The following is a 55,369-nucleotide window of genomic DNA, read 5'->3' as shown; positions in this document are numbered from 1 at the left end:
CCATTGAAGCCAATTGTTCCGAAATTGTTTAAAGAGTAAGTTTAATAAAATTTGTTTTATATTTGGTTTGCGTAGATACAATTTTCTTAATCCTTGTAACTTTAAGTTGTTGTTTAGATTTTCACAAGTTACAATGGAATATTTATTTGTAAATTTAGCAAAACGTCTTTGTTTAACTTGGATGGGGATTTTTTATGATAAATTAATCACGGACTGTTGTTAGCTGAAGGACCATTGTAAATCATGGAGCACTAGACAAGTAATTTGGTATAACTTAAAACTTATAGTAATGCACCTATTATCCCAAACGATACTGAACCCATGTCCTTCAATTTTTGAGGCAGACATGAAACTATTGAACATGTGGTTAATATTATGCGGTCAATACTGAAACATAACATTTTATCATATACATTTTAAAAATAGTCTTGTTTTAAGTCAGTCATTCACGCATATCATCAACGGATATTGGTTAGATGTTCGTCGGGTGATGCTGCGAATTGACTATAATCGAAAATGTTAATCGTTAAGTACCATCTCAATGGTTTAAAAATAGCTCACTTACTTAGAAGCCTGAAGGTCCTATATTTGTTTTAAGGAAGGAGTCTAGGTGAGCATTTCAGAGGAATTCCATACTAGAACGAAGAAGCTGTTCACATCCCCTTTATTTTCAACAGTTGCCTAGGTGAAACTATTCCGTGATTTAACTACTATTGTCTATATTACTATTTCGGGTAACCATATTGACTATTTTAACTCGGAGATATTGTTTAAAGTATTCCCGAAGAGATATTGCTTTATAGGTATTAAAAACATATATATATATATATATATATATATATATATATATATATATATATATATATATATATATAACATAAGGTACATTAGTAAAGCGTACAGTTGTGATAGTGGATGTTCAATTCTTTTTCAAGCTACAATGAAAACACACGGAGGTTAAAATTTTCTTACGGCCACTCAGGAGAAAATCACATTCACTTTAATGCAAACATATTGACATATGAGTTATATTGGGTCGATATTATTATAACACGAGTTATTAAACTAGAATAGAATATTATTTCTGAGTTGTTCTTTGTGTAAGCTATTTTTAGATGAATGCTGTTTGAAGATATGATGGTGGAGATCTCACTGAAACAGTTATCAAAATTAAATATCTCCACAAAACTCTCATCCAAATAAGCAACAGTTGATCACTAGTTATTTACTTCGAGTACTTTACAAAAGTCTTGATGTAAAGCTATGGTCTGTAGCGTTCAATCATGTTGTAAGTGGGATAGTTAGCCGCTATGATAATGAACGATGACCTCTCAAAATTTTTAACTGACTGAAGTTGAAATATTCGATGCAAAATTAGTGATCTAAGAGCACAGTAAACTGTCGGTGAGAATAAACAGATTTTCATCTCTAGTTAGTTTGGGACACGTGAGATCAAGCAGTAAGACAGGAAAAGACTTACTGATCTATTCCGAATACTGGTCATCACGCCTCGACTGTCTATGTGGTATCAATAACCTTCGGTAAATGTGAAATAACAATCGAGATTAACACCAGATGACTATTGTTCCAGAATACGGTTTCACATCCTTGCTCATTTGATAACCAGAATAGAGTACGACTCATCAAGCCGATTACTTCTGACTATACAGTTCGAATTTATAGATCATCTATACAATGTTATGGAGACAACTACTGACCGCACATCGACAGAATTTGGAAATTGCATTGTGAGCGCAACTATTCCATAAGTGGAAGAGGATTGAATGACAGGTATACAACAAATTAACAATAACTTGGAAGAGGTAGAACACAAAACGATAGTTTCTTTGTAAATAAGAGCTTAAAATTAGGAGGATACAAGAATATAATATTTATTTACTAATAACACCAAAAACAGAAAAAAGTAACTTCAGACAGGACTGGTCAGAAAGTTCACTTTTAACTAATATTTATCCCGAGATAATAACCTCAAATTGACAGGGAATTCAGTACAATAGTTCAGTCAAATAACTTCTGAAATAAATAGATTTCTCTTGGTTTGGTTATTAAAACGTTTGCCTACTTTCTCGATTTCTATTTACAACTTGTTTTCTTAATTATAAACTAAGTGATCGATGAACAGTAACCAATGTCGAGTTGTAATGTGTTCAATGTTGGTGGAATTCCGTAGATCAAATCGTGATGCAATCACTGTTCTTGAAATAACAATGTAATATGTTCGAGGTAAAATGATGAGGCAGGTTTGAATTCCATGAGAGGCATCAACTCTCCAAAGATTGTGGATATATCTTGTCGTTAAGTGTCAACTAGCATACAGAACAGATATGGAGATTCTCTTGGACTGTCTTCGGTCATCTAACATAGTATCAAAGACATTTTCGTTTTATTTATGATCTTGATGGCTTTCAGTAGCAGAAGTATGAATATATTTGTAAATGGCTATTCGAAATCTTGTCATTCTTTAATTGCCGAAATTTATGCGATCTTAGCCAGTCACTTCATTCACATCTTCAGTATCGTCCATCCGAAAAGTTTTTTTAACATATAAGACTCAGTAAATATAAGGCTGGATAGAGTTTAACCAAAGATTAATTAGCATGCATCTTACTAAAGAGAAATGAGAAGGGGTTTTGTGGAGATTTCAGTATTTTCATTGGACAGCCGTTTCGTCCTATTATGGGACTCCTCAGGAAGGCGCATCCAGGGTTGGAAGCCCGTGAGGCGAGTTCGTGGATGCACACTGCTGAGGAGTCCCACAATAGGACTAAACGGCCGCCCAGTGCTTCCAGGTTTTCCTTGGTGGTCTAGCTTCAATTGACTCATGCTTTCAACTATGTAAATAGAAATAGTTTAAAAAATGACCTGGAGCATAATCTTTGGATAAGTAACTGAAATTTGGTTTCTTTTATTTGTTTTTTCAATTTTGGTACGACACAATATTCATTTCATTTTATATTTGTTTCCGTTTTTCATGTTAAGTCCAAAATGTCTAGACAATGATATATATATATATAAATATTACTTTGCTCAAATTGGAAAATTTTATCTTTCTTTGTACTAAATAATGAAAAGAACATGTGACTTAATTCCTTTATCTTTTCAAGGTTGCCCCAGATCTTATTTTTTCTCCCCAGGTTTTGCAGTTTGTCTCTGACATTGTAGATTAGATAACCTTAAATTCTTGAATTAGTAAGCCAATCATATTAATTGAAAAATAAACAACAAAAATAATTTGACTAGTCTATTTATATACCTTTTTTTCTCCTCATATGCCTCGTGTTTATGTCCAGCGTGATGGTGCTAGTAATGACAGTATTCTTAGTGTGGATTAATCTATAAAGTCGGAAATCATCACACTGTTACACTGCTTGGAGGAAATTCTTATTTTACTATATTTAGTTATCGAATGACGGTTATTGATAAGTATCTAGGAAATCATTCAAAAAGATAGGCTTTATAGGTGTTTCAAGATTTGGATTATCGGTTCGAAAAGTTTCGAATATAATTTTGTTGACAAAATCTTTGTTGTGAGGTTATCAATCAACCTAGAAGGACACATGACCTTGATAGAATATTTATAAGCCTATGAGATAAATAGATATTATAAATTCTAATTGGTTTAATAGAATTATTGATTGGAGAAGCCTTTTATACGTAAATTACCTTGTTCAAATTCTTAACGAATATATCTCAAATTACATAATCTTATCAGTAGTACAAAATGATCAGTCGTAAACTGGTAAAAAGAAATTTTAGCTTTCCTTAACTGTTATATAACATTATAGAGTTGAGATCATGAATCAGTTGAAGCTAGACCACCATGGAAAACCTGGAAGCACTGGATGGCCGTTTCGTCCTAGTGTGGATGCCGGCTCAGTGGTCTATCGGTTAAGTGCTCTGGCGCGAGACTGGTAGGTCCTGGGTTCGAATCTCGAGAGTGCGGGATCGTGAATGTGCACTGCTGAGGAGTCCCACAACAGGACGAGAGGGCCGTCCATTGCTTCCAGGTTTTCCGTGGTGGTCTAGCTTCAACTGACTCATGATCTCAACTATATAAAATTACGAAAATCTCCACAAAACCCTCTTCTGTTATATAACAGTTAGAAAGTTTATGAACAGTATAATACCGGTCATGGTTTACTTAAAGTTTTCGTTACAAAATTAACTAAACTTAACATGAATTTTAGACTTTGGAAAATTTAAGAGATCAAGGCAAAAGTATGGTAGATAGACGAGCTAATCAGAGTCTAGAAGTCTACTTTTAGGCTTTTGAGCGATGTTTAAATATCATATATAACGAGCAGTGCAAATACTTTTTTGTACTGCTTAAAAATTGTTGTCAAAGATTAACTTTTGCAACCACAGAGTAAAAAGTTGTAGAAATAAACGCATCTAATGCTTGATTCTGTCTTTTTAGATTGTGTATGACAAGCAAATCAATAACATTTCTAAATTTGAACGATAAACCCTTCGTCCTGAAATAGACCTTATCACGGTGGCATTATATTTCTTAGGTGAATATTTTCTGCATCATAACTGATATCAGTTCGTGATGAAAATCTTACCCTCAAAACCCCTAGCTTTTACCTCCATAACTAACTTTAAATCAGAAGAATGTTGGGACATACGGTTGTGGTTGGAGGTAGTCAACAGGAAGCTCCTATAAATGTAGATTTCATGCTATCTAGAATACGTTAACAAGGTGTACCTGTAATCTTGATGGAACTGATAGCCTCTGACAGATTCGATCTCGTATTTTCAGCTCCACAATCAAAGACATTCCCACTGAGCCATCCGGAAGGCCAATGACCTCCTGTAATAGTGTTGGAGATGTTAAATCCCCAGAACTCACTTGATAAATACCTTATTTTTATAATTTTATTTTGATGTGAAAATTTGGATTTCTTTGTTTTCGCACCAAAAGCGCTCTTTTGTATATATGTTTAATTTATGCAAGTTGGATCGCTTGTAATTCTGGCTGTTTGCTGAATATATATATTCCCCGTTCGGACTTCGTCTTCTCTCTCTAGTTAGCGGGGCTGGGATGCATCAGAATAGCTAGCTTATTGGTTTTTGGTCGCAAGTCTTTGTTCCGTTCACAGACTACGTGAACTCGTAATCGCTTCAAACATAGTAAATACTGAAATGTATCTACAACTGATCGACCAATGTTATGGGTGTAAGTAGGGAGTCTGCAAACATATTTCATTCATGTTAAGGGCTCTAGAAGAGGAACAATCTCTATCCATGAAGAAGAATTTTTGTACCGTTGATTTTTAAACTTACAAGCAGAGTAACCTGTTAAAAATGTTGATAAACTCTTTATTTATGTAAATTCTATTTACGTTTCGTAATATTATTGTTGTCTTTACTATAAACTATCAATTTAATAAAGCTGTTTTCCGATTGTTGTTCTTATACTCTTCTCGATTTGAAAATAATTAAGTCACGTTCAACTATCAAACTTAAAAATAATTAAAATAATCCATTGTGTCACTAAATAAAAAAAAGAGAATTCTGCGAAGAAAATCTTCTTTTCGACGAAATATTTCTTCTATTCCTCTCGAGCCCCCTGATTATTACACAACCGCATTTGATATTTGGATTTTCGAAATGCTTTGTGATAGAATCTTTTCTAACATTCCATGAAAATACATTTACCATACAACAATAAATGCGAATGTACAGTTTAAGTAAATGATTTCGTCGAACAGAAAATTTTCTTCGCTGGATTCTCTTCACTTTAAAAATACCTTTTCCCATTGGCAAATCTGTCAAATTACTAAATTCATCAAGCTGAAACAAGATAGTTGTTCACAATTTTTCGTTAGCCGAGAGTACCGACCATGAAGCCTTACGATTGAAAAAATGACAAGAATTTTGTGCGTCTATTTTGTATGCTTAGTCTAACAGGGTAGGGAAAATTGTGATCGATGAAAAAGCCCCGATTAATTGCTTGAATTAAACAGTAGATACGGACGAAAGGTGTAAGGTAGATTGTTTTTAAAAGTTACAGTTTAATAGACAAATTAAAGATATGTAGTTTACGTCATGGACTGGGAAAATTATAACGTACTGACCACCCATTCACGTTCAGGATGGTGACTCGTCAGTTTTCGCAATTAAAGCTTGTTCTTTTTAAGATAGGTTCTACCTAAAACTTGGTTTACCGTAAATTTGTCGCTTTTACCCTTAGTCAAAATGAACTCCCAACGAAATTATGAAATTATTTATTCAATGATTAAGAAGCATTTTTGTTATTCAGCTTGCTCAAAATGGGGCGGAATCTTATGTATATGACTGTCAAATAATTCTCTCACGACTTAATTTTATATAGAGTTCCACAATAGTCTACGCATGAATTATGTGGAAAGTGTAAGAAAATGCACAGTTAGAGCATTTGTAGCCTAATAAATAATTACTACGAGAACTAATCTTCTTTTGAATATTTGAGTCAACCTGAAGGTGTAGAAAACGAACTATGAAACTCCAGAAGTTAATAAATCCTGTCAGGCAAAACATACACTTAAACTTCATTACGTTTCGGAGACAAATTCTCGATTTTTATAGTCTGCTTACTTATGAGAATGAAATGGGTGCAAATACTCCAAGATTATTTAAATGTCACTTGAGGTCATAGGAAAAACATCGTTTATCCCATCTACATAAACTGTGGAAATCAGTAAGCCCCAGAAAAACGTTTACGTCACAGAATAAGATTCGTCAGGAGTGTGCCATCGCCCAACCCGACCACAGCTCGAACCCAAGATCATCTAACATCTTCGTCAGCTCTTAACAAATAATGTATGTGTCGACCTTATTATGCGTCTAATCATACGTAAAGAAGAGTAAACAAGTAATCAAATATGAAACACAATACTGAAAATGAGTAATAACTTTCTCACTGAATGAATAATCACACACACACACACACACACACACAATGTTACCTCATTCTTATCACACCGACCTATTTTGATTGACTAACTAACTTAAATAATGTAGTAATCTGGTCTAATACGTTAAGCATTAATTCATACACAAACGTTTGATAAATAATATCACGTATTACATATTTTGTGACAGGTAACCGTCAGTGATATTAATGACAGTTGTAATGATTTGACTTTACATGATACAATAGAATGTGTTGTTTAATAAATTCATTGTAATGATCTTTATGCAATAATAAAGGTAGATAGATACAGATCAACAGATTAAAAAACAATGAAACACAGAAAAGAGTGTAAGGGAAAATAATAATTTATAGCCAAGATGATAAAGTAACATGATAGTGAGTAGTTAAAAGATTTTAAGGAACTTCAACATCCCACTAGAGGTATTCAGCTGGCACTGGGTTTACAAAAAAATTGAATAACACAAAGATAACTCTGTGTAGATTTATTAGTGAGTGTTATTGTTTAGTTATTCAGAAGTATGACAGGTGATTTATAAAGCTTGTTTTTACGATTTGTCCTCATGTGTTTTGATTTTCGTCAAGATTACTCACCTTATCTAGGTCTCCACTTGTTTGACTTCATTTAAATTCATTCATTAGATTTTCATAACTTCAACGTGATTGAGAAATGCAACAATGGAATTCTATCCGAAGCAATAAATAATAGGGTAAAAGTATAATAGACTTACAACTTTGGGCAAATTTTCACTCAACAAGGAAACGCTGATTAGTTATAAAATAATTAATAATACAAAACAATAAAATATCACCGGAATAATAACTTTGGTCTGAGTAATCAACTCTCACATGTCAAATTATCACTTGTAGTAAAATGAAAACGACACGTTTACATACATAAATACATGTCAGGAATCGGATTCATATTGTGATTTGTGGTTAGCAATCTATACAGTGTTTTCGTTACCAACTGACATCAGTTATAATGTAGGGAGGTTGGATTTCTGAGTTAGGTTTACTAATTACAGTCAGTGTTTTCAACACGAACTGACATCAGTTAAAGTGTAATGCTTTTCCACCTTCCTTACACAAATGTGAGAAACATCGGGTGGAAATTTGGAGTAGGAGTGATAATGGGAGAATATGATCTAGCTTCACCAAACACTCTTGACTATGTATTGAATCATATCAAGTATTTCAACATACAATCTATCTGAGGAGGAGGTATGCCACGTACTTTTGCTTAAGCACCATCTAAAATTCACTTTATCGTTGTATGATAAATATTTCTATTGATCTCAGACATTTTATAGACCAAATATTGCCAACTTTCACTTAGTTAATAATAGCATACACATTATTTATCGCTGAACACCAAACTGCGCCAAAGTCTTGAGGTATCTTAATTCCAACTGATTAACTGAATACAATCAGTATATTATACTGTACTAACTACAGAAACATTGTCGTTTTTCTTTGTTCATTTATTTAAAAAACATATAGGTGTTGTTATTGATACGATTTGTAGATCTGGTCGTACAACAGTTATTTAGAGTTGGTCACCAATTATTGTTCTTGAGAAGTTATTGTATCTTGTACAGTTTTTCCTTCTGTCTCAATAACCAACGGAGTTCATGTATACTCTGGAGATTTCTCAATCAAACTAACCCATAGGATTTATCTAATAGCTGTTCTATTAAACTGTCTTCAGTCTGGATAAAGGTTGGAAAATTAGGAAAAAACAGAATTAATTTAGATAATCATAAAAATGGCAAACATATTCTATTATTATTATTATCTCCCAGTCATACAGGAAATATATCTTAGCTTCAACTTTCACCATCTATGCTTCTATATTACTACTTTAAAAACATCTCATAGAATCCCTTCGTTTAATTATGTTTATTTGATGATTGACTCATCGATTTGATGATTTGTAAGAATACGTCAGCTTTTATATATTTTCAATGTAGGTATATATTTATGAAACCATTCAATGCAAATTAACCAATCATAAATTAATGAGTAAATAATGTATCATAATAATCAACCAATAATAATCAAGGTTGTATATAACTAACAATCGATAAAGTTGGTCTCATTTTTACATTAATGCTGATTAATTCAAGTAGTTGAAAACAGTTTTGGAAACGGTTTTTAGGCAACGCCTACTTAAGTGAAACATAATGAATTTCACTTTAAAATCACTTAGAAATTAAATTTAAATGGTAAAGTTCATATAAACGAAGTGTATTATATTTGACAATAGATTTCTTTTCATTATTCATTTTCAACCTGATACAAATTGATTGCAATCATTTCTGAAGTATGAAATTTCATATCTTCATAATGATTAATTATGGTTAATTTTTGTTATCTCCTGACTTGGGAGTTAGGAGGCCTTCATTTAGAAGAGTTATGACGCCTTATGGTAAAAGCCAAGTTCCTTCGGAAGTCACGAGGTTGATGCCCCTTCTAACAACCATTCATTTAGGTACATGGAATGTCGGTACAATGTAGGAGACCGGGAGAGTCATCCGAATCGCTACAGAAATGAAAAGATACAACTTGGAGGTGCCTGGAATCAGTGAAACACATTAGACGCAGGTTGGTCAACAGAGATTAGCTTCAGGAGAGCCGTTGTTATACTCCGGCCATGAAGAAGAAAATGCTCCACATACACAAGGAGTTTCACTGATGCTATCCAAACAATCACAAAAAGCACTACTCTCACGCTTTTTCTTTCTTCTGGTGATTAACTGGATTATCAAGATCTCCACGTCTCAAGGGAAGCACGGAATACAATAGACAGCTCAGAATCAATTAGAACATTTGGACTTTGCAGACGACCTATCTCTTCTATCCCATACACAACAACAAATGCAAGTCATGACAAACAGTGTAGCAACAGCCTACTGTGAGAAAGGACAAACCAGCTTCCAGTTGAGGATGGAATTAAGAAAAGACGATGGAAGTGGATAGTACACACATTGAGGTAGTCACGAAACTGCATCACTAGACAAGCCCTAACTTGGAATCCTGAAATGGATAGGAAATGAGGAAGGTCAAAGAACACACTGCATCGAGAATTGGAAGCAGACATGAAAAAGATGAATAGCAACCGGAAAGGATTTCCCAGGACAGAGTTTAATGAAGGATGCTGGTGGGCGTTCTATGCTCCTCTATGAAGGGTAACAGGCATAAGTAACGTCAAACTTGCTTACAATTCTAAGATTGTATGTTCGATAACCTAAGTAGTAAATTTAACAAGTGATATTCGGTCTTCCACGTTTGAATGAAATAACACAAACACCCCTTCCTTAAAAAATACAGGATAAACAGATTACATTGCTACATAACATTTAAACATGTCTGTGTTCCACCTGTCTTGTATGACTCTTTCTCTTCATGTTGGATGAAGCAAGTGACTGAATTTATTTCTTTGTGTAATGGGTAAATCTATTTTCTGTCATGTGACATTCCTCTTTATGAATCAATAATCTATTTCCATTATTTATATTTTGCCAATTTTTTTATACAGAAATTCAAGTTATTTACAGTGGATTATTTTCAAGAATGTTAAATTGTCTGTAACGTTTGTGTCATATGATATTCGAAAATGAGGGAGTAGATAATTGGTCAGTTTGAGTGGGGGAAATCTTCGTTTAAATATAGATGTATTCACATATTCTCACTTCGCATGGAATCGAACCAGGAACTCTTAGGGTTTTTGGGGAGCGTGGTGATTTTCGAATGTTATTCAGTCTGTCCGTTATAGTCTTTAACTGTCGTCCACTGTCATCTGTGACAATTTTTTAATCTTTAAATGGTCGAACTCTACTGATCATGGTTCCTAACTAGGACTCCTGGAATCCTTCTCAAAATCACTCACTATTGGATATGTAATTTGTTAAATTTTTTTTCAATTCAAAAATACTTTATATTATTGGCTGACTTCAGATTGAAAAAAATATTCATAAAACTCCCATTACAAGCTTGAAATTGAAGCGTTACTAGCCATCAACCAGTTTTGAGTGGAATAAATTGAAATAAGAATTCGGTTGATAGGATTCTATCAATATTAAGTACGAGTTAGATTATTAAACACTAACAACTAATTATTCAACAACCAATGGTAGTTACAAATGAGCTGCATAAGCAGAGAATTGATTGATCACTAACAAGTTACTTAGAGTTCCAGATACACCTTACTGATGATCACCAATTAACATGAAATCTAATTCCAGGGTTCCCATTATATATAATGGTAAAAAGCATCCCAACAATATATAAAAAACATATTTTCAGTTATATTGTAGTGAACAAAACACGACTGGGGACAATCGAATGTATTTAAGCACAAATTACAGACTATCTCATTAAATTCTGATAACCATACAGCAAACAGTTAATTTGTAACATACATACACACAAAATTACATCCATGTCGCTTATGAATCACCTTGACCGAAATGAAATGACGTGACAGTGATTTATTCAGACCTGTTTTTGATTGATCACCTAATATTCTTTGATTGTTCCGTTGTACTATTTAAACTTGGATTAATGTTAATTTGGTTATTTATTCTCTGAAGAAGTGGCTTACACTGAGTCACGAAACGTCAGAAAATCTAATTTTTCTACTCATTGGGATATTACAAATGTATAATTTATTTAAAACAATCTACCCAATGCTCAATTTATTCAAAATTATCAAATCAAGACTTGGTAATGATACCTATAACAACCAATTGTCTCAATCTTCACTGTTCCTTCTGTAAATATCAGTCTATCTTCTCTAATTTCATTGTTTATGCATTTCCTTACCAATTGCGCTTCATTTCAGTTCTTTCCTTATCGATCTTCTGCCAAAATACATTCTTTGTCTGACCATCACCATATACTACTCATGCGGACATAAGTAGCCCACAGCACAATATTACTTCACTTTGATATTTTTTTTTAGTCATATGACAAATAAACAAACTATGAAAACATTTTTTTTCAACCCTTAATATATATTCATTTGTTGACCTGAATAAACAAAAGAAAGTGAAAACAATTTTATTATTTATTTTTGGTTTACTTCTAACAGTTTACAACAACAAAAACAAACAAACAAAGAAGAGGTTGTGAACTAATAATATTTAAGAGTTTCTAGGAATAATTTCACCTCCAGACAAAAAATTATTATTTATACAGTGTATAAATAGATACTAATGGAAATAATAAAGCGCGCACACACACACACACTTTCTTTTGTCGGTAAATATAGATTTGTAGGAGGTGTCCTTTCAATGATAGTTTATTTTTTAAAAAAAATAATAAATATTTTGCGTACTTTTGTAAAGAAAACAAACAAACAAAAATAAATAAAATATTGATTGTTTATTGTATAAAGTTAAGTGTGTGATATTTTTTGTTTTACTAATGATATATTTTTGTTCAATACAAATGTCAAGACAGTTCTACTGTATGGGACGGAAACTTGAAGAACTATGAAAGCCATCATCCAGAAGATACAGGTGTTGATTAACAGTTGTCTAAGTAAAATACTTCGGATTCGTTGGTCAGACACTATCAGCAAGAAACTATTGTGGGAGAGAACAAACCAGATTTCAGCGGAGGAAGAAGCGCTGGAAGTGAATAGGATACACATTGAGGAAATCAGCCAACTGCGTCACAAGACAAGCCCTCACATGGAATCCTGAAGATCAAAGGAGAAGAGGAAGACTAAAGAACACATTACGCCAAGAAATGTAGACAGGCGTGAGAAGAAAGAACAAAAATTGGATAGAACTAGTAAGGAAGGCCGAGGACAGAGTAGGTTGGTGAATGCTGGCCGGTGGCCTATGCTCCATTGGGGGTAACAGGCGCAAGTAGGTAAGTATGATATATTTTGCTCCTTCTATAGGTTATTTATATTAGATTTTATTTTTAAAAAAATCGTTTATATTTGTTGTATTAAATCTGTTTATTTATTCAACAAGTAGATTATATGTTTTTGAAGTTATTCCTGTTTTGTTTTTCAAAGTAATGTACACAGTCAAACGAGTTGAATCAGCGAGAACATGAATTGGAAACCTGTGCATAGTTATTTTGCCCCTAAATGCCCTGATACGACTGAGAGTGGGAAGGGTGCGCCCTCTCCAAATGCTCTCATATGGCCACGCGTATATAGCCTCTGTCATGGAAGTCCTACTCACTGCCTTCTCGTGGCATTATTGTTGTTTACAAAATTGAAAGGATTAAAAGCGAATGTCCGGCGCTTTAACCGGGTTAGTGAGCACGGAAAACCCTGATTACAAACCAATGGTGCACATGGGCTCCAGTATCCTGAGGGAACAAATGGTGTATGAATCAATAGTTGATCACCGACTACCATGAAACTGCATCTCCTTACGATGCCCCACTGCGTTGTGGATCAGACCTTTAGGTCAAAAGCTCCGGGTGTGGCCTCCTAAGAAAACCACCTGCTTCGATCTGGGCACCGAGGCATTTGTGTGGCGCATATATATCTGGTGCCCCCTTGTACCAATATGTGTTCAAATAAATAAATATTTTGATATTTACTATATTATGTTTCAAGCAGAGGTGGTTTATATACACACATGCCGGACCATGTCACGTCATAAAATGAAACAATTATACATAAACAAGCTAAAAGTAGCTTTGAATAAGGGAAGCTGTAAGTACTGGATTGGCAACAAATTAGGAATAGTAAATCAGTAATTCATGCCCGAATTCAGAATAGTGCCTATCATCTCACAATAGCGTTAGAATTCAATTGCAATCTTTATTTTTACTGTTAACTTTCACACTACTCATTAGAAGCTGAATGGTGATTAGATAATATTCATTTTCATTCGAAAGTGTTTTTAGAAAGTGTTACTCTCATGAAACTTCATAGGTCGATGAACCCTCGATCCCATTTACCTGCTACTTCTAATAACTTCAGGCTAAATCTACATAGCAAGTTAAACAAAAGAGAAATGGTGTGAAGGGCAAAAGAACGCTTTTCTACAAGGTTATGTACAGAAAGGAGAAGGAGAACGTGCTAACTCTACTTTATGAAGCATGACTCAATATTTATCGTCAGAGAGAAAAGTAAGCTAAAATATATGGAGAATAGAGTAAGCGATACAGACATATGCGCTCAAATGGGAACGGTAAAGATTATAAGCAAATAACTGACAAGGTCCAAATATATGAAGATAATGGATCAAGAAGAATGAATTAATCGTTCTGTCCGAAAGCCAGAATAATCCACATAAGCATGACATAGTACTGAACGCTATAATGCAATCTTTAAACAGATAGGAAATAGGTATCCTAGAGGTTTCAGCAAGTCATCTAAAATTGGTAGCATTACAGCCTTCTAAACAAAATATTGTTTGGAGGGAACAAGCTGGAAGAAAACTCCTGTAATACATAAATTATGAGAACATTTGATATTCGTTATGACATAGGGTTTTCGTCTTTGTTACTGATACAAAAACATCCTATATGCAAGCCCCCAACAGGCTACTGAGTGAGAACACTAAGTGTAGACAAAGAAGTTTAATTCGCCTAAACTGAATCAAATACTTAATCGCACATTGATATACACATAACTACTCCTTAGAAAATGGAACTGTTTCTTGGCCAATGACATACGCTTGTCATCAGACTATGACTGACACCACATGATGATTGTTGTCGTTCTCCAAGTTTCAGCACCGTACAAAAAAACTGTCTTCACGTGCGCATTGAAGATTTTGAATTTGGTGTTATCTGACGATTGTTCTAAGTTTCACACGTTTTTTTAATTGCAAGAATACTGTCCTTGCTTTGCAAATCCGTGACTTCACATATACATCATATCCCCCATGTTTATGGATGATGCTGCCTAAGTACGTGAAAGATTCCACATCTTCCAGAGTTCCTCCATCACGTGTGATTGGGTGGGTGTTTTCTATGTTGTATTTGAGGATCATGCTTTTTCCTTTTGTTGGAGATGCTAGATCCCCAGAACTCACTTGTTAATTTTATTTTGAAAAGTTGAATTACTGTGTTTTCGCGCCAAAAGCGCTCTTTTCACTTTCATGTAGTATTTCCCATTTGGGAAAATCTTAAACGCTATTGGTCCGCTGTATCTTTTAATATGCTATCTTGTAACGCTTCCAAGGACAATTTTATGCTGTATATATATGTTTGAATTCTTTTTGTTGCAACTGCTTGTGCTTCTGGCTGCTTACGGAATATATTTTCCCCACTTCCAACTTGGACTTCTCTCTCTAGTTAGCGGGGCCGGGGACAACGGATTAAAATAGCCTGTCGTGTCACTGTCTATGACCTTCATTCCGTTTATCTAGTAAGGTGAACTCGTAATAGCATCAAGCATATCACCTTTGTGTATGTTGGGGCCTACCGTTGCAGAGACTGCTGCTACACTGGTCGTCTTCTCCTGCATTTGTTGTTGTGTATGGCATAGAAGAGCTAGGTCATCTGCGAAATCCAAACTGTCTGCTTGCATCCAAGTTGTCTATTGTATTCCATGCTTCCTCTCAGATTTCGAGGTCTTCGTAATCCAGTCAACCATCAGAAGAAAGAGAAAGGGTGAGAGTAGGCAGCCTTGTCTGACACCGGTCTTCATTTGGAATGCGTCTGTTAGCTGTCCTCTGTACACGATTTTGCAATGTAATCAGTTGTATGAGTTACGGATAATGTTGACTATCTTTTCAGGAACTCCATAGTGTCGAAGAAGTTTCCCGAACGTTCTTCTGTCAGCACTGTCAAACGCCTTCTCATAGTCAATGTAGTTGATGTATAGTGCCGAATTCCAGTCAATCGATCGCGTAGCAATGACACGTAGTATCGCGAATTGGTATGTGCATTACCGATCTTTTCGGAACCTGTACTGTTGATCTCAAAGCTAGGCATCTACCGTGACCTTCCTGTTGTTCAACAACACTCTGTTGGAAATGTCTTCTGGTACTGATAGTAGTATGATGCCTCTGAGATTCTCATACTCGCTTAGGTCTCATTTTTAGTATTTTGATGTGTCGTTCTTTCCAGTCTGTCGGTACTTCTATTTTCTCCCAAATCTTCCTGAATAGAGTGAGGAGCATTTCTGCAGTTATTCTATGTCTGACTTCAGTTGGTATATTGTCAGGTGCTGCTGCTTTTCCACTGTTGATTTGTTTGATTTTCATGCTGATTTCTTCGATCGTTGGTGGAGTGACATTTATAGGAAGGTCTGTGTGTGCTAGTTTGATGTCCGGGGGGTTAAGTGGAGCTGGCCTATCCAAGAGTACTTCTAAATGATCTACCGACCTGCCCCTCTGTTCTTGAATCTCAGTGGTCGTCTTGCTTTGTTTGTCCTTGACCGGTCTCTCTGGCTTACCATATTTCCCTGCTAGTTTCTTCTATGTGTCACATATTTCCTTCTCTTGCAGCTTTTTCCGCTGTCGTTTAGTACGCATTTCTACTTGTTGGCTCCAAGGCTCTTCACTTGCTTGTTTGCTTCTGTGTTTTCGGTCTGTGCCATAGCTTTCCTTACTCTTGTTCGACTGTTGTTAATTGCTGTCTTCTTGTTCTTCATTTATTGAAGCTTCTCCAGGGCATCAATAGAGACTTATTCTTTATGATGCTGCTTCTTGCGGTCTATAACTCCCCGACACGTTGAAGCTAGTGCTTCTTCTATCTTTTTCCAGCTGTTCTCCATAGTGATATCGACTTTTTTGAGTAGATCTCGTAAGGCTTGGAACCACTTGTTAAGAGCTATCTTGAATTCGTTGACAGTATCTCAAAGATATGCTGTGTTAAACCTTTGTAATGCTATTTTTCCAGTTTTGCAGTGTTTATTTAGCTTCACTTTCATCTTGGCAACCACCAGGTGGAGGCCTGTAGCCATGTCAGCTATTCTCTTCATTTTCACACGTTTCATGGATATTCTGAATAAGTATTATTACATAGTAAGCTTTACATCACGGATTATTCTTGGACAACTATTCAGAACTAAGGAACATTCGACATTTATTTTGTTGTAAAATGGGACACCCCGGAGGTGGGGATCCCCGACTCCACTAGAGACTGAATTGATTACCTTCAGATCTAGGAGCAAAACTTCACCTATAGGCATCTAATAGCTTAGACATCTAACATTAGTCAATTTGCGAAGCTGTGCAGCCATCTTCCAATATCAATGATAAATATCTGTCTCAGTTTTAAACTGATTTAAACAAAAAACAACACCACAAGATTTCTCCAGATTTAACTTTTATTTACATCGAAGTAAACATTTTGTAGAATACAGGTATCATTGACAGTCTTGACAACATCATTATCAAGAATAAAGCTTATTTTTTCACACAGTATAAATGAATCGACCTTGTAAATGTGTCTATAATAGTCACTACAAAAATTATCCACAATAATAAACAACGTGGAAGAAAGAACAAAACATCATCATTTGCACTTTTAGTAGAAGTAATTCAGTTTCATTCGTTAATTCAATTGAACAAACGTATAAATAAATAATAGGAATAAAATTTCAATTTCTTTAATTATCTACTTGTTTCAAACAACAACTTCCATGAATGAACATTGGTCACATCCAACGCATAATAGTTGGACAATTTCTGTTGATTTGTGAAGCATGTCATTAACATTTGAATTATCATTTTGTGTAAATGATTGACAACTAACAGTATTCTGATCAATAAGCCAAGCATGTAACGATGTATTGGGACAACCGGATGTTTGATGCTTTGTTTCTGCATCAAATAAACTACTTTTTATAGTAGTAAGATTGAGACTATCTGTCTGGAATAGGAAAAAAAACGAGAGAAATTGTAGGAGAAAAGAAACGTTTCTTATATTCAATTAATGACTTATCGTTAGTTTAAATCACGAAGTGATTTTAGCTAGGATGAAACGACCGACCAGTGCTTTCTAAATTTTCAATGATAGTCTATCTGCTAGATCTATCGAAGCGTCCAAGTCACCCGATTGAGATACGCGCAAAGTCAAAGTTCATAAAACAACGATTTGTTTAAAATAGAGGTTCTTTATTAAATAATGTACAAAATTTAGTTACAAACCTCAACTTGTGAGGTGCCTACAGCGTTTAACGCGTTATTCTGTATGAAATAAAAAGGGATTCCTGTAACAGTAACATGAAGAATAATTACAACATACTATAGTGCAAAAGACAGCTGGTAACTGTGTCTAAACTTGGTAACAGTTTATCAGCAAGCAAAACCGAACCAAGAGCAAACAATGTGGAAACCGTTGCGTTTAAACAAAGGTTAACCAAATGCACGAAATTGTGGATAACTGCTACAATGATTGAGGTTGATTAATTATAATGATAGATACAATAAATGTTATAAGAATATGTAAATATTTCAGGACATTACACAACAAACTTGCATTACAACATAAGCGTAGAAATTTCTAAGAATACAACAATCTACTGAATATTGATAAGTAGTGTATAAAGCAATACGCAAGAGTCGAAGTGAATAAGGATGGAGAATGTAAAACAGGCTTAACACTGGCTAAGATCAATTAGTGATACAAACTATGGAAATTTTACAGTCGTTAAAAATTCCTCACATACTAATCATGAGTGAGTGTTTACTAGCTATTCATACCCACATATTATCATCTTATGATGGTTCCTTTTTTCAGTATGAGATTGTTGAGTTTTGATTCATATCATGAACGGATCAATGTTAAACCACCATTGAAAACCTGAAAGCACTGGACGGCCGTTACACCCTGGTGTGAGACTCTTCAGCAGTATGAATCTACGACCGCATACCCAGGACTTGCGCCAATGACCTTCGATCTCGCGCACGAATGCTTGACCATCTAGACCACTGAGCCGGCATCCAACAGTGTTGATGCCTAACTTCAACCAATCCACGATATTCATTATATGTGAAAAAATTATATTTGAAATAGTCTCAGCGATTGAAATTTAAATAATTCCAACGTTTCGTCCAGCTAACTTGTCTGGACTTTTTCAGGGAAATCACAATATTGTGCGACCGTTCTCCATTGTCTTCAGTGAGTAACCGCCTCATATCAGACACGGTTGAACTCCATTGGTCACAGCTTTTCACTAGAACTCCACGAAATCCATCTTGTAGCTAGTTACTAGCGAGCACATCATAATTATCAGTATAAGGCTGTGGAGATTGTTGAGTTTTGTATATCACGTATACTACTGACTAGAATTCAGTAACTTGTAACATTTTAATTATTTTTCAAAATAATAACTGAGATTACCTGTTCGTTGTTTGATAGTTCATAGCACATATAACCTTTGATTGATTCACTACTGTAATTGTATTCTCTTAACATTTCATATTATTTACGCTCATTTCTCATGTATTCACTGGCATTTATTTATTTGTAACAGTTCTCATAATTCATAAGCTTAATTCTCGTGTCAATTTGTCGGCTGTCCCAGTGAATTAACGCAGCTACTGGATGTTACCTAGTTTGCTGGAAATAATTCTCGAGAAACTACTGAATGAAACACTTTTTTAATCGTACCTTGGTATTTTTAAACGCTTTAGATAGCTTAGGACTTGAGTTTTGCAAAATCCATTGTTCACATCATCGCAAGTGCTGGCCCTGTGTTTTGATTTCGATATTTCACGCGTTACCCAATCGTTTGGGTAAGGGTCCTCGAGCAGGTTTAACACTGACAATATACCCTTGGATACTAATCAGTATTGAGGTTCAGAGAGCGCATTTCGTCTTTTTTGGAGTCATCAGTTGGGTATACCTTGGCCAGTGTTGATGTTAAGACTGGAACTTGAGTGTAGTACCAAATTTGAGTGCCATACACTAAGGGCCTTCTATAATTCCTCAGAAAAGTCTTTAAAAAGGAGCAGAAGTGGGGTGTGCGTAGAATATCGTACTGATAACTGTACTTTAGTGTGAAGACAATAAAGAGTTCATCTTAAGCAATTAGCATCTGGAGTAATGGTGTCTTTTCATAATGGGAGGAATGGGTTGGAAAGGATCGGTACTTTAAAAAATCCACCTCGTTCATCTCGCTCTCAATGATAAGGCTTTTAATATACGAAGCTTTTATTTATTTTGTTTAAACACAAATATTGGTACAAAGGGGAACCAGATATATATGTGCCATACAAATCTCATTCGATTTGTGTGAGGGCTGTGATACTGCCCGGATGCCCAAACCGAAACAGGTGGTTTTCTTAAGGGGCCACACCCCGAGCCTTTGACCTAAAGGCCTGATCCACAAGGCGGTGGAGCATCGTGAGGAGATACAGTCCCATGTTAGCCAGTGACCGACGATTGGTTCATACACCATTTGTTCCCTCAGGATATCGGAGCTCATGCGCACCATTGGTTTGAAATCAGGGTTTTCCAACTCCCCTAGATGGACTTACCGTGTCCACCAACCCGGTTAAATCGCCGGACATTCGCTTTTAATCCTTTCAATTTTGTAAACAACAATAATGCCACGAGAAGGCAGTGAGTAGGACTTCCCTGACAGAGGCTATATACGCGTGGCCATATGAGAGCATTTCGAGAGGGAGAGCGGACTCTTTCCACTCTCGACCGTGCCAGGGCATTTGGGGTCATATACGAAGCTGACACATCAGGAACTACTTGCACAAAGGACTTGAGTGACAAGCCTCAAGACGTTGTCCTTTAGCCTCTGTAATCACTCTTCTAAGTTGTCAAAACCGGTTCTAACAGAGTGAGGAATCATGATGCGACAATTATCTTCAAACTTTTTATAAAAAAACAATATAGTATTTAATAATAAAAAAATATAAACATACAACAGTGTACTCACTTGAGTATCTAGATTTAAACTGCATGAAGAACAAGTGAGAATTGTACTATTCATAGATAAATAGCCACTAGAAACAGAAAAGAAGAATGATGGATTAGCAGTGATGTTCAAATTAAATTAGTAAGTCTAGAAAAGAATTAGGGAGATACAATGCCGGACTGAAATTAAAGACTTTCAGATTAATTTCATTTTGGTAATTTTTTTCCAACTAATTAGGTTGTATGTAGATAAAATAAAAACGCCATAGGATCTCTAAGACTAAGTTGTCAATCTTTCCAATATCCTAGTGAGTATAATGGTTTCCAACAGCTGGATATTCAAGATTATAATTCATCGCCAGTATATCAAAAAATCCTCTGGTTTTACATTACCAGTTAGTTAGCTGTGTTTGTTTGAAGCTGGAATGAGGCATTTAAATTATTCCGTTGTTGATATTCAGGACTGGATTTTGATCAATCTTTGTTGGTATACACTTGCATCCATTTCTTTCAAAAGTTTTTACAGAATAGGTGGATAGTAGTAACAGTGGAGTTTAGTATGGAAGTTTCTTCCTATTTAGAACTCATTGGCTAGATGGGCTAAGTAGGGGTTTATTGGCACAGTTTCTACTTCGATCTATCCGGTATACAACGCAACGATCACCTAATATCATCAGACAACTTTATCACTCTCAACGTGCCTAGACTCCACAAATCACCACTTATTACTAGAAGTCTAAGAAATCTCTTGAAGTGACATTATTTTAGTTGACTAATATGCTTTACCTGAAAGGGATTAATATCTATGACGAATATAACCGGTAAATCACATTAATTATCTATTAATGTTGTTAAATATCATCAGTCGTTATCGTATGCATCCACCCAAGGTCAAGTTAATTAACCAAACAGAGAGGAAAAACTGAATTCGAATAACATTTAATTTGCATATATTACAACTTACATTCGACATAAAGGACAAAGAACATGTTCACTGTTAGATTCATCAGGCGAATGAAATTGATTTGCACCATTATTATTACTATTTGTAGCATTCCAAAATTCTGGATTGAAATATTCCTCAATTTCTAATAAGACAGTCATAAAATGTAATGTATTCCATGAATAACGTACAGTCAAACGAATTAACATTTAACTCTAAAGTCAGGTTGTAATTTACTCATCAAGAATTAAGATATGTGTAACTGATGTATTTTTCAATGGCCAGCTGGAGGCCTAAACAGCTTAGTGGAAACATCTCAAACTGTGAAGTAGGGAGACAGGAATACGAATCTCATAGGGAACACATCAGTTCTCTGAAGACTGCAGGGACGAACTACTGACAAGTCGATTAGCAAAAAGCCTAGGTTCAAGGTTTCCCAGCGACTTCCGACTACCACTTACTATTTCAGCATAGTATACACGATTTCGAGTCATGCAGACTAGTGGCCAGCACATTGTACTTTGACTGATAGAATTCGATCAGCATTAAAAAGAACTAGAAAAACATACATAGCATTGATCACTTATTACTCAGTGTGATCAGTCGACTATAAACTTCAAGGGCATCTATAATGGATTTAGATAAACCTATGAATATTTTTTCATTTGAAAACGGGTAGCGCGCAGTCACAAATTAACGTGAAACAAAATGCCACTCAGTGTTGTACTCGTTTCTTGATATCTGACCAATATCACAAGTGACGTAGGCTGACAAAAGCTATATGATCTTTTTTGTATTCAATTTGAGAATTTGTCGAGGATTACTACATGTTACTATTGTTATTTCCAAAGTGGTCTATTCGACGAACCGCTGTTCGTTTTAAGCGATACTGCCATCTATCGCAACATATTTTTTTGGCAGTTATATATACAACGATAGATCACTAACATTGTAAACAGACATCGAAGTCTTTAATGAGGTTGGATATTGGCAGTCATGGAATCTAGGAGGCACGTTTCGTCCCACCCTGGACTCACCTGTATCTGTGTTGTCTGAATTTGGACTCGAGCTTACTACCTTCCTCTTCAAACATATATGTTTTATCTCCACTGAGCTACTGAGCCCTGATAGTATCTAATTCGTGCAACTGGGCAAAAAGTGCATTCTGAATTCTACTGTTAGCTACTATTTGACTTATGAAAAAACTTTATAACTATATAGAGACAATTAAATCGGGACGTACGTACGCTAAAATAGATTAATAAATAAGAACAACCACACTTTCTACGCAACTGCCTGAATTTTGTGCTGATGACGTTGTCCAGAAGGACATTCAAAATTTCGCAATAAAAATAACAAGTTCAAAGAAAGAAACTGCATTAAAACAGCACACTAGAGTTACTATTCTCCACTATCTATCTCATAATCGGATTAATATTCATGAAAACATAATACGAATCAAATGTAGTTTGGAAATACGGAGAAAATAGTAAAAATACAAGAAGTATTTAATGAAAAGCAACAGTTTCACTAACCAACAGATAATTCATCAAGAACTCTGTCTTGTAGTAAGATTAAACTATCCAGATCTAATTGTTCCGCCTGTAAAGTGTGGGAGGAGGCGAGGAAGATTTTTAACGACAGAAGGAAAGAGAGAAAGAAAGGAACGACTGTTAAATGTAGAATCTGATATATATATATATATATATATTCAGTGATAATGCAATAAAACTATCACCTTCATAGAAATAAGATGCAAACAAAATATCATGACTATGTATTGTTTATCAACTATTTATTTTATTTATTTATTTAAACACATATATATTGGTACAAAAGGGCACCAGGTACATATGCGCCACACTATTTGTGTGTGTGGGCTGTGATACTGCCCGGGTGCCCAAACCGAAGCAGGTGGTTTTCTTAGGGGGCCACACCCCGAGCCTTTGACCAAAAGGTCTGATCCACAAGGCAGTGGAGCATCGTGAGGAGATGCAGTCCCATGGTAGCCGTTGACCAATGACAGGTTCGTCCGCCATTCGTTCCATCAAGGATACTGGAGCCCATGTGCACCATTGGTTTGGAATCAGGGTTTTCCAACTCCCCTAGGTGGACCCTCCGTGTCCTCCGTGTCCATCAACTATGAATGATATGAACGAGAAGGTTCTCTAACAACCAATAAAGTTGAGCTTTAGACTAGTGTATTAGTGATTGCAAGTAATCGGCAATCGGTACATGATGTCAAGTACAAATTGAACGGTTTTAAAGTTTATGTCACGGATTGACGCAATACTCGGAGTTCTGGTTAGAATCCGTGATAAGTGGAGTTATGTGGGGAGTGAAGTAGTTATTCACTAACGACATAGGAAGATCAGTATGTAATACCGGGAGTTGATTTAACTTGTGAATGCAAATCAATGGGTATCGATTCAGCAGATTGAATTTTAGTGTTCAGTACAAGACCTACAGTTTCCTGGGTATAATGCTTAGTGAATTGTCGATGAACACTGCCAAAGTGATCTACACTGGGACGAAACGGTTGTCTGATGCATCTTAATGATTATCTAACTACGGTTAGTCGATGATGTAAACTATAAAAATCTTACATCTCTATTTGGTAAATAAGTTGCATAATATTTGATGGTAGATAACAAAAAAGATAAATTTGAAATCAACAATGATATAAGAGTGTTATCACCTTTTCGTTAACTGATAGATAGTGTTAACCATATAATGGAATATAAATACAAATAGATAAATACACTACATACTTCACTACCTGAGACCAAACTTTTTAAAAGTTCTCTTTTCTCTTGAAGAAGTAGTTGATCGGTTAAATTGTCTGGTTCTGAATTGTATATGTTTCGAAGGTGATCGATAAAATGTGCACGTTTCAATTTCATTGATTCCATAAAACGCTTGTATTGTAAATGGTAGTCATGAAAAGACACAATAAGAGGCAATGGGGAGTAATATTATAAGAAAATAAATCTGATAATTTATAAATAAGTTTTTTAAAAAATAAATATCATTGTAGATCATCTGACGAATTAACTGCGGAAGCCATTATATTCTGATACTAACAGTCTTTAGAATAGTTGTTAGTTAACTAGTGATTACAATGAGTTACATATCGATAGGGTTATCAGTATATTCTCAGTTCTATTCACAATTTAATATTTATCAAGAAACTATGATGGTTAATACTAGAGCAGAAGTCAATTATCAGAACTGAATGTGTTGATAGTTAACAGATTAACAATTGTTTGTTACAGAGAATGACTTTTATTCCTGAAAAATGTTTTTACGGACTGGAGAGGCTTAGGCTTTCAGATTTTTCTAAATGACCAACATCTAGGAAGTGTATTTGATATACTGAAGGAACTTATGGAACACCAGAAAAAAAGATAAAATATGACAATACTAAGTGTTGAAATACTACATACCATTGGGCTCTTAAGGTTACAACTAGTTCTGCAAAGATTAGATTATTTCCCAATGTTATAACGATACTGATTGTTCAAAGACAACCAATACATACGGTATCGGGTTAGCTTAGCCTGATAATAAGTACTGTAGAGCTGGTCAGTCACCTACAACGTAGGACCAGGCACATATATGCATCGGTTCAGGTTGCCCTACCTTATTAGCACAACGAGATGAACATCGAATTCATAGAAGTAGTTACTTCAACGGTAGTAATATATAAAAGAATGATTGTGTATAATGATATAATACAAAAAAGAATTAGTTCGTAGAAAGATATAAAGCAATTTTAATCTCACGGTTTAAGGGAAGAGACAAAGAGTGTATACAACTACGCCATTGTGATTGATTCTGAGCCATGTCATCTAGAGTCTCTAGCCATTGGTTACGATAGTCACGCGGACCACAACCAAGCAGTTTGCATCTACCAAAATGGCAAAGACTAGGAGTTAGTGACTTTAAGGACTGATGCCACATTTTGGTTTGGCCGCCCCCAACTTTCTTCCAACCGTCTCCAACACTAGTCAGCATTGCACGCCGTGCTAATCGGTGTTTAGGCATACGTAACACGTGACTCAGCCATCTCAGTCGATGAGGATTCACAACCTCATTAACTGATTTACCATCATTCCCAAATACCCTGCGTCTAACCTCACTATTAGTTACATGGGAGAGTTGGACATTGGTAATTACCATACTGTAGTGATAAATTTCGTTATCATTAGTGTTAACCATATGAGATAATGGTAATTATGAAAAAAATAACAACAGAAGTAACCATGTAGATTGACAGCATATTCAAACATTACCAAGACATAATCATGAAAACTTTGCTATAGAGAAGAACACAACATACTTTGTGTAGTAAATCTTTCCACTCGTTTTCTTTATGTTGAAAATGTTTTGCATACAGTTCTTTGTGTTTATTCATTTTAGACCAGTGGGAATCATGTACCAAAAATTGTTGTCTACTTTTTAAGTAATATGATTAGAAAATTTAAATTATTAGGAAAATTCTTTAACAACAATAGAAAAGTATATCAACCATGTATAAAGGATGAACAGAATTTATTTTAGCATTAACTTACTGCCGGGTGCAGATTCTAATATTCGGCTTCGAGTCAAACTTCAAATATGAAGGCTAGTGAGACGAGCCAGCTGAATAGACCAAAGACGAGGTTCGAACTGGAGACTTAGTGGCTGAAGGTGGAATGTCTTAGCTACCGTCCTACATTTATTTAATTTCAGATGAATAATGTCATCATTGGACTGAATACAAATCAAAATAAAATCTTTCGATATGTTAATTCGAGTATTCGGAAATGGCAGGACAACAGAGGAAAAAATTGATGGATACTGGTGTGGGACATGATTTTAAAGTTGGTGTGCTCTACATGGTCAGTCAACTCAAGTATATTATTGTATGAGTCTTGGGTCAGAATTGAATAAGTTAGCTGTTGACTTTTTGAACTCAAAGCACGGCATAGAGAAAAGCTTTGGAATATTGGGCTCATAGGAGTTTAGCTTGTCGACTCAAGGTTAATAGTTAAGATCAGAAGTGTTATTGGTAGAGTCTAGGACGCCAGGTTATAAATGAAATAGTAGAAACAAGATAGGGGAAATTATAGTCGGGATTCCAATTGATGGATTTAACGCGTGATAGCGATTAGTATCACAGGTTATAACAACTACAGATAGATAGATTATAATCATACATATAGGGGGTACAAGTTTCGGACAGAAATGGCAATTCAAAAAGTATATATTTTATTATTGTCAGTTTAGCCAATGAAATCAATGACAAAGTAGGTTGATTTCATTTTGAGATCTGATTATCTTCAAGTCACAAAGTTATTTATCATTTAACTAAGTGGATTCTGCAAGTTTTAGAACATTGACAAGAGCGAACTCAGGAAATGGAGGCTAATACGTTATGGCAAGTCAGTTTCCAAAAGTCAATAATCTTAACATATTACAAAGTTTCAGAAACTATTTGTGTTACTACAAACAGAACTTCTTGGTATCGACTCCAGAAGGTGGTGGAATTTTTGTTATTCGGTTTATAGATAACATGTTACGTTTGAAGGTCACTTAAAAAGTGTTTGTGAGTAAACGATACTGAGTTTAAGGATAAAACAGTTATTAACATTAATCGACTCACGATTATCTAAAGGTTAAGCGCTCGCTGTTAGATCGGGAGATTCTGGGTTTGATCCCTTGCGGGATCGTAGATGTCCACTGCTCAAGTGGTATACTGGAACGAAGCGGTTATCTAGTGAGTCATAGATCCTATTGGTTGTCTTAGCTAAAGCTGGTTTGTGGTGCAAGCAATAAAATTCCACAATTATCAGGAAACATTCAAGTTTACTAATACCTAATTACTTGGTGTTGAGATTAGTATTTTCTGACCTTTTGAAGTTGCAATTTGGTTGACATTGCTCATCAATGGGCAGAATTAGTGAAAACATAATACACTGATGGTCTTGAGCTAACTAATCAAAATTAAGATAAGGCCTCATGTATTTTGCGCGAAATTTAAAGTACGATGATAGATAACTTGTGTGTTATTATGAGTAAAGTAAAACGTATTGGCAATATTTGGTCCTTAAAATTAACAAAAATATCTATTATGCAACCTAAAAGTGAACTGATGATGCTCAAGCTAAACTACGAAAAATGTACCTATTTCTAGGACAGATTGTGTGTTAAGATAATTTTTATGGTTCGATGCGTAGTCAAGAGTGCTTTGTGGTGCTAGATAGTGTTCTCACCCACTAAACCTTATTTTAACTATCAACTCTAAGTTTACTAGGTTTATAAACAGAAGGTTGATAAAAGGTTACCTCATATCTGATGTTAGTTCGTGAAGAAAACCTCAACCCAAATTTGTAAACCAGTCTCAGAACTCCAGCTAAACTCATAATACCTAACACTAACGATTTTGCATTATCGCTGATGTCAGTTAGTGACGAAAACTCTAAGGAGGGATAACACTAGCCCCACTCCTAATTTGTATTTACATGTGAATACTTGACCTATTTACTTCACTAAACGGGATAATTTGACATGTGAGGGTTAATTATTCAGATTTAACTTATTACTCCTCTGTTATTTTATTGCTGTGTATCGTTAATTGTTTTATAACTAGTCAGTGTTTCTTCATTGAGTGAAAATTTGTCCAAAGTAGTCAGTATAGTATACTTTTATCACAGAATTTAGTTGCCGACGGATTTTAATTTAAACCAGTAGTAAGCCGTAAACTGAAATCCTAATCAGTCAATGTTCAGAAGTTAAAGTCATTGGTGTAGGATTTAGAATTTCACAGTTTAGGGAACTCTATATAGAAAACCAGCGTAATGTACTTACCCTTAAATTTTTTTTCCCATTTCAACCAAAAATCTTATCTAATGTTTTCAGAAAAAACTGAAAACCAGTGATAGCTCTTTTTAATTATAATTTGTATTCGGTAATAATCAAAGTTACACAATACTGGTAAAGTTATTTAAAAGTAGACTTTTACTTTATTAAACTGAGTTGTCAAGTGGAACCCGTGAAATAATAAAGAAAGTCTTAAATACATTTCTCTGTTGGAAGAAAAGAAATCATCAATGAAACAATATTTCACAGCTTAAATAAACTGTTTCATACACACATTCATTCATTCAATCATACATACACGTGAAGGGAATTGAAGAGGAGCTGAACATGTGAACAGATATACACAGATAATACATTATATGATATAAACTCGGTGGGAAAGCATAATTCATATTACTGGAAGTAAAATTTATATTTACAAAATGTTAAGCTTTATACATTGGACTGATATACGTAAAAAAGTCAAGAAGGAAGATAGACTACAAATTTAACCGAATAGATCACCAACTGTTGGCAACGGATCTAAACCAAAATTTGTCATATCGGGTAGAAGATGCAGATCAGGAAGATTTAAAATATGTTTATTTAATTCACTTTTTAATGAATGACCATGATCCAATTTCGATTTCAAGTCCTATGCAAGAATAATAAACAACAATAAATGTAAAGTGATGTAGATAATAGGAACAGGAAACAAACTGATTAACTATTTTATTAAAAAAATAATCACTGAGTATTGAGTAATATCACGCTTGTCTAGTCATTTTTTATAGTACTGCTGAAATCTCATCAACCACGCTGTAATGTGGCTCAAAGTAGTGGGGGAAGAAATCTTGGACTCAAGCTTTGTACTAATTGGTATTTGTCATGGAGGCATACCTGCAATTTCAAGGGAACTGATGCTTTGTGTGAGATTCGAATCAATATCTACATTCTAGATACTTCTTACTAACGGGTATCGGCTAGCACGAAAACTTGGTCGAGCGTTTTATACCGACTACCTCCTACCGCCTAAAATCGCAACATATAGTGATCGGTAATTTGTAGACACTATTTAGAATAGAAGTGAACGCGATTACTACTGGTTGGTTGTAATTTTTCAACATATTTTTTGCCTTACTATTCATAAAGTGTATGTAGTTGAAATTTCATTTGAATACTGTTAATAATATGATATAATGGATAAGAATAACGCCCGATAACCACGTCTTAATTTCATTGGAAAGTCAGTGACCGACAAAATTTTTATCCTCCAATCGCTTATGAAAACCTAATCATATTTATCTTCGTGTTAATATTTTCCACCAAAACGTGTTATTTACTAGATAAATGACCTACTTCTATAGTTTGTGGTTTAGTTATTTAAGTTGAGTTTATTCGTGGGTTCACATCAACGATTTCATTGTTGTGAGGAGTTATCACTTGGTTAAATAATATTATTGCATTCTATTTATTAATTGGTATTCTAAACATTTCTTATAACAGTTTGTAAACCATTTATTTATCCATAAAATCCCTAATCCATAGTATTGGGTAACATGGCCTAAAATCAATCGCAGTCGTGTAGATCAATTCACTCTTTGTTTTTCCTCAGGTTCTAAGTTTCGGAATTATTTTATATATTTTATTTCGCGAATTCATTTTTTTGCCTAATTTATTTTATATTACTGATATTATTATTACTACATCCACTTCCATTGATAGTCATCTCGTTGTTCTGATGTGATGTAACAACTAGGACTGATGGTTAGATAATGTACCAGATCCTATATTGATTATGACTGACCGACTGAATAACTGATAGTCTATGACATATTTCACGAAGTTCATAACAGGGGTATGAGAGACAAAGCGGTGAGACCATAATTTATGGACGACCTTTGAGAGCAGCGCTAAAATAACCTTGGAATGTCCACCTACTTACTAAGGTTAAATGAGAGTTATATATTAGTGTGAGGAATTAGGATTAGGATTTACAATTGAACACTAGGGTTAGGAATTAGATTTACTGTTTTCATCACGAACTGATATCAGCTATAATGCCAAAATGGTATTTAGCCAAATGAGTGGATGAATTTGGCGCCAAAATCCAAGGCGTGTTATCTTAAATCTGATTGGTTTGTCCATAAATCATAGTCTCGCTGACTACACTAAGGCAATTAATTTGTAGCAAGAACACGAATACTAGTTGCACAGATGTACTGAGAAACTGTATCATTTGACAAAAGGATGGAAAGTTAGTGAATTACTGACAAATCATCTATCAGAACATATTATAAGTCATATAAGTCATTCTGACGTAATAAACAATAGTAATAAGCTACGTGACTGTCTAAGAGTTAATAAATAATTTGTCTATAATATTCAATTATATAACCGAGTTTAACTGATAGTATAGCCTAAAAATATGTTACAAGAAAAGAAAAAGATTGTACGGTTATCCAGTGAATTATCACTTTGTTTGTATGATTAAAACTAAGCGCTACATTAGAGTTCGAATCCTACTTCAACTGTTTCACTATAGGCAGCTCTGATTCAAATGAAAGTGTGACTGTTCTAGGTCAAATGTACATAAACTATACTACTTATTTTTAAAGTTAGTTAATAGAATTTGGTAAATCAACAAAAATAAGTCAGTTTAAAATAATCCTTTCTAAGAATAACAATAACAACAAAACACTTACATCAACTTCAATTTTAGCTTGTGAAATTCGTTCGTTTAAATGACTATGAAAAGCACGTAGTTGAAGAGCTAATTGGTTACGTTTAGTTGTTTCTTCTTCTAACAATTGATTGTAGACATCTAGTCGAGAGGAACATTTACTGATAAGTTCTATTAACGCTTGTTGTTCTTGTTCAGATGCTGATAAAAAGAAAGTGTAAAATGAGGATAAGAGAGAGTGTCTCAGAAGATAATCGCCTATTTTAGTTGATCGAAAAGATATGTAGAGATTATTGAATTTTTATAGTTTTGCATCATGAGCCGATCTTAGTTGGACAACGGTTGGCAACTAGGAAGGACTGAACAACTGTTTTGTCTTAATTTAAATGGACTCCTAAACAGTGCGCATTTACGACACCACCAGATGTCGTTTTAAATATAACTTGAGATTAACGAACAAAACGTTAGTTTATAGATAAAACGGATGAGATATATTTACTTATTACTGTTTACAACATTATTGTAGACCGATAATAGTAGATTGGATCAAGTCAATTCATCAGTCATAAGCAATATAGAATCTGGCACATATGTGCATCGGTCCTAGTTGTCACACCTACACCAGTACAGAGAATTGAAATGATCAAGACGAATATCAATATAGTAATATCAGTGGTAGACAAGGTTCGAGAAAAATGAATTCACAAAGTATTAAGTAATTTTGAGACTTGAGATCTAAAAGAAGAAATGAGTGCATCAGGACCATTGTGACCGATTCTGTTCCATATCATCTAAAGTTGATTAATCACTGAGAAGTGACAAAATGTCATGTATGCCAATTCCTTCTCAGTGCTAATCGAACTCTGTCGAGCAAGTTGTAATGTGGCCACTAGTCTAAGTGACTTGACATCGCGTGTACCAGGTTGGGCAGTAAGGTCAACTACCTCCCACCACCTTAAAAGTTTTCAGCCATTAGTTATGATAATCACGAGGCCCTGGGGCAAGTAGTCTGAATCTACCAACACAGACCAGTTCAACAGACAATGCCTTTACTCATTGATGTTATATCTTGGACTGGATGCTTCTAGCTCTCATCGAACCTAGTCCAACACCAGCGGGCGCCGCGGGTTGAGGTAGGCGGTTGGGCATAACGTAAACATGTCTCAACCAACAAAGTCGATGAAGATTTATTATTTCGTTAACTGACTTGTCATCACTACCTACTATTCTAAGTCTAACCTCAGCATTGTTCACTCGATGATCCCAATAAACACAAGTAACACTTCGAAGGTATCTATGACTGAATATTGGTCTGTATTAATTATTGAATAATGAGCCACATACATCTAAAACAAAATATGAAGACAGACTTTTGAGTACATATTTAGTTTCAAGTAAGCTTACTTAGAACTATAAGAAAAACAAAAAATAGTGAACTGATTAAGTGAATCTTTTAGCGATGAAAATAGGAAAGTGCTAAAAGGACAGACAGTTGCTTTTGTTTTCGTTGTTTTTTTCAAATGAATCTTACTATTGATACACCGTTGTTAATAATTTAAACAACTGAAGTTACCTCATAGTAACTCGATTTCTTAGTCATCTAGAATTCATGATGTAGTTGACATTCTCTATCAAATCAATGGGATGAGTCTAAAAACTCGAGACTTACAACTACACATATCTTTCACAATAGTCTACGTTACTACTATGAAGATGAGGTGATATATCTTAAGCAATCAAACAATCAATAGGCTTTTGAAATAAGCAGTAGTATATATATATATATATCTTCATACGGATGAAAAAAACTTACATGACTTCATAATTTCCATTGCTTTATTAGGATCAGAAACTTCCGGCGGGAATTGTGCTATTTCACGGCGTGTAGCAGCATCAGCAGAAGCAGCTGATTGAAGAGTTTCTAAAAGTTGAATAAGTTCACTGACCTAAAGATAAAAAGAATTTAAATCTTTTTCTAATAATGAACATCACATTATAAGGTATTTTTACGTACGAGAAAATAATAGGCCATAATACTAGATGTATCGGAATATGTGATCTGATGGGAGGCTTTATCAGGTCATTTTTCTATAACCCCTACGTGATTGATTCTAGCTTTTAGGTGGATTAATTCCAATATTCTTTCAAGTGATTCCACAACTCATATATATTTACTTTTACCAATTACTCAAATGCAACTTTGATCAATGTCTTTTTACACACAGATGCATGAGGGAAGTCCTATACATCGACTTCTTGTGGCAAGTTGTTTACAAGATCGAGAGGACGAAAAGAAAATGTCTGGGGCTTGAACCAGGTTGATGGGTACGGAGAGTAAGAAAAGCCAGATTCCGAACCAATGTTTCACAAGGGTTTTAGGATCCTTGGGGAACAAATGGCGTATGAACCTACTCTTGGTCACCACACCTTCCAAGGTTGCTCCACTGCTTTGTGGATTGGATTCCTAGGTCAAAGGATCGGGAGGTTGTTCCCTAAGGGAACCACCTGTTTCGGTTCGGGAACTCGGACGGTATCTTAGCCTGCACACAAATTGAGAGATAAGTACTTTGTGTGGAGTATATATATTTCGGTGTCCCTTTGTACCAATGTTTATGTTTAAATAAATAAATGATGGTATGTAGGCGTCTATCCACTCCCAATAGTTCTCCTACATGAGAGAGAAAAACTGAGTCACCTTATTATTCGCCAAGTCTGTGCATTACCGAACTCAAATGTTTCATATACTTGTTGGGTTTTTGATTTGCATCTCTAACATTTAATGTTAGGACATCTGAAGTGTATGTATCCTAAATACAGCCTGTATAAACATGGCTTGTCGACAGAAGTATATAAGATATCGCTACATCAGGATGAATATTAGGTAGAGGTGAACTTTTTGGACGGTTCGATCTGGAGTTATGGTTTGGATTTTCGTTGTATGCTCATTAAATAATTAAACTATTGTACTTTTATATTCCCCTGCTAGTGAGCTTTTGTTTGTCGTACAAACAGTTGTGTTTTACCTTTCCAAAGTTATTCTTACTTTATTATAGACCTGTCACTCAGTCCTCTTCCACTTGTCGCTTAGTCGGGCCCATATTATGATTTTCTAATTCTGTTGATGTGTTGTCAGGATTTCGCTTTATATTACTGTATAAATGGTTCAGAAAGTCAAACCGAATGATCAGAAGATATCGGTTTGGTGAGTTGTTCTTTATTCTGACTAACGGGCGAGCGAACGTGTGAAACTGTATTCTGGATGAATAGTCATCTAGTGCTACTCTCGGCTGTTAGCTCAAGTTTATCGTGTTATTAGATAGCCAAAGGTTAGTGATCCCAGATAGACAGTCTGAGAAAGTTAAGCAATGCTCGGACTAGATCAATATCAGTATCAGATTTCAGGCACCCCACGTCACAACACAGATCATATTGTCGTACAATGACTATGACTGTTACTGAATACGCGAATATTTTATGACAAGTGATATGAATTTATGAATGTCTATGGAGATTCGCTTAGCGGTGTATAGATATTTTTAGCCGATAAAAGGATTATCCTATGCCATGAAGTTTATATGATATTGGATATGTGTGATTTATGAATTGTTACGTTTGTAAGAAGTAAAGACATTAAATCCGACACCCACAACTGTAGAAAATCAGCTCACAATAGTTCTGTTAAACAAATGAATAAATCAACATATGAAAAATTGTTTACATGTAACGATTAATCATTACTTTGTGGAGTTTATCCTTGAGGAGAGAACATAATGAAATATGTTCAAGAGTGTTATTTATTAGAATGTCAGGGACTGTAATGTGGAGCGGGAGCTCGGACTGATACACATATGTGCCATGTTCCACGCTGGATATGACAGGAAATGTTAACTTGTTGGTTCAGAGACTCAACTAACTACTTAGTTTGAGCGTTCGAACTTTACATTACATAGATGTAGGGAGCCAGTTGATATCGTCAGTCCTAAGATGGTGTCGGTTTAAAACTAAGTACGCTAGTTGACGGTTATCAAAACAACAACATACCTTTGGAGGTTCGGTAGCCTCAGTTTGTAGTTCAAGGTCTAACTCTTCACGGAATGCAGAAATTGAATTACGTGACATATTACCATCTCCATAATTTTTAGGGTCAAAGGATACTGGAACCGTTGAGACATCTTTCGCAGTTGAAGAACGGTGTCGTTTACGATTCACTTTGTTATTGTCGATTAATTTGGGTGTATGAAGATTATTACTAGCAGCAGATGATTCTTTATTCCCTGATAATCCTGATGAATTTGTCAAAACTGCTGTGAATGAGAAAGCGAATGGTGATGCAGCAATGATGTTACGTTTCTGTGCCAAAAATTACAAAGATGAATGATTATTATAGGAGATGAATTCACACTATGTAGAAAGTGAGTTTTATATTTCATTAGTGAAAATCGATGAGCGTACATTCACAGATTCATAAGAATTTATGGAATATTCAAACAGCAGAAGCCATTATTAAGAATATATGCATAATAATCTCTATCAAGAAGTAGCTACATAAAATCAAGAGTCAATGAAGTCGGATTATTATGTATCAAGAACAAATCTGAAGTGAATCTGTGCTCTAAAAAAAACGGGTTTGCATTTCCTGGTACAATTTTAAGGACCAGGCGGTTTAAAGGAATACCACATAGCACATTGATCATACTGTTATTGGTATAATTTACATTATTTTCATTCCTTTGATGATGTGAAGTACGGCGATTTAAGCTAATGCATCATGATGGACATCCTAACGCTGTTTACAACTGTCTTTTTGAATCGGTAGCAGAAAGGCTGAATAGTGACTAGTGGATTCTGATAATGATGGAATAGAATATTTTTGGGAGTGGGGACATGTTGTTTGCTTCCAATTTTTGTGGATCAGGTTGACTGATAGCACTGAAATCAAATTTCAGTGATTTTAAGAATCAATACATTTTTCCAAGTAGGTAGAAAAGACTTTATATGGTGTAGTACAATTTCTATTCCATTACTATTAAAATAGTTCCGATCCTAGGAAGAATCGACATATCTAACTACATGTTATACATGCATTCATTGATGAAAAACTGTTTTAACTAGTGTACCATCAAACACAAACAGTGGATAATTCGTTACATTGCTACGTGGTCAGTAAAGCTCTAGCACAAATCTAGATAAAATCACCCATTGTCTTAATAAAAATGAGAATAATAAAATATCCACACGTCGAATAGAAGAGCTAGGTTATGACAAGTTTCAATCTAGTGAGATTTATACCAACATGTGAGTGATAGCAAGAGATAGGTCCTATCAAGCGGAGCGTCGAATCAGTATAGAGATGTAGAATGATTTTTGCAGCTATACTATACAAGTAATCGGACCGGGAGAAATTATGAAACTTTTATCTCTGTAGGTGCTCCAGAGGTTTGGAATTTATTGTAACATCCGTTAGACATAGGCATTTAAACCAATTAAAGTCTAGAAGGTTTAAAGGTGTACCAATGACATAACAGACGAGTAAAATATATCACGAAAAGACAACAGGTAGTGTAATTGTTCACATAGGTAAATACCACTGACGCATACTACTAAATTATGAGTATCCGCAAAATCAGACTACTCAAATGCATACTCGATCATTAGTGAATCAACTAAAGGGAGTAAGGTGGGATCTAACCATAAACGACGATTCAGAAATTCGACTTTTTCCTAGATATGACTAAAAAGATCAATTTCTTTGACAGCCACAACCTTTATAACAAACTGTTTTACACTGGGGTAGCTTTTGGTGTAGGGGTAAAACAAGCCAAATGACAGACCTTATGATCGTATAATAGCAGCGGGGCTTTTTAGGGAGTTAACTGAAGACTTTGAATGAAATATGATCAAGTTCGAGAAGCATACTTAAAAACAACATTTTGAACATCGCTGGTCCCAACAGCTGAATAGTTACCAAGCGCGACGCAGAAAACACACGGCTTACAACCAAGTGAATTAGGTTATGCTTGGGTACCTAACTACATCAAAACTATTCATTAATGATGTAGAGTTCTAGCTAGTAAGTATTACAGTATAAAGGTAAATGTCATATCTGAAGTTGTAGTGATCATAAGCAAGAACTAACCAAATATAATCTAAATGTGGGAAATAAAGTGAGGCAATTTTAGACTCACATTTAAACTTTTAAAACGTACACGGGTAGAAGTAAACGATTATATAGGCATATATTTCACTTAGTAAGATGAACTTACAATCTCTTCACTAGCATCTGGCGTATCTGCCTCAGCGACCGCTCGTTGGCATATAAAACGTAACTGTCTGAGGAAACTCTTAGAATACACTCTACGAGTAGCCCATACGATTAGAAGATGAGCGACAGAAGAACGCACTGAATGACGCTGGACTCTAAAGTAATTAATAATCACATAAACAGAAAATCTACTCGCCTGATCAATGATACAAAAGAAAGTATGCAATAGACCAAGTTACAGCTAATGGGTACAATAAAATGAATGTACAAAATAAACTAATACTTAAATACTAGTCTACATTATGTACAAATGATGAAGCGAACCTGTCGCACAAGTATTCGTTGTGTGGTAGGATCACTGAGAGACGATTTTAAGTAACGTATGTAAACCATGATTAAACCAAATATGGTTAGGGTGATATGGGTACTTTAGTAGTGTGATATTGGGAGTAGTAAAAATGAAGCACTATAGTTTTTAAACGTGAGTATATCGCTATCGTACTTGGTTATCTGTTGTTAGTATGTTAGAAACCAGTAGCAGAGATCTGGATACCTAAGACTTTATCGGAGAATTTGAATATTTTGTCAAACAAACCCTATTTGCTTTTATGGTAGACTAGTTTAAAGTTACTTGTTATACGCACGGAAATTGAAAACAATACTGTTTGGGATTTAACGTTATTCCGACTGGATGGTTACGAGGTAATTAGACTCGGGATAACTAGGTCGGACATGATGTACGTGAAAGTCTCATAATGTGATACAAGGGTAATCAACCGGAAGTATACAATCCCTTGCCTGAGCTCTATATTTAATCAGTAACTGAATTTATAATTCGTTTTATTTGTGCACAATTTATTCAGTTCGAGACAACAGTTATACTGTAATGTCCATATCAGTCTGAAAAAGCTATAGGGCCTCGCACAGTGGATATTCTCAAAAGAGTGGAAAGAGAGCGAGTATTTGGCTGATGAATCCGATTTCCACAATTTTTCTCTGAAGCACCATACAGAGAAGCAGATGCCTTATTACCAGCCAGCTGCGTTTTTTCTGGTGATTGTTAAATAAATATAAAATGCGCAAAATGATAAAATGGGATAAGAAATTTATTGAACGTAACAAAACCAGGATAGGGAATTCAAACTTGTCGATACAAAGACCAGAATGAGCAACCTTACTTTGATGTTTCTTTAAACGCTGTAGGCAAAACTGGCTCGAATAACTTCTTGAACTGAGGAGCTGTAGCTATACCCCTTTGTATGACATCGTTAGCCAGATGCAGAAAAGCGATTTTCTTTTTGGGAGCAGCTTAGTAAAAGAATAATCTTACACAATTAATTACCTTTGCGAAACTCTTTAAACCAGAGCTTGACCAAGTCTTTGGCCATTTGTTTGTTACTAAGAAACCACTGAGATGTACTTTCTACCGAAATTTGAGAGTTATCCAGACCCTGTAACTTTTTAACTGCGTCTGCTTCAGTGTAAGGCATTTCGTTGCGTTGCCGTCCAAAGCAGCGCGCTAAAAGCATAACTCAAACCTTGTCCAATATCCAAAATGGTTCAAATGGTTGAGGACGGAATAGAAGAAGCTTTCGCTTAACGGGCTTCCGTGTCTAGTAGCAGTGGATCACCAATACCTTCAAGTAAAAACCTAGGTATATTAACGATAATAGAGGAAAAAAATGAATTTGGTAAATCATAATAATATGTTATCCTTAGTCCTTAAGAATAAGTCAAGTTTCCTCTTAAAAGACTCCTGAGAAGTCGCTTGGACTAGCTCAGTAAGCAGCGAATTTCAGCATTTGATAACTCTTACGGAGTAGAAGTTGTGTCTGCAGTCTGTTCTGCTATGTTGGGTCTCCAGTTTCTGGGTGTTACGGATGTTCTAGTTTTACAACTAGCTACCAGTAGCACCTTCTATATTCGGTCGTTCCCAGTCAGATAGAAATCAGAAGTCAGACGAGAAGAGACAGGAAAGATATATTTGATTCGTTACCAATATATCGAGAGACTTCGTTCTTAACTGGCTATTGTAACCTAGGAGCTGTGTCCCACGCCGTGTTGCAACGTGATCTGGTACGGATGCATGACCGAAAGCCTTCAGTTTAACAAGTCCACTTAAACAACGTGGTCAGCATCCAATGTCGAACACTTAATGAGCTATTGATTTTGGGGAATTATTTACAGCTACAACCTTATAGGTTAGTGTTGTGACTAAGCTTAAGAAAATGTTTAAGGAGATAAAAGAAGCTCTCACCTACTGATATTCCACATAACGCGGCAATCAGTTCAGTTTCCGTACGACTCGCCGGTAAAAAATAATCGATTCACATGGAGTCTCATCAAGATTCTAGGTAACACTTCCAAACCTTTGGTCTTTCCTGTTGAGCTGGTCTGGAAATTGAGTCTGTCATTTCGACTGCGATTTCGGAACCTTTCTTAATTAGATTTTCAGGTAAGTCGAAGTTGAAGAGAATTATCAAGTGAGTTCTGTAGGAGGTTCGAAGGAATTATCACTGGGTGAGAAAAGATAAAGTAGTGATAATAGAAAATGGGAGATACTGCATAATTTAAGTTTGGTAGCGGTCACTACTGCTTGTCTATTCAGTCGCTAGACTGCAGGGGAAATATCGTGTATATATGAGCAGTTGTCAGTGCTTGCATATAGGCTTGTAGACCATCAACGTTGATGATCTCTGTCGAATGATTGGGGACCTATTCAAGTTAGACGTGAATAGTGTGACGAACTTCAAGGTCACACCTCGAGGTCAGTATCTAACAACAATTACACCTTCAACGTATCAAAGGGTGTGATTACCTAAATATATTAGTAAGGGTGAGTACAGAGATGTTATTGAGACCACCATCACATGGGCCAGTTCATGGCGTATGATTAACTGATGCGCGTTTGTTGTTCTTGAATTCGACAGGGATCTATGATCTGTTCGATATTCAGTGACCCAACTGTTGGATGATTTGGCTAGGGCTCAGTGACATTGCACCACCCCTACAAGCTCACTGATGATGGCACTGTAGATTAAATGGTTAGGATGTATAGTCTTCTTTTTTCATGGAAATATCCCTAAAGTTTTGATTTAGCTTTCACACAATGCTATTAAATTTCAGAGCTGATGAGTAAGCGTCGATTCATTCACTACTTTTGAACATACTATTAGCACCTAAGTCAGTCGCCCACCATAAAACAAGTTGATGTTTATTCTGAACTAACCAAAATGGACTGTGAATTAGAAATATCTCACTGTTATTAACTTCTATCTTCTTGTTCATTCTCCCTCGAATCTTACACAAGGTTCTTTGATGATGCTTCTTGCGGCACAGAACCCACCAGCATATTGGAGTTAGAGCTTATTTGATCCGTTTCCAGTTTCTTCTCCTTTGAATAGGTCTTGTAAGGCATGAAACATTTTGCTGAGAGCTACCTTGTAATCTCTGAGTTTATCATTATTTGTAATAAAAACTGCATTAAACGTTTAAATTACCGTTTCTCCTAATATTCAGTATTTCTTTAGCTTTAGTTTCATCTTGGCAACCTCCAGGAGGTGATTTGATGCTTTATCAGCTCCTCTCTTCGTCCTCGTGTGTTCCATGGATTCTCTGAAAATTTTCTCGATGCCAATATGATCTATCTGGTTCCCGGTAGTATGATGAGGTGAAAGCCATGTAGCTTTGCGTATGCGCTCGTCGGGGAATATCACACTTCCTATAACCATTTTGTTGATGAAACAAAAACTTGAAAATCTCTCACCATTTTCGTCTCTTCCTCCCAGTCCATGCCGTCAAATGATATTTTGACACTCGATGTCGTACATTTCGAATTCGCTGTTCAGGCATACCAATAGGATGATCTCGTGTTCACCCGGGTAGTTTTCGACGATAAACTTCTGTTATAATTGTGTTTTTGCTATATAAACGACCCAGCTATTCCTATTGCTTAGTATTCTTATACGATGACACTCGACAAGATCCCAAAAATCAGAACACGTTGGACAGGAAAGAAATTGTATTCAAAATAACAATGGTATGTGAACAGCAATCAGCAATCAATAGTTTAAATATCGTTCATATATTTATAGTATATGCATAAGAAGCTTATAGATTTTTCTGCAATAATATGCCAGGGCTGATCGGTTTAAAATTAACCAATCAGCGCGCAGCAACACCATCATGCATAAAACATGCTTAATCCAATCTATATCCCACTAACAACTTCAGACTCTCATAAGACTGATTAGGATTGTCTTCGTTGTTATCATTGGTGGGTGCACTTCAGTGGATGATATTCACAGTAATTCCCTCCCTCTTTGTCTGAAATGGTAAGTTAACGATCCTGAAGCCATAAAACTAACATACTATAAGTGATTCACATGCTTCTTTGTGTTATGAGTGGTCATACTTGTAAAGCAAGGAACCACTGCAATTTCCACGACGCGAAAGTAAGAACTAGGAGACGGATACAAGTGAAGATTTATTAACCCCAAAACACGACGACAACAATCGTTGTCGAGAATGCACTCATTTATACGTTGGTTGTACACCCATTTTGACTAATAATTAGGATAAAATCACATATATGAAAAAATACTCACAGTTATAACAAATCACATGCCAAGTATAGTTCATGCTAACTTAATACAAGAATATCGTACGTTATGCAAAACAGAATATCACACTGGGAAACAAAACAAACAATAGGCTGAGTAATCATCACATTGAATGAAAACGTAATTGGTGTTGAACAAAACTCATAATAAGTAAAAGTATGTAATTTTGATTTTCCATCCATTGGATATTATCAAGTGTCTATGTACGGGGCATTTTCTTCTTCATGACCTAAGGGCAGCAAAACTGCTCCTAAGTCTAATCATTTCTAGCATGCTTGAGTCGAATGGGTTTCACCTATTTGGAGAAGCCCCAGTTTTTACTTCTTCGTTTCCGCAGCTATTTGACTTAAAGATGCCAAGAGTATTCGGAGTCCGACAACTCCTTAACCAGCAACACCTTTTACAATCAAAATATCCCAACCCAGTCAAATCGGAAGTCAGAAGCGAAGAGTTTCAAAGATATTTTTGATAGAAGAGCGATTTATCGAGAAGTGACTGATGTAAGCTGACTAGCGGTTTTAGGAGACGTGAAGCACAGCGTAACCGCTTGCGATCTGGTGCGAATGCATGATCGAGCTCCTCCAACTAGGTGAGTTCAGTAAATCTAATGCGGTCAGCATCAAATATTGAAGGCTTACAGAACTACTGATTTTGAGGGTTTACTTATTATTATTATTCACAAACACCTTATGGGTACATAAGTGCTGTGAAGAAACCATTTTGGGTTTCTTCAAAATTGCAATAATACACAATTTTCAATAATGTTAGCATTACATTTGTCATGTTTGAGAAAGGAAGGAAAAATAAAATAAAATATTAATAATAGAATAGTAATAATAAATCAGGTTCTGCGTAACTGGCAAAAATTTCGAATTGATTTTGAAGGGGGAAAGAAAGAAACTAAGGAAATAGAAGTAAAGGAGACGCGAATTACGTAAATAGCTTAACACAGAACAAGAATAACACAACTATGTAGGTACCGCAAAATGAGTAATAAAAATAAAATAAATAATTAGGTGAATAACGTATTATTGCGGTAAGATATGGCATTAGAATAAGTGTTTGTGCGTGCAGTCCTAGTTTGGAGTGATGCTATGAAAGTCTCAATTAAGTGCAAAAGATAATCAATATGTATGAGGTGTATATACATAGTGAAGATAAAACGAGTCTGATAAGTTGAATTCAACGTAACACAAGTTATTGTCTCAATCCAAAGCTTCGTAATCTTAAGGATAATATTTATTTGGAAGGAAAAAAAAGAGACAAAAGAAATGAACACATAGTGAAAGGGTCCAACCATGATCATAATAGTGTAATGGTTATAGACTTTTGAGACAAACGAATAATTTAAAAATAATAATAATAATAACAATAGTAACAATAATAATAAACCTTTACTGCACTCGGATAAATACGTGTAGATTTATGTAACAGTATACAGAGTGAAACCGGGTATTAGTATTGAGGATACAACGGATATTCTAGTTTTGCAACTAGCAACCAGTAGTATCTTCTATAATCGTTCGTTCCCAGTCGAATAGAAACCAGAAGTCAGACGAGGAGAGACAGGAAAGATATATTTGATTCGTTACCAATATATCGAGAGACTTCGTTCTTAACTGGCTATTGTAACCTAGGAGCTGTGTCCCACGCCGTGTTGCAACGTGATCTGGTACGGATGCATGACCGAAAGCCTTCAGTTTAACAAGTCCACTTAAACAACGTGGTCAGCATCCAATGTCGAACACTTAATGAGCTATTGATTTTGGGGAATTATTTACAGCTATAGTATAAACATTAGTGCAGTAATAATAATAATAATTTAGAATGATGCTATGATAGTCATAATTAATAATAAATAATTAAATATAAATTTCTATATGTTATATATATGTTGTGAAGATTAAAAAATAAAAATAAAAATTTGAGAATTTATTTGTTTAAGTGTAACATAGGGTTTTTTGTTTTTAATTGTAGACTTTGGATGTTTAGGAATAAAATATGTTTAGAAGGACAAGAAGAGATGAAAAGAATATCTAATGTGTCGAGAGACCACTACAGATTTGTCCTTCCAGTCTCACACATTGTCAAGTCACCTAAAAATTCACTTACCTGGTTAGCCATTGGTAGTAACGTATGGCTTCAGTGCAATTTAGGTCACACGATTCCTGTTTACTCCTAACAGATATCGCCAGGATTGATGGCTCATACATTCACTGCAGTTCTGGACAACATCATGAACCTTACATTACAAACTTGGATAATCTTTTCAAGTTGTCTTCACCGGAGTTTAGGAGGAAATAATAAACAGCAAGGTGCATCCTGGTACCTTCCTTTAGATTATCATTAGATGAATATGATCACTTCTGAATGAAAGACAGAAGTCTTGGTCACAGTTTTCATTCACAACTTTAGAGTAGCAAGTAATGGAGTTAAATCAGGTAAGAATGTTACGTTTCGCAGTTTCCTGAGAATAAAAATTGCTTGAACACTTTTAAATACTATCTTATTTATATTTTTGTTACGTGACACTGTCTGATCTTGATGTTTGATCTCCTTGTGGTTGATAAGTTTGAAACTAAATTGGCTTCGATGGCGACTGGATTGTAGACTTTTTTTCACTGGGCTTCTTCATCCCATGAAAAGCTTATTGGATAATTAATTGTGTACACCGTGACTCATCACGCCGATCGATGACCACAGTTCAAGGCAGTTTAACGAAAGTGTAGAATTATGGTCTGGGCTGGTGGTAACACACTTATCTTTGGTACTAGAACAACAAGCCTATTTCACGATTGTGAGCTTGTCTTGGTGTGATTAGCTGATCTGTAAGATCTTATGTGGAAGTCACATCATTATCTATGCTGACTCATCCTGTCACAACAGTCAGTAATTTTATGTTTAGCACTTCTAAAGAACACATTTAGGTTGGGTATAGAATAATATATTTGGTACAAAAAGGAATAAGCTACATGGTGATCACGTCTGCATGGTTGAGCGATGACATACCGATTAAGTTCTACCGCGTTCAGCATTTTTGGTTTTCTTTTCGCTTTAAATGTTGAATGTTAGTCTTCTCATTTATCTTATGCTCATCTTCGAGGATCGTTTGGTTAAGAACGAATTACTTAAAGATTATTTAAGTGTTAGACATACTAAGATTGTGATCGTGCAGAATAATTTTGTATAAAGATTTTTTAACGGGGCATATTTAAATGTATGACAGTAACTGGTGATGACAGTGTATGGAATTTACTTTTATTACATCCAAAATTCTATTATATTACTTGGTAATCCTATTCAGATGCATATTTAACGTTATAGGGGTAAGCATTTATTTAACGATAATCCTCTGTACCAGTATTAAAAACCATCATATGTAACGTCAGCGTGAATCTGTTTTTCATACTGAAGGGTTACAAAGGGTAAATGTGTTAGAAGAAGAAGAACAAACCCCGTGTAAACTTGACCTGAAAAATGATGGATGAGGCCATCTTGTAAAAAAGCTTTTCTTTTTGTGACCAAACCGCGTGATTGGATTTTTGAAATATATATACGTTGTGCTAGCACGTCATGTTCTTACTCCCCAGGCATTCACTGACCCTGATTTGTATGAGGTTGTTTAAGATCTCTCCTCCTTTCAACCAAACTCCGATAACACTTGTCTCCCCTCGTCTTTGTAAAAACAAAGGCAACAATTCAATAAGGAGTTGCAAAGCAGGTTACAGAGGTGAGCATATATTTGTTAAATGTCTATCTTAGGGTAATTTAACTTGCGTAATTTGTGTCTTTCGTCATGCCAACTAATTTAAGCGTGGCAAAATGGAACATATCCAGTCGCTTTGTAAAACTACTATTTGTTCCGTCACTAATGCTGATATATCCTGTAGTTCGGATCTCATTAATTTGGGTGATTCTAATAATCCTATACTATCCTTATTTACAACTTACAGTAATTCGCTTCACAATCAAAAACGATTACACTTGTTTGATGTTGCTTTTCACGGTTTTATTGTTGACACTGGTAGTATCAAAACGACTCTTTCAGTTGTAAAGTAGAAGTCATTAAATACGATTTAGATAATTAAGTCTACCAAAGTGTATATTCCGAATGCTAGTGGCAATAAACTTGTAGATGAGTGTCGAGTCGCGATTGGCTATGATTATCACTACAATAAGATTACGTACCAGATAACGACTTGGATCCCTCAGTAGGCCAAAAACCAGAAGGCTGTTAATGGTCCAGATAAGATATATTTATTGACGGTCTCGTGGTATCGAAAGAATACCAAGACGTGCCAAAGATTGCAGGCGAAATGGCAGAGCGTAAGCTCGTTCGTACAAGCAAGATGGACAAGGGAACGAAAAGTCCTTTTGTAGAGTTAAACAAACAAGTACAGTAAAACAATCACTGGTACAATTGGTTGTAATAATAATTGTTTCCATTACACCGATCGCGTTCTCGTCATAAAAAGTAGGTCACTACAAGCTCTCTATACTTGGATGTGGTGATTTGCTGATTAAAGACGGTAAATCATCAGTCCTAAATTGGAAATTTAAGAATGCTCCTGAGACAGCTTCTCTTACTGACCACGGAAGGTTGTCCTATTGGAGCGTTTAACAAATTGTTACTTAATAAATCGAAGTATGAAAAATTACGCACTATTTCAAAGGCCTATCATTCCCATGTAGAAGCAAGGAATTTTAATACCTTGAAAAAAAACGTCAATTCTATTTCTGCTTAAAAATCTAAGGGCTTGGAGAATAAGGTAGATAACGTCTTTCAGTGGAGAATTCTTAAACCGTACTCAGGAGAAACAATGATGCAGTTGTTTAACGACGAAAATCTTCGTCTGAGAACTGAGATTTTACAATCTGCGAGAAATGTTCAGTGAATCTATGGCCCACATACAACCCAATCACAACAGCCCAGTATGTTACAAGGACCAATGTCAGTGCGTTCTAATTTCCGTCGTTAATACCAATACGAATGACTACATTCTACATCATAGAAAGTCTATATCCAATACACGGTGAGACACATGATAAACCTAAGGAGAAAGCACACAATCGATTGCAGAAATATGTTTTCCATTTGAGCTGTAGCAGATGTTGTATTTTTACAAACTAATGATTTTTATGTACTTGATGAAGCGCTAATTACGAATTCAAAATACCATACGTTCGTTTGTGCTCACCTAGTATTGCCTGCCTCGAATTGCACTAATTTGGGAATTCTTAGTTAGCACAATAATTCGAACACATCTTATTACCATATATACGACACTTATGTTGACAGATACAAGTAGTATGCAATACTATTCTGAAGAGGAATGGCTGCAGCAGAAAAGTGAATCGAATAGAACAGGAAGGGAAACAGAGAGTAATTAGAATAAAGACTGAATTGGAGGAACCATGAAGTCTGTAAAAGACAAATGAAGAAAGGTATGCAAACAGTGTATTTAATTTATGATTTCCATAGTTTTCGAAAGCCCTGTGTACTTACTTATTGAACGATAAATTGGTTTAACCGCCTTCCAAGCTTTCGCTCACTACGAAATAACGTGAAGTGTGGTGAATGACCAATACATCAACCATAAAGTCACATATTTTGTGTTGCGTTCAAACGTTTCCTAATAAATTAATTCAATCTCATACTGTGTACTTCGAATTCGAGTTCTTAATTATACTTTGTTGAAGTTCTAGACTAGTTGAAAACAATCCTGTGTTGTGGCATTATTCCAAATTCACAAGTGAGAAGTGAGAAATACAAGTCATGATATGTTGCTTCGAGTAAGCGAATCAACAAGCCATCCATTTTCACTGGCCACATTTATTGGTATATATATATATATATATATATATATATATATATGTTTGTAAATATGGATCAGATGCGTACCATGTGATCCAGGTTTCATGTTCCCGTTAAATGCTTGACTTTTTACTCAGAAAACGTGTTTAGGAAAGCTCTTTACGAGCGCTATATAAGTGAACTTGACTGAAGCTCATAATACGGATCCAGTTGGTAATCGTTCATCTTTCCATCAATCTATTATTCCGACCACTGACGAACTAATAGATGTCGTCATTCAACACCTGACAACAGTTCACAATGAACAAGTTTGTGTAATCCTATATCTGACTCCAATTCGATCGTATGGTGATTGCTTTCGAAATATAAGTCCCTGCTACCCTCTTATACAATCATCAACTTAAATCACATTAGTGTATAACGGAATTAAATAGGTCGAATACGAGAATGGATTTCGGATACCTATATTTGAATAACATTAGGATCACGTCGATTTTTTTTAATAAATTTTTTTTGTCCCCCTTAATCAAAAAATTTTCATCCCATTTTCCAATTTTTTTCAATCGGTTTCGTCCAATGAAATTCCTAGTTGTAAATGCGTTATAATTGGTTATGTAATTCTTGAAATTCGTATAAAAGCTCTGTACTTATCGATATAGATAATTTTCTTCACAATATGGACGTCAGTAACGTGCAAATTAGAGGCTCTGTTGTTCCTCACGTAGTCACAGAAACGGAAAATGTTTTTTTGAATACATTGTATCTGGTAGCGTTTCCATCACTGGAAGCGTTAAGGAGCGCCATTAGAACTTATGAAATAGCAACGTACTGCCATTATGCGGTGAGAGATTCTCATTTCCATGGAGATCGGAAGCCGTATATTAAATTTGTATGTTGGAGAAAGAGCTATAAAACACCAAGCGGTTCTTCGCAGCCGATTAGACGAAGGAGGTAATTTGATTAGTGTTATTATATTGTTCATTGAGGACTTCAATGGACACACAATGTCCGGCCTTCATCTTTTGTAAGTTTCTTGAAGGTTATTGGACTGTTGTTCGTGGGAATGTGCATCACAGTCACGAGTGCAATTCCCTGAGGTACGACTGTAACACATGGATGCGCCGATTAACGGCGGCGGAATTGGAAACAGTGAAGCCACTGCTGATATCTGGAACATCAGCATTCAATGTGATACACTACGCGTACCAATCATATGGGAAACGTCTTACAGCTCAAGATGTTTTCAATATGCGTTACAAAGTGTTCTCACAGGCCAACCTTCCTGGTAAGCAATGTGCATATTTATATTATTAACTGTAGGTGATTACGGTAAATTGAAAAATCACATCACGTCACTTGGTGGCCGTTGTGATTATCAATTGGATGCAGATCATAGTCTGTTGTACTTCTTCTTCGCTACAGCAGACCAGATCAATCTGTGTAACAGGTTTTTAGATGTTGTTGGTTTTGATGGGACATACAAAACCAATAATGAAAACATGTTTCTGTATCACGTGGTGGCTCTGGACATGAATTTCATGGCAATACCTGTTTGTATTGCATTTATAAGTCGCGAAACATCGACTTTGCTGTCCAGTTTCCTCTCGTTCTTCCGCCAAACGAGTAACAATAGAGAGGTTATCGGTATTGCTACCGATGATTCACCTGCTATAGCTGCTGCCATAACGCAGGTGTATCCCAATTCACACCACCTTTTGTGCCGCGTGCACCTTCTTCGAAATGTCATCAAGAGGGTAAGCTTTCCTTTCTTTACAATTAACCCATTCATCGTATTCGTAGAGGCTACGATCTGATCTTCTTCAAATGTTCTACCGTCTTATGCTAACAAGAAATGTGGAAAGGTAAATCGAAATATGCTTTACAATGTATTGTAGCTTCCAACGGTATGTGTCATTTATCGAAGCAGCAGACGGGAATTTCTACCAATATTTGAGAGATCAGTTATTGTCCAAAAAGCACAAGTGGTCGAACGCTTTTAGACCAGCTGCAATGCTTCTAGATCAAAGCAATACAAATTTTGTTGAGACGACCCATCGAATTTTAAAGTTGCATAAGCTGAACAGAAAAACACCCGTGTTCAGATCGATATTTAGTGTTCTGCTTCGCACTGGATATTGGATAGAAGCTAGAGTTCAAAAGTACTCCACTGAATGCCGTAGCAGAGCTGTGCTGGGTCGCGAGCCTCAACTACGTCGTCTTCAGGAAACACTTACACCTGCTGCATGTCAACTGCTGAAGCGGCACTTGCGTGTTCCTGTTACTGACTTCGTATTGTCGGGGGAGTTCTTCACGGCCGTTGATACTACAGGAACTTACACAGTCTCCAAAAATCCTATTAGTTGTTCCTGTATCTTTTATGTAGAACACAGAGTCGTATGTCGTCACATCTTGGCATATTGTTCACACGCTAACGTCGAAGTTCATAGAGAAAGCATTGGTGACAGATGGTTGCATTCCAACAGCTACGTAACCAGAGTAACGATTGACAATGAGTTACCGGTACAAGTCGGGCAGACAAACGTCCAAACATCGATTCACTACTTATGTCGGCGTATGTCCGCTGAACAGCATACCGCTCTACTTAACTACGCTCATCAGTTGCTTTACGATGGAGTCATTGATCAGGACCTAAGGAGCTGTGTAGAGACCGAGTAAAGGCCCTTTTCAGGGCCACCCACAATTTGATTTAAATTTCGTTTGCATTTCTTGTTTCCATTTTAAGGAGGAGTCATGAAACCATCAATAATTCATTTTACATTCATATGATTTGGTTAATAGGTACAGTAGAGAGATGTAGTAAGATCAGTTCACTAGTACAACAATATAATTTCTATTGCTAAAGTCAAGTGAACAGACCCTGATCGGTCATCACAATTCCATAGTAATGAAGCTGTAGATTAATTATGATCATCGCTCACTTTATTACTTTGCCAACAGCGTTTCAGGTTTTTCAAATTTAAGGTTTCAGCAAACGATTCCGTTCAGAAAACAACGTCACGTAATGAACATTAATCTGGCAACAAAAGTATATGCAAAGATGTGTACGATCATTCCAATCTCTTTTCACTTAGCTACGGTAGACGATTATACTGAGATCAGTTCACTAGTACAACAAGATAATTTGTACTGGGAAGGTCAAGTGAACATACACTGATCATTCATCACAATTCCGCAGTAATGAAGATGTAAAATCACTTTTTCTAGATTAATAATAATAAAGTGATCATCGATCAATTTATTATTTTGTCAACAGTTTTTACGGTTTTTCAAATTTAAGGTTTCAGTAAACGATTCCGTACAGAAAACGACGTCATATAATGAAGACTTACATGTCTAACAAGTCATTAATAATAATAATAATAATAATGGAACATACGAAATGTAATAAGAATGTTTCTTATGAGATTTATCACTGCATTGCAAAATTCGATACTGTGATAAATGTCATTTAGACATCTGATAAATAAATGTACCGTTTAACTTAACAGATTGAAATACGATATTCTAAATACATAATGGTTACTTGATACAATTGACCTTATTCACATTAAGTCATATCATTGAAATAGAAATTTATTTCGCTAGACATAGGCTTGTTCATTGACACTTCATTCAACCTATATTACATATGCTTGTCAAAAAGGTCATTTTTTCAACATTCAGCGATTTACTGTTTGACAGTTTAAGAGTAATTATTTTCCCTTTTGACGGAAAATGTACATACAGTTTTTCTTTGTTCGTCTACTATGTTTAACAAAGGGAACTGTTGGATTTGGAAATATAATTCCAGTCTTTCTAATTAATTAACGTTTACAATGTTATTTACAAATTCATTTACAAAAACATTGGCTGTTAACATTAGCTGCCAAAAAAATATTATGCCCACCTCACAAATACAATTACCGTATTACATGACTGAGTACACTAACATGTATTTTCGGTGATCATTAATAAGTGATCAACTACAAAGAATGTACAGGTCAACATATTTTATGTTTTTAATGGATTTGCAAAAAACCTGGATAACAGTATTGCGTTCATTTTCGGCACCCTTTTCAAAGCTAAAATGATGAACTTTTTGGTATTAAGAATAACGGTTTGCAAAATAACTGAATTATAAAGATTATTTGCTTTTTTCTCAGACATTATTTACTAATTTCAGATAGCGTAAAAGTTGCTTCATTGACACATCTTTTACGGTTAGCGTGATTTCGGCATGCCCCATTCACTTTCTCTTCATCATGATTTATTCATATTTTTACACGAATATAACGTTTATTAAATGAGCGGACTATGTGTTAAATTAACTTATGGGAATACTTAAATGAAAATGTGTTTACTAATTGTGTATTAAACATTTGACTACCTTTGAAATTCAATAATCACCATTATCAATTATTAATAACAACTGTAAGTTCTTTCAAAAATTAACTTTCAATGATCTACACATTATTATTACTACTCTTGCCACGACGATAACAGATAACTTTAGTTGCATTTGTACTTCATAAAAAGAAATTACATTCACTAACAGGAGTATAGCAGGGTAATGAAATGGATTTGTTTTTGTTTTTTTCGAAGTTAAAATTTTTTACAAATCTCAGATGGAACAATGCGAAAATAGTTCATTATTGTAAATAATAATCGAATGGAAAAATGTCAATTCTTACATCCAATAAAAGCACTTTATTCTAGTTCGATTTGAACGAATCAAATTACAAAACTGCACCATTTACAACCAATTAAAAAATTATTACAGGTGACAAAATGTTTGTTCATTTTCACTTGAGCACACACTTTCAAAAACAAGTTCACCAATCACCAATTGCTAAATTTTTTTCACATCCTTCATTTTCGAAAAAAAGGGTGGTAGGGGATAATACGAGCCGTGATTCTAATGTCAACCCCTATATTTTGTACAATGTTTGATGAGAACAGACAATCAGAGAGACGGAGCGAAAGAAGCGAGGAGGAGAGAGAAAAGCGAAATTAAATGACGTACAATTTAAAGGGTGAGTGAGGCAACTCAACTTAATCAGCAACACAAGAAACAACTTTAAATATCATGACATCAGTTATTTGGAATGACAGACTTTTGACTTTTCGGTCTTTTGCCTGATGTTAGTGTGTGGACAATGTGAATATTCACTATTGATCGTGAATTGTGAGTTATATTCAACTTTAGTTTGCAGAGACACAAAAGGCTGAATTGATAGTGGCTTTACAATTCATGTATTACCTCATAGGTTTCTGTCTAATGCTGATAAAAATATCCAGTGATATAATCTATGATGACTTTGTCTAGATGTTTTAAATGATGCCTGTTAGGTGATCTTTTGTGTTCAGTATTTGTTTAGGTCGCTTTTCATTATTCAAGTGACATGATGATTATTATTTTGTGAATTTAGTAAGATAAGTAACAGTGGAATACTTTATTGTTACTTGTGTTTTACAACAAACAGCTGATTGTGTAGTCGGATTCTTTCATGTATGGAATGAAAACTGTAAATAACTATTTAGGGTATGTCGGACAATTCACAAAGTGTTTATAATGAAAAGCATGACACATTGTTGACCACTATTTGACGACGTCTCAGTTTGATTGAGACGATGAAATGCTTTTCACCCTTTTTAAATGGTTAGAATCCTACGAACAATTGTGCTTATAAGGCATATCAATTTAGGTGTCAGAAAAGTGAACTACTAGTTGTCCATATCAGTATTATAATTATAGTATGAGGAACTAGGATTAGAGTTTACAATTAGGCGTTAGTTGTAAAAATTAGAGTAACGGTTTCCATCGTGAACTGACATCAGCTGTGTTGCCAAAATGCTGATAACCATCTGGTTGAATGAATTTCGCGCATAAAATACAAGACATGCTATGCTTAATTTTAGTAGTTTGTCCAAATTTTATAGTTTCACCGTCACACAAACACAATAATATCATTTCCACAGAAGACACTGTGGTTTGTCAGGGTTGCTGTTTCTGTATATCAGTCGATATCTCAAATTTGTAGGTTGATGATCTCCTAAAATGACTGAATAAACACTCATAATCTTATTTACAAAATTGTAGTTTATTTTACACTGTATTAATTGTTGATAATAATATTTACTTAACATGACCATATGAAAACAAATAAACTTGTGTAAACGTCCTAATACAAGTTCTATAAAGTATATGAATTCTATATGATGTTCATATTCTAGATACACGGGTCTGGAGTGGGATGAACTATATATTAGAGGTGAGAAAATCAAAGAAATGAGTCTAGAATTTCATCTTGGATGACTGACTTGTAACATTTATGCAATCAGTGATAATCGCTGGTTGAATTTAAGTTTACTCACAGTGTAAATAGAAAAGCATGAGGATGAGATACTAAATTATAATTGAGAATTCCCATTGCTTGTACTGATATGGTCATAATGTTCAATAAATCAACCAAATAAACTAATTTTTACTTCGACTTTTCTATATTATTCCTGACTCGTTTCAAAGTTATCGTTTGAGTGGATTTCTATGTAGTTTGATAGAAGGTTCAGAATTGATATATGTCGAGAGGAATATGTTTTTTGTTAGTGGTATTGATTTAGACATGTTCCTAAATCCATATGGAGGAACGATTCACTATCTGTATACATCATCATTTAGTTCAAATGTTTTAATGAAGTCAAAAGCATATTTATTCTTGTGAAAGGTAATCAAGTACAAATGTTTTCATTTTACTTACTGATGTGATGGTAAACCAATACCCCTAGTTCGTTGTTCCTCAAGTCTTGAACATTTACCTCAACCCCATTAGTTTTACTGATCATACACTAGATGAAGACGATCGTTCACTCAACTGCACAAGGTCAAGAGAGTGTATACCGTGTTACGCATGCCCTGAAACTAATGTGGCGAGTGCTACTTATGTCGACAGACACAGGTAGAATGTAATACCAATTAGGAGTGGAAAAGCTGACAGAGGAAGTTTTAGAAGATGGAGTTGAAGAGAATAGGAACGGAAATAGAACGGAATTGTGAATTGGAAGAAACATACAGAATGCGAAGCACAAATGATGAAAGTTTTCAAATGAAATATTCAGTGTATGGTTCTAATAGTTTACCAGGATATTCTGAAGTCCATTCAATTTGCTAGTAGTAGGCCTGAATCAAATGCTTTCGAACACATCTACAACCTTGTGAATATATACTTGGACTCATTCATTCGTGACTTTCAAGTATGACTGAGTTGGTATCCTTCGATCATGAAAGTGTTACGAGTGAAGGCGTTGTCGAACCTCGAATATCTGTGGTATATTTATTAAAGTAGTTGTGACGGCAAATATGTTTTACATTTATGAAATGTGGATACTAGCGAATAGATATTCAATACGTACGTGGAGAGAATTGGAAAGATTTCGATCACAGTATTAATGCTTTTG

At 35.2% G+C, this 55,369-nt stretch overlaps 2 protein-coding genes across 2 annotated transcripts; both read right to left on the bottom strand.

The window, feature by feature from the left end:
* Window positions 1-17,183: 17,183 nt before the first annotated feature.
* Window positions 17,184-26,106, bottom strand: Smp_092180 (putative rpa-interacting protein; the record flags this gene model as incomplete). The annotated part of the gene is made up of 6 exons (XM_018798202.1): window positions 17,184-17,743; window positions 20,769-20,835; window positions 21,711-21,834; window positions 23,225-23,291; window positions 24,461-24,607; window positions 26,032-26,106. The coding sequence occupies 6 exons, from the start codon at window positions 26,104-26,106 to the stop codon at window positions 17,498-17,500; spliced, it is 726 nt and encodes a 241-aa protein (XP_018653167.1). The 3' UTR covers window positions 17,184-17,497.
* Window positions 26,107-28,648: 2,542 nt separating this feature from the next.
* Smp_092170 (hypothetical protein) lies at window positions 28,649-39,006 on the bottom strand (the record flags this gene model as incomplete). Its single annotated transcript, XM_018798201.1, has 7 exons — window positions 28,649-29,187; window positions 31,238-31,416; window positions 33,029-33,161; window positions 35,257-35,565; window positions 37,479-37,632; window positions 38,656-38,785; window positions 38,820-39,006. The coding sequence occupies 7 exons, from the start codon at window positions 39,004-39,006 to the stop codon at window positions 29,041-29,043; spliced, it is 1,239 nt and encodes a 412-aa protein (XP_018653166.1). The 3' UTR covers window positions 28,649-29,040.
* Between the last annotated feature and the right edge of the window lie 16,363 nt (window positions 39,007-55,369).

This window comes from Schistosoma mansoni, chromosome 6, assembly GCF_000237925.1.
Source record: "Schistosoma mansoni strain Puerto Rico chromosome 6, complete genome".
In the NCBI taxonomy this organism is placed as follows: Eukaryota; Metazoa; Platyhelminthes; class Trematoda; order Strigeidida; family Schistosomatidae; genus Schistosoma; species Schistosoma mansoni.
Note: the sequence above shows the minus strand (reverse complement) of the source record. Positions and strands in the feature narration are given on the sequence as shown.